Source organism: Cetorhinus maximus, unplaced genomic scaffold (assembly GCF_964194155.1).
Source record: "Cetorhinus maximus unplaced genomic scaffold, sCetMax3.hap1.1 HAP1_SCAFFOLD_215, whole genome shotgun sequence".
Taxonomy (NCBI): domain Eukaryota; kingdom Metazoa; phylum Chordata; class Chondrichthyes; order Lamniformes; family Cetorhinidae; genus Cetorhinus; species Cetorhinus maximus.
In genome coordinates, this window is record NW_027596187.1 from 149,463 (window position 1) to 221,551 (window position 72,089).

At 47.0% G+C, this 72,089-nt stretch overlaps 1 protein-coding gene and 1 pseudogene across 1 annotated transcript; both read left to right on the forward strand.

Annotated features, from left to right (window-relative positions):
• The first annotated feature begins 15,246 nt into the window (after positions 1-15,246).
• On the forward strand, positions 15,247-56,605 carry LOC144673050 (tubulin alpha-1C chain-like; annotated as a pseudogene).
• An 8,903-nt stretch (positions 56,606-65,508) lies between these two features.
• LOC144673046 (tubulin alpha-1C chain-like) lies at positions 65,509-67,732 on the forward strand. The gene is made up of 4 exons (XM_078535045.1): positions 65,509-65,682; positions 65,797-65,945; positions 66,399-67,079; positions 67,436-67,732. The coding sequence occupies exons 1-4, from the start codon at positions 65,562-65,564 to the stop codon at positions 67,730-67,732; spliced, it is 1,248 nt and encodes a 415-aa protein (XP_078391171.1). The 5' UTR covers positions 65,509-65,561.
• Positions 67,733-72,089: the final 4,357 nt, after the last annotated feature.

Sequence of the window (72,089 nt, forward strand, 5' to 3'; positions counted from 1 at the left end):
GGTGTGATTGATGTGATGCAGATTGATGGGATGTGATTGATGTGACGCTGAATGGTTAGGTATGATTGCTGTGATGCTGATTGATGGTGCGTGACTGATTGGGCTCTGATTGATGGGGTGTGATTGATGTGATGCTGATTGATGGGATGTGGTTCAAATGACTCTGATTGTTGGGGTGTGATTGATGTGAAGATGATTGGTGGGGTGTGATTGATGTGACACGATTGATGGTGTGTGGTTGATATGACTCTGATTGATGGGGTCTGATTGAGGTGACACTGATTGATATGGTCTGATTGATGTGACGCTGATTAATCTGTTGTGATTGATGTGACGCTGACTGATTGGGTATGTTTGATATGACTCCGATTTATGGGGTGCGATTGATTTGATGCTGATTGATGGAGTGATTGATGTGACTCTGTTTGACGGAGAGTGATTGATGTGACGCTGATTGATGAAGTGTGACTGATGTGATGCTGATTGATGGAGAGTGATTGATGTGACTCTGATTGATAGGGTAGTGATTGATGTGATGCTAAATGATAGGGTGTGATTGATATGACTCTGATTGATGGGGTGTGATTGATGTGACACTGATTGATAGGGTAGGGATTGATGTGACGCTAAATGATAGGGTGTGATTGATGTGACTCTGGTTGATGGGGTGTGATTGATGTGACTCTGGTTGATGTTGAGTGGTTGATGTGATTCTGATTGATATAGTCTGGTTGATGTGAAGCTGGTTGATGGGGTGTTATTGATGTGATGCTAATTGATGGAGTGTGATTGATGTGATGCAGATTGATGGAGTGTTTTTGATATGACTCTGATTGATGGTGTGTGATTGATTTGACACTGATTGATGGAGAGTGATTAATGTGACTCTGACTGATGGGGTGTGATTAATATGATTCTGACTGATGGGGAGTGATTTATGTCACACTGATTGTTGTGTGTAATTGATGTGATGCTGATTGACGGAGATTGATTGATGTTAAGCTGATTGATGGGGTGTGATTGATGTGATGCTAATTGATGGTGTCTGGTTGATGTGACTCTGATTGATGGAAAGCGGTGGATGTGACGCTGATTGATGGGGTGTGATTGAAGTGAGTCTTATTGATGGGGTGTGTTTGAGGTGACTCTGATTGATATGGTCTGATTGATGTGACTCTGATTGATATGGTCTGATTGATGTGACTCTGATTGATGGTGTGTGATTGATGTTGCGCTGATTGATGGGGTGTGATTGATGTGACGCTGATTGATGGGGTGTTGTTGATATGAGTCTGATTGATGGGGTCTGATTGACGTGACGCTGATTAATGGGGTGTGGTTGATGACAACCTGATTGATGGAGTGATTGATGTGACCCTGATTGATGGAGAGTGATTGATGTGATCCTGATTGATGGAATGATTGATGTGACCCTGATTGATGGGGTGTGATTGATGTGACACTGATTGATGGGGTGTGATTGATGTGACCCTGATTGATGGGGTGTGATTGATTTGACACTGATTGACGGAGAGTGATTAATATGACACTGACTGTTGGGTGTTATTGAGGTGACGCTGATTGATTGAGTGTGAGTGATGTGAATCTGATTGGTGGAGTATGATTGATGTGACTCTGATTGATAGGGTGTGATTGATGTGATGCAGATTGATGGGATGTGATTGATGTGACGCTGATTGATTAGGTATGATTGCTGTGACGCTGATTGTTGGGGCGTGACTGATTGGGCTCTGATTGATGGGGTGTGATTGATGTGACGCTGATTTGTGGGGTTTGGTTCAAATGATTCTGATTGTTGTGTTACGATTGATGTGACGATGATTGGTGGGGTGTGTTTGATGTGACACGATTGATGGGGTGTGGTTGATATGACTCTGATTTATGCGGTGCAATTGATGTGATGCTGATTGATGGAGTGATTGATGTGACTCTGTTTGACGGAGAGTGATTGATGTGACGCTGATTGATGAAGTGTGATTGATGTGATGCTGATTGATGGGGAGTGATTGATGTGACGCTGGTTGATGGGTTGTGATTGATGTGATGGTGATTGCTGGAGTGTGATTGTTGTGACTCTGATTGATGGGGTGTGATTGATGTGACGCTGATTGATGGGGTGTGATCGATGTGACACTGATTGATGGGGTGTGATTGATGTGATTCTGATTGACGGAGATTGATTGATGTTAAGCTGATTGATGGGGTGTGATTGATGTGATGCTAATTGATGGTGTCTGGTTGATGTGACTCTGATTGATGGAAAGCGGTGGATGTGACGCTGATTGATGGGGTGTGATTGAAGTGAGTCTTATTGATGGGGTGTGTTTGAGGTGACTCTGATTGATATGGTCTGATTGATGTGACTCTGATTGATATGGTCTGATTGATGTGACTCTGATTGATGGTGTGTGATTGATGTTGCGCTGATTGATGGGGTGTGATTGATGTGACGCTGATTGATGGGGTGTTGTTGATATGAGTCTGATTGATGGGGTCTGATTGACGTGACGCTGATTAATGGGGTGTGGTTGATGACAACCTGATTGATGGAGTGATTGATGTGACCCTGATTGATGGAGAGTGATTGATGTGATCCTGATTGATGGAATGATTGATGTGACCCTGATTGATGGGGTGTGATTGATGTGACACTGATTGATGGGGTGTGATTGATGTGACCCTGATTGATGGGGTGTGATTGATTTGACACTGATTGACGGAGAGTGATTAATATGACACTGACTGTTGGGTGTTATTGAGGTGACGCTGATTGATTGAGTGTGAGTGATGTGAATCTGATTGGTGGAGTATGATTGATGTGACTCTGATTGATAGGGTGTGATTGATGTGATGCAGATTGATGGGATGTGATTGATGTGACGCTGATTGATTAGGTATGATTGCTGTGACGCTGATTGTTGGGGCGTGACTGATTGGGCTCTGATTGATGGGGTGTGATTGATGTGACGCTGATTTGTGGGGTTTGGTTCAAATGATTCTGATTGTTGTGTTACGATTGATGTGACGATGATTGGTGGGGTGTGTTTGATGTGACACGATTGATGGGGTGTGGTTGATATGACTCTGATTTATGCGGTGCAATTGATGTGATGCTGATTGATGGAGTGATTGATGTGACTCTGTTTGACGGAGAGTGATTGATGTGACGCTGATTGATGAAGTGTGATTGATGTGATGCTGATTGATGGGGAGTGATTGATGTGACGCTGGTTGATGGGTTGTGATTGATGTGATGGTGATTGCTGGAGTGTGATTGTTGTGACTCTGATTGATGGGGTGTGATTGATGTGACGCTGATTGATGGGGTGTGATCGATGTGACACTGATTGATGGGGTGTGATTGATGTGATTCTGATTGATGGAGTGTGATTGAAGTGACGCTGATTGATGGGGTGTGATTGATGTGACGCTGAATGATGGGCTGTGGTCGATATGACACTGGTTGATGTTGTGTGGTTGATGTGATTCTGATTGATATGGTCTGATTTATGTGAAGCTGATTGATGGGGTGTGATTGATGCGATGCTGAATGATGGGGTGTGGTCGATGTGACACTGGTTGATGTTGTGTGGTTGATGTGATTCTGATTGATATGGTCTGATTTATGTGACACTGATTGATAGAGTGTGATTGATTTGACGCTGATTGATGGGGTGTGATTCATTTGATGCTGATTGATGGAGTGTGAAAAATGTGACACTGAATTCTCGGTGTGATTGATGTGAAGCTGATTGATGGGGTGTGATTGATGTGACGCTGATTGATGGGGTGTGATTGATTTGACGCTGATTGATGGTGTGTGGTTGATGTGATGCTGATTGATATGGTCTGAGTGATGTGAAGCTGATTTATGGTGTCCTATTTATGTGATGCTGATTGATGGAGTGATTGATGTGACACTGATTGATGGAGAGTGATTAATGTGACTCTGATTGATGGGGTGTGATTTTTGTGACGTTGATTGATGGAGAGTGATTGATGTGACGCTAATTGATGGAGTGTGATTGACGTGGTGCTGATTAATGGAGTGTAATTTATGTGATGCTGATTGATGTGGTGTGTTTGATGTGACAGTGGTTGATGATGTGTGGTTGATGTGACTCTGATTGATATGATCTGAGTGAAGTGAAGCTGATTTATGGTGTCCGATTTATGTGATGCTGATTGATGGAGTGATTGATGTGACACTGATTGATGGAGAGTGATTAATGTGACTCTGATTGATGGGTTGTGATTGATGTGACGCTAATTGAAGGTGTGTGATTTATGCGACGCTGATTGATGGAGTGATTGATGTGACCCTGATTGATGGAGAGTGATTAATGTTACTCTGATTGATCGGTTGTGATTGATGTGTTGCTGATTTATCAGTGTGATTGATGCGACGCTGAATGATGGAGTGTGATTGATGTGACACTGATTTTTGTGTGTCATTGTTGTGACATTGACTGATGGAGTGCGATTGATGTGACACTGATTTTTGGGTGTGATTGATGTGACGCTGATTGATGGAGTGTGATTGATGGGACTCTGATTGATGGAGAGTTATTGATGTGACAATGACTGTTGTGTGTGATTGATGTGAAGCTGATTGATGGAGTGTGATTGAAGTGAAGCTGATTGATGGGGTGTGATTTATGTGACGCTGATTGATGGAGTGATTGATGTGACCCTGATTGATGGAGAGTGATTAATGTTACTCTGATTGATGGGGTGTGATTGATGTGACGCTGATTGATGGGGTGTGATTGATGTGAAGCTGATTGATGGTGTGCGATTTGGGTGACGCTGATTGATGGAGTGATTGATGTGAAGCTGATTGATGGAGAGTGATTGACTTGTATCTGATTGAAGGTGTGTGATTGATGTGACGCTGGTTGATGGGATGAGATTGATGTGACTCTGATCGATTGAATTTGATCAATGTGAAGTTGATTGGTGGGTGGGATCGATATGATGCTGATTGATGGGGTGTGATTGAGGTGTTGCTGATTGATGGGGTGTAATTGACGTAAATCTGATTGATGGAGCGTGATTGATGTGACTCTGATTGATAGGGTGTGATTGATGTGATGCAGATTGATGGGATGTGATTGATGTGATGCTGATTGGTGGAGTGTTTTTGATATGACTCTGATTTATGGGGTGTGATTCATTTGATTCTGATTGATGGAGTGTGAAAAATGTGACACTGAATTCTCGGTGTGATTGATGTGAAGCTGATTGATGGGGTGTGATTGATGTGACACTGATTGATGGGGTGTGATTGATGTGACGCTTATTGATGGGGTGTGTTGATGTGAAGCTGATTGATGGAGAGTGATTGATGTGACGCTAATTGATGGAGTGTGATTGACGTCATGCTGCTTAATGGAGTGTGATTGATGTGATGCTGATTGATGTGGTGTGGTTGATGTGACAGTGGTTGATGATGTGTAGTTGATGTGACTGTGATTGATATGTTCTGAGTGATGTGAAGCTGATTTATGGTGTCCGATCTATGTGATGCTGATTGATGGAGTGATTGATGTGACACTGATTGATGGGTTGTGATTGATGTGACGCTGATTGAAGGTGTGTGATTTATGTGACGCTGATTGATGGAGTGATTGATGTGACACTGATTTTTGTGTGTCATTGATGTGACATTGATTGATGGAGTGCGATTAATGTGACACTGATTTTTGGGTGTGATTGATGTGACGCTGATTGATGGAGTGTGATTGATGTGACACTGATTGATGGGTGTGATTGATGGGATTCTGATTGATGGAAAGTTATTGCTGTGACAATGACAGTTGGGTGTGATTGATGTGAAGCTGATTGATGGGTGTGATTGATGTGACGCTGATTGATGGAGAGTCATTGATGTGACAATGACTGTTGGGTGTGATTGATGTGACGCTGATTGATGGAGTGTGATTGATGTGAAGCTGTTTGATGGGGTGTGATTTATGTGACGCTGATTGATGGAGTGATTGATGTGACCCTGACTGATGGAGAGTGATTAATGTTACTCTGATTGATGGGGTGTGATTGATGTGACGCTGATTGATGGGGTGTGATTGATGTGAAGCTGATTGATGGTGTGCGATTTGGGTGACGCTGATTGATGGAGTGATTGATGTGAAGCTGATTGATGGAGAGTGATTGACTTGTATCTGATTGATGGAGTGTGATTGACGTGACGCTGGTTGATGCAATGTGATGGATGTGACTCTGATCGATGGGGTTGGATCGATGTGAAGTTGATTAGTGGGTGGGATCGATATGATGCTGATTGATGGGGTGTGATTGAGGTGTCGCTGATTGATGGGGTGTAATTGACGTAAATCTGATTGATGGAGCGTGATTGATGTGACTCTGATTGATAGGGTGTGATTGATGTGATGCAGATTGATAGAATGTGATTGATGTGATGCTGATTGATGGGGCGTGACTGATTAGGCTCTGATTGATGGTGTGTGATTGATATGACGCTGATTGATGGGGTGTGGTTCAAATGACTCTGATTGTTCTGGTGTGATTGATGTGACGCTGATTGATATGGTCTGAATGATGTGACGCTGATTAATCTGTTGTGATTGATGTGACGCTGATTGATGGGGTATGTTTGATATAAATCGGATTGATGGGGTGTGATTGATGTGACTCTGGTTGATGGGGCGCTATTAATGTGACACTGATTGATGGAGTGATTGATGTGACCCTGTTTGATGGAGAGTGATTAATGTGACTCTGATCGATGGGGTGTGATTCATGTGATGCTGCTTGATGGACTGTGATTGACGTGAATCTCATCGATGGAGAGTGATTGATGTGACGATGATTCATGGGGTGTGATTGATGTGACGCTGATTGATGAAGTGTGATTGTTGTTATGCTGATTGTTGGGGTATGGTTGATGTGACTCTGATTGATGGGGAGTGATTGATGTCACGCTGGTTGATGGTTTGAGATTGATGTGACAGTGTTGGATGGAGTGTGATTGTTGTGACTCTGATTGATAGGGAAGTGATTGATGTGACGCTAAATGATAGGGTGTGATTGATGTGATGCTGATTGATGGAGAATGTTTGATGTGACACTGATTGATGGGGTGTGATTGATGTGACGCTCATTAATGGAGTGTGATTGATGTGATGCTGATTGATGGAGTGTGATTGATGTAACGCTGATTGATGGGGTGTAATTGTTGTGACCCTGATTGATGCAGAGTGATTGATGTGACGCTCATTAATGGAGTGTGATTGATGTGACGCTCATTAATGGGGTGTGATTGATGTGACTCTGATTGATGGGGTGTGATTGATGTGACGCTGATTGATGTAGAGTAATTGATGTGATGCTGACTGATCAGGTGTGATTGACGTGATGCTGATTGATGCAATGTGATTGACGTGACTCTGATCGATGGGTGTGATCGATGTGAAGCTGATTGGTGGGTGTGATTGATGTGACGCTGATTGATGGGGTGTGATTGATATGACTCTGATTTATGGGGAGTGATTGATGTGACACTGATCAGTGTGATTGATGTGACGCTGACTGATGGGGTGTGATTGATGTGACGCAGATTGATGGGTTGTGATTGATTTGACGCTGATTGATGGGGTGTGATTGATGTGACACTGATTGATGGAGAGTGAGTAATGTGACACTGACTGTTGGCTGTGATTGATATACTGCTGATTAACGGAGAGTGATTGATGTTAAGCTGATTGATGGGGTGTGATTGATGTGACGCTGATTGATGGCGTGTGATTGATTTGACGCTGATTGATGGGGTGTGATTGATGTGACACAGATTGATGGAGAGTGAGTAATGTGACACTGACTGTTGGGTGTGATTGATATAATGCTGATTGACGGAGAGTGATTGATGTTAAGTTGATTGATGGGGTGTGGTTGATGTGACACTGATTGATGGGGTGTGATTGATTTGATGCTGATTAATGGAGAGTGATTAATGTGACACTGACTGTTGGGTGTGATTGAGGTGGCGCTGATTGATTGAGTGTGATTGATGTGACTCTGATTGATAGGGTGTGATTGATGTAATGCAGATTGATGGGATGTGATTGATGTGACGCTGATTGATTAGGTATGATTGCTGTGACGCTGATTGATGGGGCGTGACTGATTGGGCTCTGATTGATGGGGTGTGATTAATGTGACGCTGATTGATGGGGTGTGGTTCAAATGACTCTTATTGTTGGGGTGTGATTGATGTGACGCTGATTGATGGAGTGTGATTAATGTGACACTGGTTGATGTTGTGTGGTTGATGTGAAGCTGATTGATGGGGTGTTATTGATGTGATGCTAATTGATGGAGAGTGATTGATGTGCCGTTGACTGATGGGGTGTGATTGATGTGATGCTGATTGATAGTGTGTGATCGATATAATGCTGACTGAGGGAGAGTGATTGATGTTAAGTTGATTGATGGGGTGTGGTTGATGTGACACTGATTGATGGGGTGTGATTGATTTGACGCTGATTAATGGAGAGTGATTAATGTGACACTGACTGTTGGGTGTGATTGAGGTGATGCTGATTGATTGAGTGTGATTGATGTGAATCTGATTGATGGGGTGTGATTGATTTGACTCTGATTGATGGCGTGTGATTGATTTGACGCTGATAGATGGCGTGTGATTGATGTGAGAGTGATTGATGGGGAGGGATTGATGTGACTCTGATTGATATGGTCTGATTGATGTTAAGCTGATTGATGGGGTGTGATTGATGAGCAGCTGATTGATGGGGTGCGATTGATGTGATGCTGATTGATGGGGTGTGATTGATGTGACGCTGATTGATGGGGTGTGATTGATGTGACGCTGATTGATGGAGTGTGATTGATGTGATGCTGATTGATAGGGTGTGATTGATGTGACTCTGATTGATGGGGTGTGACTGATATGACTCTGATTGATGGAGTGTGATTGATGTGACTCTGATTGATGTGGTGTGATTGATGTGACGCTGATTGATGGGGTGTGATTGATGTTACTCTGATTGATGGGGTGTGATTGATGTGACTCTGATTGATGGGGTGTGATTGATGTGACTCTGACTGATGGGGTGTGATTGATGTGACTCTGATTGATGTAGAGTGATTGATGTGACTCTGATTGATGGGGTGTGATTGATGTGACTCTGATTGATGGGTTGTGATTGATGTGACTCTGATTGATGGGGTGTGATCGATGTGACTCTGATTGATGGGGTGTGATTGATGTGACTCTGATTGATGGGGTGTGATTGATGTGACTCTGATTGATGGGGTGTGATTGAGGTGACTCTGATTGATGGGGTGTGGTTGATGTGACTGACTGATATGGTCTGATTGATGTGAAGCTGATTGATGGGGTGTGATTGATGTGCAGCTGAATGATGGGGTGTGATTGATGTGACGCTGATTGATGGGGTGTGATTGATGTGACGCTGATTGATGGAGTGTGATTGATATGATGCTGATTGATAGGGTGTGATGGATGTGACTCTGATTGATGGGGTGTGATCGATGTGACTCTGATTGATGGGGTGTGATTGATGTGACTCTGATTGATGGAGGGTGATTGATGTGAGGCTGATTGATGGGGTGTGATTGTGACGCTGATTGATGGGGTGTGTTTGGTATGACTCTGATTGATGGGGTGTGACTGATGTGACGCTGATTGATTGAGTCTGATTGATGTGATGCTGATTGATGGGGTGTGGCTGATGTGACGCTGATTGATGGGGTGTGATTGATGTGACGCTGATTGATGGAGAGTGATTGATGTGACGCTGATTGATGGGGTGTGATTGATGTGATGCTGATTGATGGAGAGTGATTGATGTGACGCTGATTGATTGGGTGTGCTTGATGTTACTCTGATTGATGGGGTGTGATTGATGTGACGCTGATTGATGGAGAGTGATTGATGTGACGCTGATTCATGGAGTGTTTTTGATGTGAGTCTGATTGATGGTGAGTCATTGATGTGACTCTGATCGATGGGTTGTGATTGATGTGATGCTGATTGATTGGATTAGTATGTTGTGGTCTGGTCGATCAAATGTGATAGATGGGCTCGGTGTCATCAGAGTCTGATGGATCGCCTCTGACTGATCGATAGTTCTGATAGATGGGCTCTTATTGACCAGGTTCTGATAGGTGCGAGTCTGCAGAATGGGGTTTTATAGATGTCGGTCTGATAGACCGGGTTGTCAGATCTGGAGTTTTGGTTGATCGCTCTCAATGAGGACTGGGATTGCTGGGCCAGGCAGGCTGGCCCTAGTGAGGGGTAGTTGTTGCTGAAGGCAGGCATTTCTGATGGTACTTTGGCATTTCCATGAGGTTTGGCAGTTGCCAGCGGGGTGGGGCACTTCCTTGGGCCAATGAGTGACCAGTAAGGAGGCACCCACACCCAGAGGCCACTGGTAAGCTGCAAGTGGAGGCGGGAAAGGCTCTCCTCTGATTTCAGTTTTGCAAGGCACCCTCATCCATTGGGTGCAGCCCCAGCATTGCCCTAAGTCGGCAGTTGCCCAGGACTGGCAGCTGTTGGGCAGGTTTCCATCGTTAATAGGAGTAGCAGCCCTGGCCCCAGAAACTTCATTGCTTCATTGCCTGGCACCAACAAGATGTGGCTCTGGGTCCTGCTGTCCACTGAGCATAGCTGATATCAGACATAGCACCCACCCAACAACCCTCACTGCCAAATTTCTGGGCTGGTGATGGGACCCCTGCTGCTTACATAAACTTCAGCCCAGAGCTAAGCAGTAAGTGGCACAATTGGGCTCTGGGTGGCCGTGGCTGGGCCATTTGGCCTTTTCCCACCACTGGCACAACACCTGTTGCCTTGCTGCACTATTTTGCAAACCCCAGCCTGACCCACAGGGCTGATAACATTCCACCTTATGTTTCTCTCTCCACAGAGAATGCATGAGCTGTTGAGTGCAAAGAACAAAGAAAAGTACAGCACAGGAACAGGCCCTTCAGCCCTCCAAGCCTGCGCCGATCATATTGCCCATCAACTAAAACATTTTGCACTTCCAGTGTCCGTATCCCTCTATTCCCAGAGGAATGTTCCCTCCGGGACACCCTGGTCCACTCCTCCATCACCCTCTACTCCTCAACCACCACCTATGGCACCTCCCCATGCCCACGCAGAAGATGCAACACCTGCCCCTTCACTTCCTCTCTCCTCACCGTCCAAGGGCCCAAACACTCCTTTCAAGTGAAGCAGCATTTCACTTGCATTTCCCCTAACTTAGTCTACTGCATTCGTTGCTCCCAATGCGGTCTCCTCTACATTGGAGAGACCAAACGCAAACTGGGCGACCGCTTTGCAGAACACCTGCGGTCTGTCCGCAAGAAAGACCCAGACCTCCCTGTCGCTTGCCATTTTAACACTCCACCCTGCTCTCTTGCCTACATGTCTGTCCTTGGCTTGCTGCATTGTTCCAGTGAAGCCCAACGCAAACTGGAGGAACAGCACCTCATCTTCCGACTAGGCACTTTACAGCCTTCCGGACTGAATATTGAATTCAACAACTTTAGATCTTAAACTCCCCCTCCCCTCATCCCCACCCCGTTTCTCCTCCCTCCCTTTTTTTTCAATAATTTATATAGATTCTTCTTTTCCCACCTATTTCCATTATTTTTAAATCTAAAACTAAAACCTTGTTAGTCTTTCCACCCCACACCCACTAGAGCTGTACTTTGAGTGTCCTGTCTTCCATTCTTAATTAGCACTTTTCTTAGATAAATATCACCACCTTCAACACCTCTTTGATCCTTTTGTCTGTGACATCTTTTGATTATCTGCTCCTATCACTGCTTGCTTATCTCCACAATCACCACACCCTCAACTTCTCTCTCTCCCCGCTCCCCACCCCCACCTTAAACCAGCTTATATTTCACCTTTCTCCTAACTATGCTTCAGTTCTGCCGAAGGGTCGTGAAGACTCGAAACGTTAACTGATTTCTTCTCCACCGATGCTGCCAGACTTGCTGAGTTTTTCCAGGTAATTCTGTTTTTGTTTTCCCTCTATTCCCATCCTATTCATGTATTTGTCAAGCTGCCTCTTAAACTCCACTATCGTACCTGCTTCCACCACCTCCTCTGGCAGCGAATTCCAGACACTCACTACCCTCTGTGTAAAAAAACTTGCCCCGCACATCTCCTCTATAGTTTTCTCCTCTCACCTTAAATCTATGTCCCCTAGTAATTGACTCTTCCACCCTGGGAAAAAGCTTCTGACTATCTATTCTGTCCATGCCACTCTTAATTTGGTAAACTTCTATCAAGTCGCCCCTCAATCTCCGTCACTCTAGTGAGAACAATCTGAGTTTCTCCAAACTCTCCTCATAGCTAATAGCTTCCAGACCAGGCAACATCCTGGTAAATCTCCTCTGCACCCTCTCCAATGCCTCCATATCCTTCTGGTAATGTGGTGACCAGAATTGCATGCAATATTCCAAGTGTGGCCTAACCAAGATTCTATACAGCTGCAGCATGACTTCCCAGCTTTTATACTCAATACTACTGCCAATGAAGGCAAGCATGCCATATGCCTTCCTGACTACCTTATCCACATGTGTTGCCACTTTCAGTGACCTGTGGACCTGTACACCCAGATCCCTCTGCCCATCGATGCACTTAAGGGTTCTGCCATTTACTGTATAATTCCTACCTGTATTAGACCTTCCAAAATGCATTCCAGGGGATGAAAGGAAAGGAATAAAGCAGGCTTGTCCAACCCATGGCCCACACACAGCCCCTCCATGCAGCCCCCAAAAGATTGTTGAAAATTCTGGTAAGATGGGTCAGTGAATTTGAAGATTTCTGCAGGGGACTACTCCTTCAATCACAGTCTGTTTCTCTCCTGCATTTGCTACTGATAGGCTCACTGTGATTGAAGGAGCAGTGAACACTTTTTTTATTCATCCACGGGATGTGGGATTCATGTATTGCCCATCCCCAATTGCCCTTGAGAAGGTGGTGGTGGTGAGCTGCCTTCTTAAACCGCTGCAGTCCATGTGGTGTTAGGGAGGGAGTTCCAGGATTTTGCCTCCGACAGGCCAATATATTTCCAAGTCAGGTTGGTGAGTAACTTGGTGGTGGTGTTCCCATCTATGTGCTGCCCTTGTCCTTCTAGATGGTAGTGGGCATGGGTTTGGATGATGCTGTCGAACGAGCCTTGGTGAATTGCTGCAATGCGTCTTATAGCTGGTACACACTGCTGCCACTGTGCGTAGGTGGTGGTGGGAGTGAAGTTTGTGGATGTGGTGCCAAACAAGCGGGCTGCTTTGTCCTGGACGGTGTTGAGCTTCTTGAGTGTTGTGGGAGCTGCACTCATCCAGGCAAGTGGGGAGTATTCCATCACACTCCTGACTTGGGCCTTGCAGATGATGGACAGGCTTTGGGGAGTCAGGAGGTGAGTTACTCGTCGCACGATTCCTAGGCTCTGACCTGCTCTTGTAACCACAGTATTTATATGGCTGGTCCCAGTTCAGTTTCTGGTCAATGGTAACCCCCCAGGATGTTGATAGTGGGGGATTCAGTGATGGTAATGCCATTGAACATCAAGGGGCGATGGTTGGATTCTCTCATTGGAGATGGTCACACCGGCGACTGCGAGTTTGTGAACATAAAGAGACTCTTGACCATGCTTTCCTGTGGCTCCCAGCCACTTTCCCCCAGCTCCCAGCCCTCTGGCCGGTTGTGGTCACATTCTCTAGGCTGATCTCTGCTCTCCCTATGTTCCCCCAGCTGATCCCCATATTCCCCCTGGCGGTTCCCTGCATTCCCTCAGCTATTCCCCATAATCCTCCGGTTGCTCCCGCATTCCCCTGGCTGTCCTTTGTTCTCCTCGCGTTTCCCCCGGCTTTCCATCACCCTCCCCCCGGCTATCCCCTGCATTGCCCAGTTCTCCTCGTGTACGCCCGGTTCTCATCCCTCCTCTCGGCGGGCACCTGCATTCACACACAGCTAAGATTCAGGCCTTGCTTTAGGTCTCATTTCCATTCTGATCGCGCCACACCACCCCCTGCGACCCCCCCCACCCACCCCCACCCCCACCAAAACTGAGGTAGGCTGGCTGAGTGAGTGCAGGAGGCTGGCTGGGTGTGGGATGAGTGTGAGAGAGAGGGAGGGAGGGAGGGAGGGAGGGTGTGTCTGTCCCATTCACAGGGTTCTCATTCACTTTCAGCCCCACACAACAATAGGCACTCTCACCCACTCTCAAAGGGCTGAGGGTAAGCGAATGAGCCACCCTGAGACTGGGAGTCAGCTGGACACAAACGCTCAACCTTTCACACCCTAATGGCCCCATTCATTTATTACTCATCTTTTAAAGTATCAATTTATTATTGTCACACATTTTTCACTCAGCAAGTTGTTAATTTTTTTTTTAAAAAGCTTACATACGAAAAGAAACGTTTAAAGTTCTGTCATAGCTTCCCCCCTCCTCTCGAAAACCCTATGCAAAATGCCTGGAATAAAGAGAGAGGAATCCGCAGGGAGACTGGGTTCGTTGGCAGGAGTGTTCCAAAAGAAGAGAGAGATCCACAGAGAGAATGGGGGTTCCACAGGGAGCATGAGGGGTGATCCACAAGGATTCAGAAGGATCTACAGAGGGAGATAGAGACGAACTCCACTTAGAGAGGAGAGTCCACTGTGTGAGGGATATTCAAATGAACTAAAATGGGAATCCATGAAAAATAGGATCATCAGTGATAGAGAGATGAAATCCCAAGCTATTCCACAAAGGAAGGAGACCTACGGAGAGAGAAGGATCCACTCAGATGAATGATTGTTAGGGTATGGATCTACAGAGAGGACAGGTATCCATAGGAAGAGAAGTATCCAGATCTTGAGAAAGAGGGAGAGAGGCTGGTGAATCACAGAGCGGAAAAGGGAATCATGAGGGAGAGAGGAAATCCACAGGGAGGGGAAGAACCAACAGGGAGGAAGAGGTGATTCCACTGGAGAGAGAAGGGAATTCATAAGCAGATGGGGAATTCCATCGAGAGGGGGGAACCACATGGAGAAGGGAACGATGAGAGGGGGCGCATGAACTGGGAGTGAGAAACCCATTAGCGGGCAGGGAAGCATTAATCCACAGGTAAATGATGTTCAGGGAGTGTGGGATCTTTTAATAATATATAGAGTTCTTTAGGAAATGGGCGGGTCAAACTGAGTAACAAATGTACAGTAAGTGGAGAAACCCACAAGGAGAGGGGGTCCCAGAGGGAGAGAGAATGCACATGGAGAGGGGACAACCACAGGGGACAAAAGCAGCAGGAAAACTACAATGGGCAGGGAGTGGGGAATGAAGTGGAACACAGGGATCCATAGCGAGTAGGCAGGATCCACAAGTAACTGGAATCGAATGCATTACCTTTTCCCTGCATCAATAGTCTTCTAAGGCGCCTTCTTTATCCTCATCTTTCAGTTCACGTTAGCCAGGCTGGTGTACAGATCGGGAATGCTTGCTAGAAGCTGTATTGCCTGGAGCATGGGATCCAGCCGGATGGGCAGATGCCCAGTGACAAGGCCATCGGAGGTGGTGACGACTCCTTCAACACCTTCTTCAGTGAGACGGGGGCGGGGAAACACGTTCCCCGAGCCGTGTTTATAGACCTGGAGCCCACTGTGATCGGTAAGAGGAGAGATTGTTGATGGGGTTGCTCAGTCATTGTTCTCACTAAACTCAGTGAAGTATGGCCTGAATTCTCTGTGTCCCTGTTGTTAAATCTCTGTTCCCTGTCTCCAGATGAGGTCCGCACGGGCACCTACCGACAGCTCTTTCACCCCGAGCTGCTCATCACCGGCAAGGAGGATGCGGCTAATAACTACGCCCGGGGCCACTGCTCCGTGGGCAAGGAGATCGTGGATCTGGTCTTGGATCGGGTCCGCAAGGTGATAATTGGAGGAGGTGGTGGCAAAGTGGTAAGGTCACTGGATGGGTAATCCAGGCTAATGCCTTGTGGGCATGGGTTCAAATCCCATCTGGCAGATGGTGGAATTTAAATTCAATTAATAGTTAAAAAGCAAGTTGCAGTAATGGTGCCCATGAGTTGTCATCATTTTTTGTGAAAACTCACCTGGTTTACTAATCCCTTTAGGGAAGGAAATCTGCCATCCTCATCTTCTATTTGCATTAGTAAGATGAATTAAGTATTAGTAGGTTTTATCAGTATTTGTAAGATTTATTAATAGTAGTAAAGTTTGTTATTATTGGTAAGGTTTACTGTCAGTAGTAAGTTTTATTAGTAGTAACATGAGTATTCGTTAATACAAAGAGAAATGGTAGGGCTGATCCACCCTCGAGAGTGCACACCCTGTGCGATGCCCTGGATAACCATTTGTGGCGTCAGTCCCAAACAGTTTGAGCTCTGGGTTTCGGAACTCGAGTAGCATCTGGCATCACTATGGCACATCTGTGAGGTTGGGAGCTTCATGGATAGCACACTTTTAGATGTGGTCCCACCCCACAGCTTCAGTGTGTGTAGGGAGAGAGAGGATGGGTGACCACCAGGCAGTCAAAAAGGTAGAATTCAAAACAGAAAATGCTGGAAAAACTCAGCAGCTCCGGCAGCATCTGTGGAGAGAGAAACGGTTAACGTTTTGAGTCCGTATTACTCGTCTTCAGAGCTCAAAAGGTGGTACAGGAGTCCCCTGAGTGCCTCTCGCTCTCCAACCAGTTCTGAAAGGAGAGGGTGAACAGCCAGCATGGCGGGGAGGCAGTGGCTTGGTGGTATTGTCACTGGACTGGTGACCCAGAGACCCAGGGTAGTGCTCTGCGGACCCTGGGTTGCCACCACAGCAGATGGTGGAATTTGAATTCAATAAAAATCTGGAATTAAAAGTCAGAAAAACCCACTAATGCCTTTTAGGGAAGGAAATCTGCTGTCCTCACTTGGTCTAGCCTGCATGTGATTCCAGATCCACAGTAATGTGGTTGACTCTTAAATGCCCTCTGAAATAGCCCAGAAGGGCACTCAGTTGTATCATACTACGAGAAAGTCAATAGGGAATGAAACCGGACGGACAATGCAGCATCGACCTAAGCATTGGAAATGACAACAACAAACTCAGCCCTGTTGACACTGCAAAGTCCTTCTTACTAACATCTGGGGGACTTGTGCCAAAATTAGGAGAGCTGTCCCTCAGGCTCGTCAAGCAACAGCTTAACATAGTCAAACTCACGGAATCATACCTAACAGATCATGTCCCAGGTACCACCGTCACCATCCCTGGGTATTTCCTGTCCCAGCAGCAAGACAGCCCCAACAAAGGTGGTGGCACAGTGGTATAAAGTCGACTCTGTTCCCCATGAATTCTCATGATATGAGGTCAAACATGGGCAAGGAAACCTCCTGCTGATTACCATGTACCGCCCTCGCCTCAGCTGATGAATCAGTGCTTCCTCCATGTTGAACATTACTTGGAGGAAGCACCAAAGGTGGCAAGGGCGTAGAATGAATGCTGTGTGGGGGCTTCAATGTCCATCACCAAGGGCGGCTCGGTAACACCACCACAACCCAAGCTGGCCGAGTCCTAAAGGATATAACTGCTAGACTAGGTCTGCGGCAGGTGGTGAGGGATTCGACAAGAAGGAAAAACATAATTAACCTTGTCCTCACCAACCTGCCTGCCGCAGATGCATCTGTCCATGACAGTATCGGTAGGAGTAATCACCGCACTGTCCTTGTGGAGACCAAGTCCTGTTTACACATTGATGTTGTGTGGCACTACCACTGTGCTAAATGAGATAAATTCGAAAGGATCTAACCATTCAAGTTTGGACATCCATGGTGCACTGTGGGCCATCAGCAGCAACAGAATTGTACTCAACTACAATCTGTAACCTCATGGCCCAGCATAACCTCCACTCAAGCCAGGGAATCAACCCTGGCTCAACGAAGAGTGCAGGAGAGCATGCCAAGAGCAGCACCAGGCATACCTAAAAATGAGGTTTCAATCTGGTGGCTACTTGCATGCCAAACAGCATAATCAGCAAGTGATAGGGTTCTACAACCAACAGATCAGATCTAAGCTCTGCAGTCCTGCCACATCCAGTCATGAATGGTGGTGGACAATTAAACAACTCACTGGAGGAGGAGGCTCCACAAATATCCCCATCCTCAATGATGGAGGAACCTAGCACATAAGTGCAAAAGATAAGTCTGAAGCATTCGCAAAAATCTTTAGCCAGAAGCACCGAGTGGATGGTCTGTCTGCCTCCTCTGGCAGTTTCCAGCATCACAGATGCCAGCCTTTAGCCAATTCGATTCACTCCCCGTGATGTCAAGAAACAGCTGAAGGCACTGGATACTGCAAAGACTATGGGCCCTGACAATATTCCGGCAATAGTACTGAAGACTTGTGTTCCAGAACTTGCTGTGCCCCTAGGCAAGCTGTTCCAGTACAGCTACAACACTGGCATCTACCCGGCTATGTGGAAAATTGTCCAGGTTTGTCCTGTACACAAAAAACAGGACAAATCCAACCCGGCCAATAACTGCCCCATCAGTCTACTCTCGATCATCGGTAAAGTGATGGAAAGGGTCATGAACAGTGCTATCAAGCAGCACTTGCTTAGCAATAACCTGCTCACTGATGCTCAGTTTGGGTTCCACCAGGATCACTCACCTTCTGACCTCATTACAGCCATCGATCAAACATGGACAAATGAGCTGAACATCAGAGGTGAGGTGAGAATTACTGCCCTTGACATCAAGGCAGCATTTGACCGAGTGTGGCATCAAGGAGCCCTAGCAAAACTGGAGTCAATGGGAATCAGGGGGAAAACTCTCCACTAGTTGGAGTCATACCTAGCACAAAGGAAGATGTTGTGGTTGTTGGAGGTCAGTCATCTCAGCTCCAGGACATCACTGCAGGAGTTCCTCAGGGTAGTGTCCTAGGCCCAACCATCTTCAGCTGCTTCATCCTTCCATCATAAGGTCAGAAATGGGGATAAAAGCAAAAAACTGCGGATGCTGGAAATCCAAAACAAAAATAAAAATAAAAGTACCTGGAAAAACTCAGCAGGTCTGGCAGCATCGGCGCAGAAGAACACAGTTAACGTTTCGAGTCCGTATTACTCTTCAACAGAACTAAGTAAAAATAGAAGAGAGGTGAAACCAGCTTATATTTCACCTCTCTTCTAGTTTTACTTAGATCTGTTGAAGAGTCATACGGACTCGAAACGTTAACCGTGTTCCTCTCCGCAGATGCTGCCAGACCTGCTGAGTTTTTTTCAGAAGTGGGGATGTTCACTGATTGCACAATGTTCAGCACTATTCGTGATTCCTCAGATATTGAAGCAGTCTGTGTCCAAATACAGAAAGACCTGTACAATATCCAGGCTTGGACTGACAAGTGGGAAGTAGCATTTGTGACACACAAGTGCCAGGCAATGACTGTCTCCAACAAGAGAGAATTTAACCATCGCTCCATGACATTTAATGACATTGTCATTGCTGAATCCCCCACTATCAGCATCTTGGGGTTACTATTGATCAGAAACTGAACTGGACTAGCCATATAAATAGTGTGGCTATAAGAGCAGCTCAGAGGCTAGGAATCCTGTGGTGAGTAACTCACATCCTGACTCCCCAAAGCCTGTCCACCATCTACAAGGCACAAGTCAGGAGCATGATGGAATACTCTCTTGGATGAGTGCAGCTCCGACAACACTCAAGAGGCTCGACACCATCCAGGACAAAGCTGTCTGCTTGATTGGCTGTCTGCTTGATTGGAGAGAATAACAGGAAACAGAGTTCAGAATCACACAGTGCAGAAGAGGCCCTTCGGCCCATCGAGTCTGCACCGACACGTGAGAAACACCTGACCTACCTACCTAATCCCATTTAACAGCACTTGGCCTTGAATGTTATGACGTGCCAAGTGCTCATCAGTTGGGGATAAATGGGTCATTCTCAGCTGGGAAAACTGTAACTGGTGGAGTGCCACAGGGATCAGAGCTGGAGTCTCAACTATTAATGATCTATATTAACTTGGGTGAAGGGACTGAGTGTATTGCAGTCAAATTTTCAGAGGATTCAAAGATAGGTAGGAAATCAAGTTTTGAGAAGAAAACAAAGATTCTGCCAAGGGAGAAGGATAGGTTAAGTGAGTGTGCAAAAACTTGGAAGATGGAATATAATATGGCAAAATGTGAGGTTGCCAACTTTGGCAGGAGAATAAAAAAGCAGACTATTACTTAAATTGAGAGAGACTGCAGAATGCTGCGGTACAAAGAGATCTGGGTGCCTTTGTGCATGAATCATAAAATGTGAGCATACAGGTACAGCAAGTAAGTAAGGAGGCAAGTGGGATGCTGACCTTTATTGCAAGTGGGGTGGAGTCTAAAAGTAGAAAAGTCTTCCTACAAATGTATAGGGCATTAGTGAGATTGTACCCAGAGGACTGTGTACAGTTTTGGCTACTTTATTTAAGGAGGAATATACTTGCATTGGATGCAGTTCAGTGGAGGGGATGAAGGGGTTGTTGTAGGAAGAAAGGCTGAACAGGTTGGGCCTATATTCATTGGAGTTTAGAAGAATGAGAGGTGATCCAATTGAGACACATAGGAGTGGATTATACGATAAACCCGCCAGCGTGTTTGAAGGTAGGGCAGGGCATATAAAATATAGCAGGGGGCCAGCCTGCGGCCTTCCCGTGCACCAGCCTGACCCGTCCCCATATTATGGTTGGAGTGGTGAGTAAAGCATCAGGCAACCTGCTCATTCTTAGGCATGTTGAGGCCACATAAGGGCCTCATTTCCCCTCCTCTGCAATTTTTCAGCCTGTAGGGGAAGGCAGCCAGCTAGAAGCTATGAGAGCGTGGGCTGCTGCTGTCAGGGAGGAAGGAGGGTTACCTACATTTTGGGCGGGGGGGGTTCCCGGTATCCATCACAGGGACCAGGGCAGCCCCCACCCCACAATCATACCTCACCTCAGGGCTCGAAAGCTCAATACCCCACCTCTCCCCTCACTGGGTTTTCCAATCTCTGCCTGCCAAGAATGCCTGGACTTATCTTCAAGTCTGGGAGACATCTCCTTTCGTGCGGATTGCTTGTAGTCCTGGCAGTCACCATTTTTGGCACTTTTGAGACTACTGAACTGCTGGCAAATCAGGATGGCCAGCAGGACCCGAGGGCATGACTACCTAGCCCTGATGGGGTGGAAGTTCCGCTCTCAAGTAATTAAAGCCGCCCGCAGTGTAGTATCCATGGGGCAGCTGGCTTTCAAGTCAGCGAGGTGTTGACCAACTTTTAGTCATAGAGTTATACAGCACAGAAACAGGCCCTTCGGCCCATCATGTCTGTGCTGGCCATCAAGCGCCTATCTATTCTAATCCCATTTTGCAGTACGTAGCCCGTAGTCCTGTATGCTAAGGCATTTCAAGTGTTCATCTAAATGCTTAAATGTTGTCAGGGTTCCTGCTTCTACCTCAGGTAATGTGTTCCAGATTCCAACCACCCTCTGGGTGAAAAAGTTTTTCCTCAAATCCCCTCTAAATTTCTTGCCCCTTAAATCTAAGCCCCTTGGTTATTGACATCTCCGCTAAGGGGAAAAGTTTCTTCCTATCTACTCTATGCCCTTCATAATTTTGTATGGTCCCCCCTCAGCCTTCTCTGCCCTAAGGAAAACAACCCTAACCTATCCAGTCTCTCTTCATAGCTGAAACGCTCCAGCCCAGGCAACATCCTGGTGAATCTTCTCTGCACCCTCTCCAGTGCAATCACATCCTTCCTATAATGTGGCAACCAGAACTGCACACAGTACTCCAGCTGTGGCCTAACTGGCATTTTCAACAGCTCCAACATAGCCTCCCTGCTTTGCTCTCCTAGGCCTCGGCTAATAATGGCAAGTATCCCATATGCCTCCTTAACCACCTTATCTAACTGTGCTGCTGCCTTCAGGAATCTATGGACATGTACACGAAGGTTCCTCTGATCCTCTGTGCTTCCTAGGTCCCACCATTCATTGTGTAGTCCCTTGCCGTGTTAGTCCTCCCAAAATGCAACATCTCACTTCTCAGGATTAAATTCCATTTACCACTGCTCTGACCATCTTCCTAGCCCACCTATATTGTCCTGTAATCTAAGTCTTTCCTCCTCACTATTTATGACACCATCAATTTTCGTGTCATCTGCAAACTTACTGATCATACCTCCTATATTCACGTCTAGATCATTAATGTACACTACAAACAGCAAGGGTCCCAGCACCGATCCCTGTGGTACACCACTCGTCATAGGCTTCCAATTGCAAAAACAACCTTCGACCATCACCCTCTGCCTCCTGCCACTAAGCCAATTTTGGATCCAATTCGCAAATTGCCCTGGATCCCATGAGCTCTTACCTTATTGACCATTCTCCCATGTGGGACGTTGTCAAAAGCCTTACTGAAGTCCATGTAGACTACATCATCAGCACTACCCTCAGCTACACAACCCGTCACCTCCTCAAAAAATTCAATCAAATTTGTTAGACATGATCTCCCCCTGACAAAGCCACACTGACCATCCCTGATTAATCCCTGCTTCTCCACGTGGAGATTAATCCTGTCCCTCAGAGTATTTTATCCAATAGTTTCCCGACCACTGATGTAAGACTCACTGGCCTGCAATTACCTGGTTTATTTCTACTACCCTTCTTGAATAATGGTACCACGCTCGCTGTCCTCCAGTCCTCTGGCATCTCTCCTGTGGCCAGAGAGGATTTGAAAATTAGTGTCAGAGCCCCTGCAATCTCCTCCCTTGCCTTACATAGCAGCCTGGGATATATATCATCTGGGCCTGGGGATTTAAGCTTGCTAAAACCGCTAATACCTCCTCCCTTTCAATGCTAATTTGTTCAAGTATATCACAGTCCCCCTCCCTGGTTTCTACACCAACATCGTCCTTCTCCATAGTCATCACAGATGAAACGTAATCATTTAAAACCTCACCTACATCCTCCGGCTCCATGCACACATTGCCACTTTGGTCCCTAATGGGCGCTACTCTTCCCCTGGTTACCCTCTTGCCCTTAATATATTTATAAAATGCTGTGGAAATTTCCTTTCTCTTGCCTGCCAGCGTTTTTTCATGCCCCCTCTTTGCTCTCCTAATTACTTTTTTAAGTACCCCCCTACACTTTCTATACTCCTCTCGGGCTTCCGCTGTTTTCAGCCCTCTGTATCTGCCATAAGCCTCCTTTTTTAACCTTATCCAAACCTCTATATCCCTTGATATCCAGGGTTCCCTGGACTTTTTGGTCCTACCCTTCACCTTTACGGGAACATGTTGGCCCTGAACTCTCACTATTTTCTTTTTGAATGACACCCACAGGCCTGATGTAGCCTTACGTACAAGTAGGTGCTGCTCGTCACTTTGGCTAGGTCCTGTCTTATATTGAAATCGGCCTTCCCCCAGTTCAGGACCTTTATTTCCGGTCCAACTTTGTCCTTTTCCATAACTACCTTAAATCTTACAGAGTTATGGTCACTATCCCCGAAATGCTCCCCCCCTGACACTTCTACCGCTTGCCTGGCTTCATTCGCTAAGATTAGGTCCAGTACCACCCCTTCTCTTGTAGGACTTTCTACGTGCTGACTCAAAAAGCTCTCCTGGATGCACTTTAAGAGTTCTGCCCCTCTGAGCCTTTCACACTAAGACTATCCCAGTTAATATTGGGGAAGTTGAAATCCCCTCCTATAATTACCCTATTACTTTTACACTGCTCTGAGATTTGCCTACATATCTGCTCCTCTATCTTCCCCTGACTGTTTGGAGGCCTATAGTACACCCCCAGCAAATTATTGCCCCCTTCCTGTTTTTAAGTTCTACCCAAATGGCATCATTTGAGGAACCTTCTAAGATACCATCCCTCCTTACGGCAATAATTGACTCCCTGATCGATAGCGCAATGCCACCTCCTCTTTTACAGCACCCACCCCCACCACCCCCCTGTCACGCCTAAAGATTCTATACCCTGAAACAATGAGCTGCCAATCCTGCTCTTCCATCAACCATGTCTCTGTGATAGCAACAATATCATATTCCCCTGTGTTAATCTACACCCTCAATTCATCTGCCTTACTTGTAAGACTCCAGACTTGCAATCCAGCCTTGCATTATTCCCTTGTGCCTTAACAGGTCTATATTTGCTCTGCCTTCCAAACTGACTTAGTTTCTCTTCTATATTTGGCTGTGCAACATCTCCTACTGTACCTCCACTCTGTACCCCATCCCCATGCCAAATTAGTTGAACCCCTGCCCCTCACCACCATCCGTCCTCCCCGCAACAGCACTAGCAAACCTCCCCGCAAAGATATCGGTCCCGTTCCGATTCAGGTGCAATCCGTCTGACTTGTACAGGCACCCCCTTCGCCAGAAACAGACCCAGTGACCGAGGAAATGAAAGCCCTCCCTCCTGCACTATCTCTTGAGCCATGCATTCATCCGCTCTATCCTCCTATTCCTATACTCACAAGCATGTGGGACAGGGAGTAATCCAGAGATTACAACCTTTGAGGTCCTGCTTTTTAATCCTCTACCTAGCTCCCTAAATTCTTGTTTTAAGGTGTCATCACTTGTTCTACCTATGTCGTTGGTGCCAATGTGAACCACAACCTCTGACTGTTCACCTTCCCCCTTCCCCTTCATCACTGGGCAGAAAGACAGAGGAAGAATAATATTTATTATGTTATTGTGTCATAAAAAGATTCTAACTTTATTTCACATTGATACGATAGTCTTTATTTCAGTGAATAAATTTCTTTTAAATGATTTTGTCTGCGTGTGTGTCAATTTAAAAGTCACAAATGCATGTGAAGGGATTAGTACACATAGAACCATAGAACCATAGAACACTACAGCACAGAAAACAGGCCATTCGGCCCTTCTCGTCTGTGCCAAAATATTATTCCGCTAGTCCCATTGACCTGCACCTGGTCCATAACCCTCCAGACCTCTCCCATCCATGTATCTATCCAATTTATTCTTAAAACTTAAGAGTGAGCCCGCATTTACCACGTCAGATGGTAGCTCGTTCCACACTCTCACCACTCTCTGACTGAAGAAGTTCCCCCTAAACCATTCCCCTTTCACCCTAAAGCCATGTCCTCTCGTGTTTATCTCTCCTAATCTAAGTGGAAAGAGCCTACTCACATTTACTCTGTCTATACCCTTCATAATTTTGTAAACTTCTATCAAATCTCCCCTCATTCTTCTATGCTCCAAGGAATAAAGTCCTAACCTGTTTAATCCTTCCCTGTAACTGAACTCCTTAAGACCCAGCAACATCCTAGTAAATCTTCTCTGCACTCTCTCAATCTTACTGACATCCTTCCTGTAGACCAGAACTGCACACAATACTCCAAAGTTGGCCTCACCAATGTCTTATACAACCTCACCATAACATCCCAACTCCTATACTCAATACTTTGATTTATGAAGGCCAGTATGCCAAAAGCTTTCTTGTCTACTTGTGACGCCACTTTCAGGGAATTATGTATCTGAACTCCCAGATCCCTTTGTTCCTCCGCACTCCTCAGTGCCCTATCATTTACTGTGTATGTCCTACCTTGGTCTGTCCTTCCAAAATGTAACACCTCACACTTTTCTGCATTAAATTCCATCTGCCATTTTCTGGCCCATTTTTCCAGTTGGTCCAGATCCCTCTGCAAGCTTTGAAAGCCTTCCTCGCTGTCCACAACGCCTCCAATCTTAGTGTCATCAGCAAACTTGCTGATCCAATTTACCACATTATCATCCACATCATTGATATAGACAACAAACAACAATGGTCCCAGCACAGATCCCTGAGGCACACCGCTAGTCACAGATCTCCAGTCTGAGAAGCAATCATCCACTACCACTCTCTGTCTTCTCCCACACAGCCAATTTCGAATCCAGTTTACAACCTCTCCATGGATACCAAGTCTCTGAACCTTCTGAACTAACCTCCCATGTGGGACCTTGTCAAAGGCTTTACTAAAGTCCATGTTGACAACATCCACGGCCTTTCCTTCATCTACTTTCTTGGTAAATGTAAAGGAAGAAGATTGAAGAAGATCAATGGACCCAGCAAATGGATGAATTGAACATGACAAGGCTGCAGTCCAGATGTCACAGAGCACTTCAATCAATTTAAAATCCTGTCCACTGATCATGGTGGCTCTGATTGCTAATGGGTTTGATAGGTAGGAGACTGATTAACAAGGGCCTCACAGGGAGGGATCTGATGGATGGGAGTCTGATAGATTGGAAACTAATTGTTGGAGAGCAGTCTCATGGGGATTCTGATTAATAGCATCTAATAATATGTATGTGATTGATGTGGCCCTGCATGATTGGCAACTGAGAGATGGTGTTCAGAATGTGGAAGTCTTTAGATGGGAACCTGATTACTGCAAATTGGAGTTAGGAGAATTTGAGTTATGCTGAATAAAGTGACAGAAGAACAGGGTTCGAAGAGGATTTAATATGATAGAAAACCAGCTTATACACATAACCTGCAAGAACTCTACTTGCCAAAAAAAAAAGTCTTGTACAAATTGATAAGTAAACAGCCAACATAATACTAAAAGGAAAAGCATACAAAAATTAAAAAAAAAATACAGATCCTGGTGAATGCAAAAGATACAGGACAGGCAAAGGGAACAAAACAGATAGTAAGAGCCACAAAAAGCAGATCTGAAAAGTAACTTGCAATTAACAGAAACATGTTTTACAAGAATATTCAGGAAAGCAGGGCAGCCAGGAGCAATAGAATCTTTGAATGCTTGAAGCACAGAAGGAGGGTATTCCACCTATCGTGTCTACACTGGCACTCCAAATGAGCACTGGACATAGTGCCATTCCCCTGCTTTCTCCCTGTAACCCTGCACTTTCTTCCTGTTCAGATAATATTTTCCAATTCCCTCTTGAATGTCTCGGCTGACCCTGCCTCTTGCACACTCTTAGGCAGCACATTCCAGATCATCAGGTTCCAAAATGAATCGCTTCACACTTCTCTGCATTGAATGTTATCTGCCATTTGCCCATCCGTTCCACCAACATGTCTATGTCCTTTTGAAATTCTACCCTATCCTCATCACAGTTCACAAATAGGTCCAAGATTTGTACCATCTGCAAATTTTGAAATTATGCCTTGTAGGCCAAGATTTAGCTCATTAATATATATCAGGAAAAGCAAGGGTCCCAACGTTGACCCTGGTGAACTTCAAGACAAACCTTCCTCCAGTTCAAAAAACATCCATTAAGCATGACTCTGTTTCCTGTCACTCAACCAACTTTGTATCTAGGTTGCTACTGTCCCTTTTCTTCCATGAACAATATAACTTTGCTTACAAGTCTGTTGAGTGGCACTGTATCAAATATCTTTTGGGTTACCCCAACAAAAACTTGAGCAAGTTAGTTAAATATGATTTGTCCTTAACAAATCCTAGCTGGCTTTCCTTAATTAACCCACAATTGTCCACGTGACTATTCGTTTTCCCCTGAATTATTGTTTCTAAAAGTTTCCCCAGCACTGAGGTTCATCTGACTGGCCTGTAGTTGCTGTGCTTATCTTTACACCGGATTTTGAACAAGGGTGTAACATTTGGAATTCTCCAGTCCCCTGACACCACCCCTTAGTCTAAGGGAGACTGAAAAATTATAGTCAGTGCCTCTGTAATATCCACTGTCACTTCCCTCACTATCCTTGGATGCATCTCATCCAGTCCTGGTGCTTTATTAACTTTTAAGGACAGTAAGCAAATCCAAAACCTCTTCCTTACAATTTTAAACCCTTTAATGTCTGAATTACTTCCTCTTACATACTAACCTGGGCAGCATCTTCTTCTTGGCAATGACAGATGCTAATTATCCATTTAAAATCTCAGCTATGCCCTTTCCCCCAAGCATGAATCCTCTTTTTGTTCCCTAATTGGCCCCACTCCTTCGTTTACCACCCTTCTACTATTTATATGTTGACAGAAGACTTTGGGATTCCATTATACGTTAGCTGCCAGTCCCTTTTCATACTCTCGCTTCGCTTCTCATATTTATTTTTTCACTTCCCCTCAGAACCTTCTATATTCAGTCTGATTCTTGGTTGTATTATCTATCCGACATCTGTCATAAGCACGCACTTTCTTCTTCATCTTAATTTCTATCTGTTCCATCATCCAGGAAGCACTGGATTTATTTGGCTGGCCTTTCCCCTTCAAGGGAATATATCTTGACTGTGCCTGAACTATCCCTCCTTCAAAGGCAGCCCTTTGAGCAGTTACCATTTTTCCTGCCAACAATTGACTCCAATTTACTCAGCAAAGGTCCATTGTTACTTTTTGAAGTTGGCTTTTCCCCAGTTAAATATTCTTACTCTGGATTGTTCTTTATCCTTTTTCATACCCAACCTAAACCGTATGATACAATGATCACTGTCCCCTAAATGTTCCCCCACTTACACGTGATCCACTTGGCCCACCTCATTCTCGGGAATCAGGTCTAGCAGTGCCTCCTTTCTCGTTGGACTGGAAACACAGTGCTGTAGAAAATTCACCTGAGCACACTCCAGGATCTCGTGCCCCTCTTTGCCCTTTACACTACTACTATCCCAGTCAATATTTGGAGAATAAAAGTCCCTCCTTATAACTACTGTATAATTTTTGCACCTGTCTATGCAATTTGCTTGCAGATTTGTTCCTCTACATCTTTTGCACAAGTTGGCAGTCCATAGACTACACCGAACAATGTAATTGCACCTTTTGTGTTCTCTAGCTTTAGTGAAAAGGTTCTGTCCTTGACCCCTCTGGGACATCCTCTCTCTCCAGCACTGCAATGTTCTCCTTAATCAATACTCCACCCCTCTCCCTTTTCTTCCTTTCCTATCATCCCTGAACACCATGTACCCAAGAATATTTAATACCAATTCCTGTCCTTCTTTTAGCCAGATCTCTGTTATAGCCACAAAATCATATTACCATGTGACAATCTGTGCCAGCAACTCACCAATCTTATTTACCACACTACATGCATTCACATGCATACACATTAACCCTGATTTAGTCTTTATTACTTTCTCTCCTAGTATTCTGCACATCTGATATTCCCATCTGATAATACGCCCTGCTTCCCAACAGCTCTAGTAAATCACCCACAAGGATTTCAAGCCGAGCTCTGTTTAGGTAAAACCCAACCAGCCTGGTCAGAGCCAGTCCCAATGTCCCAGGAATCTAAAGCCCTCCACCCTGAACCATCTTTGTAGCCATGCATTCATCTGCTTTTTCATATTATTTCTATAATCACTTACGTGCAGTACTGCGATTTACTAATTTGAGGTCCTACTTGCTATTTTCCAACCAGCTCCCTAAATTCTGATGGCAGGGCCACATTCCCCTCCTGTCTATATCGTTGGTACCAACGTGGATAATGACAGCTGCCTATTCACCCTCCCCCTTCAAGGTTCTCTGCAGCCACTCAGTGATACCCTTGACCCTGGCATCAAGAAGCCACACACAATCCTGGATTCACTTCTGCAGCCTCAGAAATGCCTATCTATTCTCCTAACTATCGAATCTCATATCACCGCTGTTCTTCTGGTCTTTCTTGTATGCCCCTGTACAGTTAATCTAACGTTGGTACCACGGGGGAGAATTTTCTCCCTGCCGGGCAGGCCGGTCGGGAGCGGGCGCACATGGGCGCAGAGCCGATCGCCGCCTGTGATCGGCTGCATGCCACCATTTTATGTGGGCAGGTCAATTAAGGCCCAGCTTGAGGCGCACCCGGAAGCACTCAGCGCTACCTGTGCGGGCGGGGGGGGGGTGGAGGGAGGGTTGGGGCCTGCGCTCTTTCGCGCATGTGCATGAAAGAGCGCAGAAATCTCCCTAAGGCACGGAGCTGCCTCAGGGAGATTAAGTTCAGTTCAAAAGATTTTTTAAATAAAAAAAAAGTTATTCAGACATGTCCCCTCATGTGACAGTGTCACATGAGCTGGGGCATGTATATGAATTTTAATTTAAAAAATGATTTAATTTACAAACCCGTCATGAAGCCTCATCCCGCCCGCAGATGAGGTTTCATGAGAAATACGAAGGCCGCCTGGGAGCTTCACCTTACTTAAGGTTGGACGGGTAGCCCTAGCAATCACTTCAATTAGCTAATTAATGGCCTTAACAGGCCTACGACAGTTTGGTGGATGCGCAGCCGACGCCGTTGGACACCCACCAAACTGAAGATCGGAATGACGGGCAGCGAAGTCGGGATGCACGCCCGACGTCACCGCGCGTCACTTTACGCATTGGCATGATGGCCGGGATCCTCACGCCGAACGGGAGATTCTGGCCATGGACTTGGCTCTGGCTGCACTCCCCAGATAACCATCACTCCCATCTGTTTGCAGAAGTGAATACTGGTTGGAGAGTGAGATGCATTCAGGGAACTCCTGCACTAACCGCCTGTTTGTTCTTGACAGTTTGATGGTCTTCTCTCTCCCTGCGTACTGTTAAGATCTAAAAACATTCTACCCATGAAGCTCAGCCTCACGGATGTATCGTTTTAACACCAGCTGCCGTTCATATCCGAAACCTGGAGCTAAAGCTCCTCCAACTGATGACACTTGCCGCACAGTTGGTTACCTAGAACATGGGAAGCATCCTGGAGTCTCCACATAGCACAGGATGTGCACTCTAGAGGTCGGAGCAGCCCTGCCAATACAATTACATAATAAACATTGCTAATAGTAATAAATCTGCTGATACACTTTACTGCTGTTAATAAATTAATACATTTACTTAGTACTATAGAAACCCGATTTAAATTCTTCATTTCCAGCTCCCAATTTGAAACAAATGCCTGAATTTCCATAGAAAAGAGAAAGATACATATGAACGTACAAATTAGGAGCAGGAATAGGCCACCCGGCTCCTTGAGCCTTCTTCACCATTCAATAAGATCATGGCTGATCTGAATCTAACCTTTCACCCCCCTTGTTAATCAAGAATCTATCTAAAATACCTATCCTGAAATCTATCTTAAAAATATTCAAAGTCTCTGCTTCCACCGCCCATTGAGGAAGAGAGTTCCAAAGGCTCACAACCCTCTGAGAGAAAAAAATTCTCCTCATCTCAGTCTTAAATGAGTGACCCTTTATTTTTAAACTTGACCCCTAGTTCTAGATTCTCAGCTAACATCCTCTCCACATCCACCCTGTCAAGACCTCTCAGGATCTTAAAGGTTTCAATTAAGGTGCCTCTTACTCTTCCAAATTCCAGTGGATACAAGCCTAACCTGCTCAGCCTTTCATCATGAGACAGTCTACCCATTCCTGGTATTAGTCTCTGAACTGCATTTACATCTTTCTTTAAATAAGGAGACAAGTACTGTACACAATAATCCAGATGTGGTCTCAGCAATGCCCTGTATAAATGAAGCATAACCTCTCTAGTGTGTAATCAATAAACAATAACATTCTATTAGCTTTCCTAATTACCTGCTCTACCTGCATACTCACCTTTTGTGATTCATGCACCAGGACACCCAGATCCCTCTGAATCTCAGAGCTCTGCAATCTCTCAGCATTTAGATAATAAGCTGCATTTTTATTCTTCCTGCCAAAATGAACACATTTGCCCACATTATACTCCCTTTTCCAGATCTTTGCCCACTCACTTAACCTATCTATGTCACTTTGTAGCCTCTTTAGGTCCTCTTCACAATTTACTTTCCTACCTATCTTTGTGTTATCAGCAAAGTTAGCAACCATTCCTTCAGTCTCTTCATCCAAGTCATTTATATTCATTGTAAAAAGTTGAAGCACCAGCACTGATCCCTGTGGCACACTACTCATCACATCCTGTCAACCAGAAAAAGACCCATCTACGCCAACTCTCTCCTCCCTGTTGGCGAGACAATCATCTGTCCGTGACAATATGCTACCTCCGAAACAATGAACTTTTATTTTCCGTAATAACTTCGATGTGGCACTTAATCAAATGTCTTCTGAAAATCTAAGTACAATACATTCACCGGTTCCCCTTTATCCACAGCACATGTGAATAAGAACATAAGAAATAGGAACAGGAGTAGGCCATTCGGCCCCTTGGGCCTGCTTCGCAATTCAATAAGATCATGGCTGATCTTCTTGTGTTTCAATTTCCACATTCTCATCTACCCCCTTTGATTCCCTGCCTAACAAGTATCCATCCACCTCTGCCTTAAAAATATTCAATGACCCCTCCTCCACCAGCTTCTGAGGCAGAGAGTTCCAAATTCGCACAACCCTCAGAGAAAAAAATTCTCCCCATCTCTTTCCTAAAAGGGCAACCCCTAATTTTAAAACAGTGCCCCCTAGTTCTGGACTCACCCACAAGAGGAAACATCCTTTCAACGTCCACCTTGTCAAGGCCTTTCAGGATCTTGTAAACTTCAATCAAATCACCCCTCACTCTTCTAAACTCCAGTGGAAACAAGCCCAGTCTGTCCAACCTTTCCTCATGAGACAACCCACTCATTCCAGGTATCAATCTAGTAAACCTCCTCTGAACTGCCTCCAATGCAATTACATCCTTCCTTAAATAAGGAGACCAAAACTGCAAACAGTATTCGAGGTGCAGTCTCACCAATGCCCTGTATAACTGAAGCATCACATCCTCACCTTTATATTCAATCCTTCTCGTAATAAAGGATAGCATTCCATTAGCCTTCTTAATTACTTGCTGTACCTGCATACTAACTTGTGACTCATGTACTAGAACACCTAGATCCCTCTGCATCTCAGAATTATGCAGCTGTTCTCCATTTAAGTAATACTCTTTTTTTTGTTCTTCCTGCCAAAGTGAACAATTTCACATTTTCCCACATTAAACTTCATTTGCCAGTTCTTTGCCCACTCATTCCACCTATCTATATCGATCTGCAACCTCCTCATGTCCTCTTCACAACATACTTTTTTACCTAGCTTTGTGTCATCTGTAAATTTCGCTATCATGTATTCGCTCCCCTCATCAAAGTCATTGATGTAAATTGTAAAAGGTTGAGACCCCAGCACAGAGCCCTGTGGGACTCCACTCATCATATCCTGCCGATCCGAAAAATACCTATTTATGCATACTCTCTGCTTTCTGCCAGCCAGCTGATCTTCTATCCATGCTAGTATGTTACCCTTAAACCATGCACTTTTATTTTCCGTAATAACCTCCGATATGGCACCTTATTAAATGCCGTCTGGAAATCCAAGTACAGCATGTCTACAGGCTCCCTTTTAACCACTGCTGCGCATGTTAGTCCTTCACAAAACTCAAATAAATTGTTTAAACATGAAACTGCCCAGCTATTACCTTAGTGATTGACTCGAATAACTTCCCCACCACAGACGTCAAGCTAAATGGTCTATAATTTCCTGATTTCTGCCTCCCTCCCATCTTGAATAGAGGGGTTATATTTGTCACTTTCCAATCTGATGGAACCTTTCCAGAATCTAGTGAATTTTGGAAAATTGACAGCAGCGCACTGACTATCTCATTAGCCACCTCTTTTAAGATCCTAGGATGTAAACCATCGTGACCCGGAGACTTGCCAACCTGCAGCTCCATCAATTTGCTCAGTACCATGTCCTTATAATTTCAATTTCACCAAGTTCCACTTTCCCGTTCACCTCCTGATTTGTAGCTATTACTGAAATGTTTTTTGTATCCTCTATAGTGAAAACAGAAGCAAAATATTTGTTTATTTCTTCTGCCATTTCCTTATTATCTACTATTAAGTCCCCACTGTCACTGTCTAGAGGACCAACAATCACTTTACTCACTCTTTTCCTTTTTAAATACCTGTAGAAACTCTTGCTATTCATTTTTACATTTCTAGCTAGCTTCCTCTCATACTCTAATTTGTTTCTCCTGATTAACCTTTTATTCATTCTCTGCCGTTCTTTATATTCTGACCAAACATCTGTCCTGCTACTCGTCCTTGCTTTTTCCTTAAGTTTGATGCTTTCCTTAACATCTTTAGTTAACCACGAATGGTGGGTCCTCCCCTTAGAATTTTTCTTTATGGTAGGAATGTACTTATTCTGAACACTCTGAAATATCCACCTTAAATGTCTGCCACTGCTTGTCTATTGATCTATCCTCTAGCCTAGTTTCCCAGTCCACTTCAGCTAGCTCAGCTTTCATCCCCACATAACTACCCTTATTTAAGTTTAAGATTCTAGTCTTAGACCCACTCTTCTCCCTTTCAAACTGGATGCAAAATTCAATCATATTGTGGTCGCTGCTACCTATGGGTGCCTTTACTCTGAGGTCATTATTTAATCCTGTCACATTACACAATACCAAGTCGAATATGACCAGCTCTCTGGTTGGTTCTGGAATATGCTGTTCAAAGAAACTATCTTGAAAGCATTCTAAGAACTCCTCATCCAGGCTACTACTGCCAATCTGCTTTTTTCTTGTTGGTATGTAGATCAAAGTCACCCATGATTATTACCATCCCTTTATCACAAGTACACAATATTTTCTCTTGAATGCTTTGCCCTACACTGTGTCTACTGTTAGGGGGCCTGTAGACCACTCCCACTAATGACTTTTTTCCCCTACTATTCCTCATCTCCCCCCAAACCGATTCTACATCCTGATCTCCTGAACCATGGTCATCTCTAACTGTTGCATCAATGCCCTCTTTAATTAACAGTGTTACCCCTTCAACTTTACCTAGCTTCCTATTCTTCTTGAAAGTCATGTACCCTTCAATATTAAGCACCCAATCTTTGTCGTCCTGCAGCTACGTCTCCATAATTGCTATCAGATCATATTTATTTACTTCAATGTGGGCCATTAATTCATTTACTTTGTTATGAATGCTACATGCATTCAGATAGAGAGCCTTCACTTTTGTCTTTTTGTTACCTTTGTAACATCGAGTCTTGACTGATGATGTATCTTAGGAATTTTCTCTCTGTCCTGTCCTGCCATTCTCTGACCCTCATTTCTCACGTTACCAATTTGCTCTCCTGTTTTGATTCTACACCTTGAATTGCTACCTCTACCCAAGCTTCATCCCTCACCCGTCTTGTTTCATTTAAACCGCTCTCTACTTCCCTAGCTATGTGATTTGCGAGGATACTCGTCCCAGCACGGTTCAGGTGTAAACCGTCGCAACGGTACAGCCCCCACTTTCCCCAGCACTGATGTGAGTGCCCCACAAACCAGAACCCACTTCTCCCACACCAGTTTTTGAGGCACGCATTTGTCTCTTTAATCTTATTTGCCCTTTGCCAATTTTCACGTGGCTCAGGTAATAATCCAGAGATTATGATCTTTGAGGTTCTGCTTCTTAATTTGGTACCTCGCCCCGCATACTGACTTTGCAGAACCTCTTTCCTAGTTCTAGCTATGTCATTGGTACCTACATGGACCACGACAACTGGATCCTCTCCCCCCTGCACTGCAAGTTCCTCTCCAGCCCTGAGCAGATGTCCTAAACCCTGGCATCGGGCAGGCAGAATAATTGTCTAGACTCTCGCTCTTTGCTGCAGAGAACAGTGTCAATCCTCCTCACTATACTTTCCCCTACTTCCACTTTTTGCTCCCTGCTTGAACGGATTGCTGTATCACAGTGCCATGGCCATTTGCAGACCTCGCTTTCATCCACACAGGTTGTGAGCACCTCAAACCTGTTTGACAATTGCAAAGTCTGAGGCTCCTCCACTACTGTCTGCTCGGTCCTATTACCTGCCTCACTGACAGTCACATCCCCCTGTCCCTCATTGCTGACTAAAACAGATGACCCTCTCCTAAGAGGTGTGACTGCCTTCTGGAACAAAGTATCCAGGTATTTCACTCCCGCCTTGTGTTGCGCAGTGTCTGCATTTAGACTTCCAGATCAATAATCCTGATCCAGAATTCCTCAAGCTGCTTACACTTCTTGCAGATGTATTTGTCATGGATCGCCTTAACGTCCAAAAGATCCCACATTCCACAGCTGCAACATAACATCTGTCCCACCATTCTAACCTAGGTTATTTAGTTAATTTACTTGAATTACTTTCTTCCTATGTATCCTAAAATTTACTGTGTTTATTGAATGCTAGTACCACCGACAACTAAAGGTTATATGCTTCTTAACTACAAAGGTATGTGTTTTGGATATTTGTTTAAATTATTTTATTTTTATTGCTTTTTTAAATCTTTATTGTTTTATTTTAATTTCAAAGTTTTCAAATTTTGGTTTGTTATTTTAAAGTTTTAGGTCTTTTTATTTATAGATCTACCTGAACGCGTCTGTCCTAAACTGGTTTCTCACACACTGTCCCTTAGACTGAGCGCTTACCAGCCAATCAACTTACTAGCTTCCTTCAAAGAACTCCAATAAAGTGGTTAAATATGATTTCCCTTTTACAAAACGACGCTGATTCTGCCTGATTGCCTTGAACTTTTCTAAGTGCCCTGCCATAACATCTTTAATAATAGCTTCTAACATTTTCCCTATGACAGATGTTAGGCTAACTGGCCTGTAGTTTCCTGCTTCCTGTCTCCCTCCCTTTTTGAACAAAGGAGTTATATTTGCTATTTTCCAATCTAATGGAACCTTCCCTGAATCTAAGGAAAATTATAACCAATGCACCAACTATCTCACTAGCCACTTCTTTCAAGACTTTACGGTGAAGTCCATCTGGATCTGGGGATTTGCCAGCCCATGGCCCCAACAATTTGCTCAATACCACTTTCCTGGTGATTGTAATTTTCCCAAGTTCCTTCCTCCCTCCCATTTCCTGATTTACAGTTATTTCCAGGATGTTACTTGTGTCCTCTATAGTGAAGACCGAAGCTAAATACCTGTTTAATTCATCCGGCTTCTCCCTACTTTCCATAATCAATTCCTCAGACGCACTTTCAATAGGGCCAATGGTCACTTTGTTAACTCTTTTCCTATTTAAATGTCTACAGAAACTCTATTTTACGAGCTAGCTTTCCCTCATTAATATTTTTGTCATTCTTTGCTGTTCTTTATATTCTTTCCAATCTTCTGACCTGCCACCTGTCTTTGTGCAATTATATGTTTTGTCTTTAACTTTGACACTGTTTAACTTTTTTAGTTAACCACGGATGGTGGGCCCTCTCTTTGGAATCGTTCTTTCTCATTGGAATGTGTTTATTCTGCGCATTGTGAAATATCCCTTTTAATGTGTGCTACTGAGCTTCTATTCACCTATCCCCTCACCTAATTTGCCAGTTCACTTTACCTAGCTCTGCTTTCATGCCCTCATAATTGTCCTTATTTAAGTTCAAAATACTTGGTACTTTTGGACGCACTTGTTTCTCCCTCAAAATGAATGTAAAATTCAATCAGATTATGATCGCTGCTATCTGGGGGTTCCTTCACTATGAGGTTACCAATTAATCCTATCTTTTTGCTCAGTACCAGGTCTAGTATTGCCAGCTCTCTGGTTGGCTCCAGGATGTGCTGTTCTAAGAAACTATCCCGAAAACATTCTATGAATCCTCATCTATGCTACCTTTGCCCATTTGATTTTTCCAGTCTATGGCCTAGATTTTTCAGTCAGCGCGCTGGGGTGGGCCCGACACACTGGCGCGTAAAATGATGCGCGATGACGTTGGACATACGTCCTGACGTCATCGCGTTCTCTCACGATGTTTCATTCGGCGGGCACGTGCCAGAGTCGGCTGCGCGCCCGCCAATATTTAAATGGCCTACTAAGACCAATAAGGAAGTAATTCATGTAACTGTTAACGCTGCCCATCCAACCTTAAGGTTGGCGGGCAGGCGAAAAGCCCAAGTGGCCTTAATGTTTTTTTAGGAAACCTCATCCCTGAGTGTGATGAGGTTAAGCTTTTATTAATTAAATAAATAATTTTTCCAAAACATCAAAACATGTCCCATCTTAAGTGAGACAGTCACATGAGGGGACATTTTTAATTAAATTTTTAATCCATTTATTTAATAATTTCAAAAGTGCTTCAGTCTCCCTGAGACACGGAGCTGCCTAAGGGAGATTGAAGTGCTCTTTTGCGCGCTGGCCCCAACTCTCCCTCCTCCCACTGCGTGCACAGGTAGCGCCTTAATTGGCCCGTCCACGTAAAATGGCGGCGCGGAGCTGATCGCGGGTGGGGGTTGGCTCCAAGACCACCGCCGGCTGCTCCCGCCAAGCCCGCCCGCCGATCGACTGAAAAATTCAGGCCATAATTAAAATCGCCCATGATTATCGCAGCACCTTTCCGGCAAGCTCCCAGTGTTTTTACTTTTATACTCTGTCCTACTGTGTAGTTACAACTGGGGGCCTGTACATCACTCCTACAAATGGTTTCTCACCTTTGTCATTCCTCATCTCAACCCAAACCCCTTCTACATCCCGGCAACAAAGCTTTCTGGACTCTCGCTCTTTGCTACAGAGAACAGTGTCAATCCCCCTCACTATACTGTCCCCTACTACCACTACGTTCTTTATTGCTCCCCCCACTTGAAGGGCTTCCTGTACCACGGTGCCATGGTCAGTTTGCTCATCCATCCTGCAGCCCCCACTCTCATCCAAACAAGCCGAGAGAACCTCAGACCTATTGGATCCCTCCACCTTTCCCTAACTTACTGTCTTTCCTAAATGTCACGTATCCTTCAACATTCAGGTCCCAATCTATGTCATCCTGTAGCCATGCCTCTGTAATGGCTGTCAGATCGTACTTATTTATTTCTATTTGCACTATCAATTCATCTGTTTTGTTCTGAATGTTACATGCATTTAGATACAGAGCCTTTAGTTTTGTCCTTTTACTATTTTTGTAGCGTCTAGCGTTATCTGCTGATTCACTCTTAGAATTGTACTTTTTGTACCATCCTGTCACAGTCTGTTTGCCATTTCCCATAATAAAACTTTTCTCTCTTGTCTTGTCTCTGTTCTTTGGTTTACCACATCTTCCCAAATTTGATCCCCTGCCCCCATTATTCAGTTTAACACCCTCTCTATTTCCCTAATTATGCAAGAACACTGGCCCCAGCATGGTTCAGGTGTAGACAGTACCAATGGTACAGATCCCACTTTCCCCAATACTGGTGCCATTGCCCCACAAACTGGAACCCACTTCTCCCACTGTCCTCTGCCAATTTGCACGTGACTCAGGTAATAATCCAGAAATTATTGCCTTTGAGGTTCTGCTTCTTAATGTGGTGCCTAGTTCGTCATACTGACTATGCAGAGCCTCCTTCCTCATCCTGCCTATGTTGTTGGTACCTATATGGACCACAACCACTGGATCCTTGCTCTCTCACTAAATTTCCTCTCCAGCTCTAAGGAGGTGTCCCGAACCCTGGCACTGGGCAGGCAACAAAGTCGTCTGGACTCGCGCTCTTTGCTACAAAGAACAGTGTCACTCCCCCTCATTATACTGTCCCCCACCACCTCTACATCCCTTTTTTCTCCCCCACTTGAAGGGCTTCCTATACCACAGTGCCATGGTCAGTTTGCTCATCCATCCTGCAGCCCCCACTCTCATCCAAACAAGCCGAGAGAACCTCAGACCTATTGGACAATTGCAGAGGCTCGCACTTCTGCATTCCAGCCCTCTGGGTCCCCTTATCTGCCTCACTCGCAGTCACACCCTCCTGTCCCTGGTCACTGACCAAATCAGAAGACCCTATCCTAAGTGGTGTGACTGCTTGCTGGTAACTTTCACCCTCCCTGATGTGTCGCTGAGCCTGCAGCTCAGCCTCCAGCTCAATGACTTTGAGCTGAAGTTCCTCAAGCCACAACCACTTACCGCAGAGGTGTTTGCCCTGGAACCCGCTGGCACCCAGGAGCTCCCACATGCTGCAGCCTTGACACATCACCTGTCCTGCCATCCTTAATGTGTTTTAAATAATTACATAATTATATTAATCACTTATTTATGTTGCTTATATATATTTGATTAACTTTACCACCAATTTGTGTAATATTTTAAACCTTAGGGATAGAATTAAACTTGACCACTTACCAGATACTCAGTAAACAGCTAGCTCCTTTCCCTGCAGTACAGCAAGAACAAATTTCTATGGGGTAAGAAAGACAGCAAAAGGAAACAAGCACATCCTTGCCCGCTCCCCCCATCCCCCCGCCACCTCCCCCGCCATCACCAAATGAACTCCCCTCTCATCACACTCCAAGTCTTCCCACAGTTAGTTGGCTGCACTCTGTCAAGGCTGCACTAAAGAACCCGGCATTTACAGTAAACTGAACTGGGGCTCCAGAACCCAAATTCAACCAGTTAGCTAATTAACGACTCAGCTCCTACAACTGAGAGTGAGTTTCCCCTGTCCAAACTGCAAGAAAGAACTTAGCCTGCTTCCACAGTACTTCTCAGTGACTGTCAATTACAGACTAGATTAGATTTTAAGAATGAAATTTAATAACAAAATTAACACTTAAAGCTCTCCTCTCACCAAACTATAAGTCTTCACCTAGCTCAGCTGCCACATCACACTCTGGTTTTCTTTTGACACCTCCCGCTAGTCTCTCAGTGTCTCTATCACTCCGCTCCTTTTATCCCCACTGTGCCCTCACCTCTCCTACTGGTCTCTCTCTATCTCTCTCACTCTCCCTCATCTCTCCTTTAATATCCCCTGTGCTCTCACCTCTCCCCACTGGTCTCTCAGAGTCTCTCTCGCTTTGCTCCTTTTATTCCTACTGTGCCCTTGCCTCTCCTAATGGTCTCTTAGTTTCTCTCTCACACCCCCTCCTCTCTGCTTTAATGCCCACTGTGTCATCCCCTGATCCGCAGGTGTTTCTGTGTCTCTCTCACTCTCCCTCATCGCTCCTTTTATCCACACTGTGCCCCTGCCTCTCCCACTGCTGTATCTACGTCTCACTCACTCTCCATCATCTCTCCTTTAATATCCCCTGTGCTCTCACATCTCCCTCTGGTCTCAAAGTGTCTGTCTCACTCTCCCTCATCGCTCCTGTTATCTGCACTGCGACATCTCCTGGCCCACTGGTGTCTCAGAGACTCCCTGACCCTCCCTCAACTTGCCCTTTAGCGACACTGTGTCCTCCCATGACCCGCTGGCTTCTCAGCGTCTGTCTCACTCTCGCTCACCGCGCTTTAAATCCCCACTGTGGCATTGCCTCTCTTGTTCGTCTCACAGTGACACTCTCTCTCTCACACTGCTCCATTAATACCTGCTGCGGGCTTTCTCTCCCGCTAGTCTCACAGTGACACTGTCTCTCACACTGCTCCATTAATACCTGCTGCGGGCTTTCTCTCCCGCTAGTCTCACAGTGACTCTCTCTCTCACACACACTGCTCCATTAATACCTGCTGCGGGCTTTCTCTCCCGCTAGTCTCACAGTGACTCTCTCTCTCTCTCACAGTGCTCCATTAATACATGCTGCGAGCTTTCTCTCCCGCTAGTCTCACAGTGACTCTCTCTCTCACACACTGCTCCATTAATACCTGCTGCGGACTTTCTCTCCCGCTAGTCTCACAGTAATTCTCTCTCACACACACTGCTCCATTAATACCTGCTGCGGGCTTTCTCTCCCGCTAGTCACACAGTGACTCTCTCTCTCTCTCACACTGCTCCATTAATACCTGCTGCGGGTTTTCTCTCCCGCTAGTCTCACAGTGACTCTCTCTCACACACTGATCCATTAATACCTGCTGCGGGCTTTCTCTCCCGCTAGTCTCACAGTGACTCTCTCTCTCTCTCTCTCACTGCTCCATTAATACCTGCTGTGGGCTTTCTCTCCCGCTAGTCTCACAGTGACTCTCTCTCTCACACTGCTCCATTAATACCTGCTGCGGGCTTTCTCTCCCGCTAGTCTCACAGTGACTCTCTATCTCTCACACTGCTCCATTAATACCTGCTGCGGGCTTTCTCTCCCGCTAGTCTCACAGTGACTCTCTCTCTCACACTGCTCCATTAATACCTGCTGCGGGCTTTCTCTCCCGCTAGTCTCACAGTGACTCTCTCTCTCTCACACTGCTCCATTAATACCTGCTGCGGGATTTCTCTCCCGCTAATCTCACAGTGACTCTCTCTCCCTCTCACACATTGCTCCATTAATACCTGCTGCGGGCATTCTCTCCCGCTAGTCTCACAGTGACTCTCTCTCTCTCTCACGGCTCCATTAATACCTGCTGCGGGCTTTCTCTCCCGCTAGTCTCACAGTGACTCTCTCTCTCACACTGCTCCATTAATACCTGCTGCGGGCTTTCTCTCCCGCTAGTCTCACAGTGACACTCTCTCACACGGCTCCATTAATACCTGCTGCGGGCTTTCTCTCCCGCAAGTCTCGCAGTGACTCTCTCTCTCTCACACTGCTCCATTAATACCTGCTGCGGGCTTTCTCTCCCGCTAGTCTCACAGTGACACTCTCTCACACGGCTCCATTAATACCTGCTGCGGGCTTTCTCTCCCGCTAGTCTCACAGTGACACTCTCTCCCACACACAGCTCCATTAATACCTGCTGCGGCAATTCTCTCCCGCTAGTCTCACAGTGACTCTCTCTCTCTCACACTGCTGCATTAATACCTGCTGTGGGCTTTCCCACCCGCTAGTCTCACAGTGACGCCCTCTCTCTCACACACTGCTCCATTAATACCTGCTGCGGGCTTTCTCTCCCGCTAGTCTCACAGTGACTCTCTCTCACACACACTGCTCCATTAAAACCTGCTGCGGGCTTTCTCTCCCGCTTGTCTCACGGTGACTCTCTCTCTCTCACACTGCTCCATTAATACCTGCTGCGGGCTTTCTCTCCCGCTAGTCTCACAGTGACTCTCTCTCTCTCTCACACTGCTCCTTTAATACCTGCAGCGGGCTTTCTCTCCCGCTAGTCTCACAGTGACTCTCTCTCAGACACTGCTCCATTAATAACTGCTGCGGGCTTTCTCTCCCGCTAGTCTCACAGTGACACTCTCTCTCTCACACTGCACCATTAATACCTGCTGCGGGCTTTCTCTCCCGCTAGTCTCACAGTGACTCTCTCTCACACACGCTGCTCCATTAATACCTGCTGCGGGCTTTCTCTCCCGCTAGTCTCACAGTGACACTCTCTCTCTCACACTGCTCCATTATTACCTGCTGCGGGCTTTCTCTCCCGCTAGTCTCACAGTGACTCTCTCTCTCATACACTGCTCCATTAATACCTGCTGCGGGCTTTCTCTCCCGCTAGTCTCACAGTGACTCTCTCTCTCACACACTGCTCCATTAATACCTGCTGCGGGCTTTCTCTCCCGCTAGTCTCACAGTGACTCTCTCTCTCACACACTGCTCCATTAATACCTGCTGCGGGCTTTCTCTCCCGCTAGTCTCACAGTGACTCTCTCTCTCTCACACTGCTCCATTAATACCTGCTGCGGGTTTTTCTCTCCCGCTAGTCTCACAGTGACTCTCTCTCTCTCACACTGCTCCATTAATACCTGCTGCGGGCTTTCTCTCCCGCTAGTCTCACAGTGACTCTCTCTCACACACTGCTCCATTAATAACTGCTGCGGGCTTTCTCTCCCGCTAGTCTCACAGTGACTCTCTCTCTCACACTGCTCCATTAATACCTGCTGCGGGCTTTCTCTCCCGCTAGTCACAGTGACTCTCTCTCTGACACCGCTCCATTAATACCTGCTGCGGGCTCTCTCTCCTGCTAGTCTCACAGTGACTCTCTCTCTCACAATGCTCCATTAATACCTGCTGCGGGCTTTCTCTCCCGCTAGTCTCAAAGTGACTCTCTCTCTCACACTGCTCCATTAATACCTGCTGCGGGCTTTCTCTCCCGCTAGTCTCACAGTGACTCTCTCTCACACACTGCTCCATTAATACCTGCTGCGGGCTTTCTCTCCCGCTAGTCTCACAGTGACTCTTTCTCTCTCACACTGCTCCTTTAATACCTGCTGCGGGCTTTCTCTCCCGCTAGTCTCACAGTGACTCTCTCTCTCTCTCTCACACTGCTCCATTAATACCTGCTGCTGGCTTTCTCTCCCGCTAGTCTCACAGTGACACTCTCTCTCTCACACTGCTCCATTAATACCTGCTGCGGGCTTTCTCTCCCCCTAGTCTCACAGTGACTCTCTCTCTCTCACAGTGCTCCATTATTACCTGCTGCGGGCTTTCTCTCCCGCTATTCTCACAGTGACTCTCTCTCTCTCTCTCACTGCTCCATTAATACCTGCTGCGGGCTTTCTCTCCCGCTAGTCTCACAGTGACTCTCTCTCACACTGCTCCATTAATACCTGCTGCGGGCTTTCTCTCCCGCTAGTCTCACAGTGACTCTCTCTCTCTCACACTGCTCCATTAATACCTGCTGCGGGCTTTCTCTCCCGCTAGTCTCACAGTGACTCTCTCTCTCACACACTGCTCCATTAATACCTGCTGCGGGCTTTCTATGCGGCTAGTCTCACAGTGACACTCTCTCTCTCACACTGCTCCATTAATACCTGCTGCGGGCTTTCTCTCCCGCTAGTCTCACAGTGACACTCTCTCACACGGCTCCATTAATACCTGCTGCGGGCTTTCTCTCCCGCAAGTCTCGCAGTGACTCTCTCTCTCTCACACTGCTCCATTAATACCTGCTGCGGGCTTTCTCTCCCGCTAGTCTCACAGTGACACTCTCTCACACGGCTCCATTAATACCTGCTGCGGGCTTTCTCTCCCGCTAGTCTCACAGTGACACTCTCTCCCACACACAGCTCCATTAATACCTGCTGCGGCAATTCTCTCCCGCTAGTCTCACAGTGACTCTCTCTCTCTCACACTGCTGCATTAATACCTGCTGTGGGCTTTCCCACCCGCTAGTCTCACAGTGACGCCCTCTCTCTCACACACTGCTCCATTAATACCTGCTGCGGGCTTTCTCTCCCGCTAGTCTCACAGTGACTCTCTCTCACACACACTGCTCCATTAAAACCTGCTGCGGGCTTTCTCTCCCGCTTGTCTCACGGTGACTCTCTCTCTCTCACACTGCTCCATTAATACCTGCTGCGGGCTTTCTCTCCCGCTAGTCTCACAGTGACTCTCTCTCTCTCTCACACTGCTCCTTTAATACCTGCAGCGGGCTTTCTCTCCCGCTAGTCTCACAGTGACTCTCTCTCAGACACTGCTCCATTAATAACTGCTGCGGGCTTTCTCTCCCGCTAGTCTCACAGTGACACTCTCTCTCTCACACTGCACCATTAATACCTGCTGCGGGCTTTCTCTCCCGCTAGTCTCACAGTGACTCTCTCTCACACACGCTGCTCCATTAATACCTGCTGCGGGCTTTCTCTCCCGCTAGTCTCACAGTGACACTCTCTCTCTCACACTGCTCCATTATTACCTGCTGCGGGCTTTCTCTCCCGCTAGTCTCACAGTGACTCTCTCTCTCATACACTGCTCCATTAATACCTGCTGCGGGCTTTCTCTCCCGCTAGTCTCACAGTGACTCTCTCTCTCACACACTGCTCCAATAATACCTGCTGCGGGCTTTCTCTCCCGCTAGTCTCACAGTGACTCTCTCTCTCACACACTGCTCCATTAATACCTGCTGCGGGCTTTCTCTCCCGCTAGTCTCACAGTGACTCTCTCTCTCTCACACTGCTCCATTAATACCTGCTGCGGGTTTTTCTCTCCCGCTAGTCTCACAGTGACTCTCTCTCTCTCACACTGCTCCATTAATACCTGCTGCGGGCTTTCTCTCCCGCTAGTCTCACAGTGACTCTCTCTCACACACTGCTCCATTAATAACTGCTGCGGGCTTTCTCTCCCGCTAGTCTCACAGTGACTCTCTCTCTCACACTGCTCCATTAATACCTGCTGCGGGCTTTCTCTCCCGCTAGTCACAGTGACTCTCTCTCTGACACCGCTCCATTAATACCTGCTGCGGGCTCTCTCTCCTGCTAGTCTCACAGTGACTCTCTCTCTCACACTGCTCCATTAATACCTGCTGCGGGCTTTCTCTCCCGCTAGTCTCAAAGTGACTCTCTCTCTCACACTGCTCCATTAATACCTGCTGCGGGCTTTCTCTCCCGCTAGTCTCACAGTGACTCTCTCTCACACACTGCTCCATTAATACCTGCTGCGGGCTTTCTCTCCCGCTAGTCTCACAGTGACTCTTTCTCTCTCACACTGCTCCTTTAATACCTGCTGCGGGCTTTCTCTCCCGCTAGTCTCACAGTGACTCTCTCTCTCTCTCTCACACTGCTCCATTAATACCTGCTGCTGGCTTTCTCTCCCGCTAGTCTCACAGTGACACTCTCTCTCTCACACTGCTCCATTAATACCTGCTGCGGGCTTTCTCTCCCCCTAGTCTCACAGTGACTCTCTCTCTCTCACAGTGCTCCATTATTACCTGCTGCGGGCTTTCTCTCCCGCTATTCTCACAGTGACTCTCTCTCTCTCTCTCACTGCTCCATTAATACCTGCTGCGGGCTTTCTCTCCCGCTAGTCTCACAGTGACTCTCTCTCACACTGCTCCATTAATACCTGCTGCGGGCTTTCTCTCCCGCTAGTCTCACAGTGACTCTCTCTCTCTCACACTGCTCCATTAATACCTGCTGCGGGCTTTCTCTCCCGCTAGTCTCACAGTGACTCTCTCTCTCACACACTGCTCCATTAATACCTGCTGCGGGCTTTCTATGCGGCTAGTCTCACAGTGACACTCTCTCTCTCACACTGCTCCATTAATACCTGCTGCGGGCTTTCTCTCCCGCTAGTCTCACAGTGACTCTCTCTCTCTCACACTGCTCCATTAATACCTGCTGCGGGCTTTCTCTCCCGCTAGTCTCACAGTGACTCTCTCTCTCACACTGCTCCATTAATACCTGCTGCGGGCTTTCTCTCCCGCTAGTCTCACAGTGACTCTCTCTCTCACACACTGCTCCATTAATACCTGCTGCGGGCTTTCTATGCGGCTAGTCTCACAGTGACACTCTCTCTCTCACACTGCTCCATTAATACCTGCTGCGGGCTTTCTCTCCCGCTAGTCTCACAGTGACTCTCTCTCTCTCACACTGCTCCATTAATACCTGCTGCGGGCTTTCTCTCCCGCTAGTCTCACAGTGACTCTCTCTCACACACTGCTCCATTAATACCTGCTGCGGGCTTTCTCTCCCGCTAGTCTCACAGTGACTCTCTCTCTCACACACTGCTCCATTAATACCTGCTGCGGGCTTTCTATGCGGCTAGTCTCACAGTGACACTCTCTCTCTCACACTGCTCCATTAATACCTGCTGCGGGCTTTCTCTCCCGCTAGTCTCACAGTGACTCTCTCTCTCTCACACTGCTCCATTAATACCTGCTGCGGGCTTTCTCTCCCGCTAGTCTCACAGTGACTCTCTCTCACACACTGCTCCATTAATACCTGCTGCGGGCTTTCTCTCCCGCTAGTCTCACAGTGACTCTCTCTCTCTCACACTGCTCCATTAATACCTGCTGCGGGCTTTCTCTCCCGCTCGTCTCACAGTGACTCTCTCTCACACACTGCTCCATTAATACCTGCTGCGGGCTTTCTCTCCCGCTATTCTCACAGTGACTCTCTCTCTCTCACACTGCTCCATTAATACCTGCTGCGGGCTTTCTCTCCCGCTAGTCTCACAGTGACTCTCTCTCTCACACTGCTCCATTAATACCTGCTGCGGGCTTTCTCTCCCGCTAGTCTCACATTGACTCTCTCTCTCTCTCACACTGCTCCATTAATACCTGCTGCGGGCTTTCTCTCCCGCTATCTCACTGACACTCTCTCTCACACACTGCTCCATTAATACCTGCTGCGGGCTTTCTTTCCCGCTAGTCTCACAGTGACTCTCTCTCTCACACTGCTCCATTAATACCTGCTGTGGGCTTTCTCTCCCGCTAGTCTCACAGTGACACTCTCTCACACTGCTCCATTAATACCTGCTGCGGACTTTCTCTCCCTCTGGTCTCACAGTGACTCTCTCTCTCTCTTACACTGCTCCATTAATACCTGCTGCGGACGTTCTCTCCCGCTAGTCTCACAGTGACTCTCTCTCTCTCACACTGCTCCATTAAAACCTGCTGCGGGCTTTCTCTCCCGCTAGTCTCACAGTGACTCTCTCTCTCACACACTGCTCCATTAATACCTGCTGCGGGCTTTCTCTCCCGCTAGTCTCACAGTGACTCTCTCTCTCTCACACTGCTCCATTAATACATGCTGCGGGCTTTCTCTCCCGCTAGTCTCACAGTGACTCTCTCTCTCACACACTGCTCCATTAATACCTGCTGCAGGCTTTCTCTCCCGCTAGTCTCACAGTGACTCTCTCTCTCTCACACTGCTCCATTAATACCTGCTGCGGGCTTTCTCTCCCGCTAGTCTCACAGTGACTCTCTCTCTCACACTGCTCCATTAATACCTACTGCGGGCTTTCTCTCCCGCTAGTCTCACAGTGACTCTCTCTCTCTCACACTGCTCCATTAATACCTGCTGCGGGCTTTCTCTCCCGCTAGTCTCACAGTGACTCTCTCTCTCACACTGCTCCATTAATACCTGCTGCGGGCTTTCTCTCCCGCTAGTCTCACAGTGACTCTCTCTCTCACACTGCTCCATTAATAACTGCTGCGGGCTTTCTCTCCCGCTAGTCTCACAGTGACTCTCTCTCTCACACTGCTCCATTAATACCTGCTGCGGGCTTTCTCTCCCGCTAGTCTCACAGTGACTCTCTCTCTCACACTGCTCCATTAATACCTGCTGCGGGCTTTCTCTCCCGCTAGTCTCACAGTGACTCTCTCTCTCACACACTTCTCCATTAATACCTGCTGCGGGCTTTCTCTCCCGCTAGTCTCACAGTGACTCTCTCTCACACACTGCTCCATTAATACCTGCTGCGGGCTTTCTCTCCCGCTAGTCTCACAGTGACTCACTCTCTCACACACTGCTCCATTAATACCTGCTGCGGGCTTTCTCTCCCGCTAGTCTCACAGTGACACTCTCTATCACACTGCTCCATTAATACCTGCTGCGGGCTTTCTCTCCCGCTAGTCTCACAGTGACTCTCTCTCTCTCACACTGCTCCATTAATACCTGCTGCGGGCTTTCTCTCCCGCTAGTCTCACAGTGACTCTCTCTCTCACACTGCTCCATTAATACCTGCTGTGGGCTTTCTCTCCCGCTAGTCTCACAGTGACACTCTCTCACACTGCTCCATTAATACCTGCTGCGGGCTTTCTCTCCCTCTGGTCTCACAGTGACTCTCTCTCTCTCTTACACTGCTCCATTAATACCTGCTGCGGGCTTTCTCTCCCGCTAGTCTCACAGTGACTCTCTCTCTCACACACTGCTCCATTAATACCTGCTGCGGGTTTTCTCTCCCGCTAGTCTCACAGTGACACTCTCTCTCTCACACTGCTCCATTAATACCTGCTGCGGGCTTTCTCTCCCGCTAGTCTCACAGTGACTCTCTCTCTCTCACACTGCTCCATTAATACCTGCTGCGGGCTTTCTCTCCCTCTAGTCTCACAGTGACTCTCTCTCACACTGCTCCATTAATACCTGCTGCGGGCTTTCTCTCCCGCTAGTCTCACAGTGACTCTCTCTCTCACACTGCTCCATTAATACCTGCTGCGGGCTTTCTCTCCCGCTAGTCTCACAGTGACTCTCTCTGTCACACTGCTCCATTAATACCTGCTGCGGGCTTTCTCTCCCGCTAGTCTCACAGTGACTCTCTCTCTCTCACACTGCTCCATTAATACCTGCTGCGGGCTTTCTCTCCCGCTAGTCTCACAGTGACTCTCTCTCACACTGCTCCATTAATACCTGTTGCGGGCTTTCTCTCCCGCTAGTCTCACAGTGACTCTCTCTCTCACACTGCTCCATTAATACCTGCTGTGGGCTTTCTCTCCCGCTAGTCTCACAGTGACACTCTCTCACACTGCTCCATTAATACCTGCTGCGGGCTTTCTCTCCCTCTGGTCTCACAGTGACTCTCTCTCTCTCTTACACTGCTCCATTAATACCTGCTGCGGGCTTTCTCTCCCGCTAGTCTCACAGTGACTCTCTCTCTCACACACTGCTCCATTAATACCTGCTGCGGGTTTTCTCTCCCGCTAGTCTCACAGTGACACTTTCTCTCTCACACTGCTCCATTAATACCTGCTGCGGGCTTTCTCTCCCGCTAGTCTCACAGTGACTCTCTCTCTCTCACACTGCTCCATTAATACCTGCTGCGGGCTTTCTCTCCCTCTAGTCTCACAGTGACTCTCTCTCACACTGCTCCATTAATACCTGCTGCGGGCTTTCTCTCCCGCTAGTCTCACAGTGACTCTCTCTCTCACACAGCTCCATTAATACCTGCTGCGGGCTTTCTCTCCCGCTAGTCTCACAGTGACTCTCTCTGTCACACTGCTCCATTAATACCTGCTGCGGGCTTTCTCTCCCGCTAGTCTCACAGTGACTCTCTCTCTCACACTGCTCCATTAATACCTGCTGCGGGCTTTCTCTCCCGCTAGTCTCACAGTGACTCTCTCTCACACTGCTCCATTAATACCTGCTGCGGGCTTTCTCTCCCGCTAGTCTCACAGTGACACTCTCTCTCACACTGCTCCATTAATACCTGTTGCGGGCTTTCTCTCCCGCTAATCTCACAGTGACTCTCTCTCTCTCACACTGCTCCATTGAAACCTGCTGCGGGCTTTCTCTCCCGCTAGTCTCACAGTGACACTCTCTCTCTCACACTGCTCCATTAATACCTGCTGCGGGCTTTCTCTCCCGCTAGTCTCACAGTGACTCTCTCTCACGCTGCTCCTTTAATACCTGCTGCGGGCTTTCTCTCCTGCTAGTCTCACAGTGACTCTCTCTCTCACACTGCTCCATTAATACCTGTTGCGGGCTTTCTCTCCCGCTAGTCTCACAGTGACTCTCTCTCTCTCACACTGCTCCATTAATACCTGCTGCGGGCTTTCTCTCCTGCTAGTCTCACAGTGACTATCTCTCTCACACTGCTCCATTATTTCCTGCTGCGGGCTTTCTCTCCCGCTAGTCTCACAGTGACTCTCTCTCTCTCACACTGCTCCATTAATACCTGCTGCGGGCTTTCTCTCCCGCTAGTCTCACAGTGACTCTCTCTCTCTCTCACACTGCTCCATTAATACCGGCTGCGGGCTTTCTCTCCCGCTAGCCTCACAGTGACTCTCTCTCTCACACTGCTCCATTAATACCTGCTGCGGGCTTTCTCTCCCGCTAGTCTCACAGTGACTCTCTCTCTCACACTGCTCCATTAATACCTGCTGCGGCCTTTCTCTCCCGCTAGTCTCACAGTGACTCTCTCTCTCACACTGCCCCATTAATACCTGCTGCGGCCTTTCTCTCCCGCTAGTCTCACAGTGACTCTCTCTCTCTCACACTGCTCCATTAATACCTGCTGCGGGCTTTCTCTCCCGCTAGTCTCACAGTGACTCTCTCTCTCTCACACTGCTCCATTAATACCTGCTGCGGGCTTTCTCTCCCGCTAGTCTCACAGTGACACTCTCTCTCTCTCACACTGCTCCATTAATACCTGCTGCGGACTTGCTCTCTCGTTGGTCTCACTGCGACTTTCTAGCTGTTTCTTTCTGCTGCTCCATTTATTCCCCGCTCTGCTGTCACCTCTCCTGCTGGTCTTGCTGTTTAAGGTCCCTTAAACTGATAATGGTCGCACTGTCAATGAACATAAAGAAATAAGGTTGGTGTTTAGAGCTGGGGAGGAGGTCAGCCTGATAAGACACCACAAGCAAAGTACCACTGACACATAGTCAGGCACTCATCACAATTAATGTGAGCAAAATAACATTAATGCAGTAAATAATGATACTATAGCTTGGAAAATCCCCAGGATCAGATGGTTTCTGTCCAGGGAGTAAGGGTATCAAGTGAAAACATTGAAAACTAACCTTCACCCTGAGTTCTCCCTACAGGACCGCAGCGTTGACACCACCGTCCGCTTCCTCTAAGACACTCATGCTCCCAATCCCAAGACATTCCCCGTACACTGCCCCTATCCTTCCGCCATAAGCCTGCCTCCCCTCTCCAACTTTTTCTCCACCCTATCTTCTCCGCTTCCAGCCTTCACCTACCTCCCTTGTGAAGTGCAGCATTTTCTAACGACACCCAAGTGAAGATATGTCAGATCCCCAAGAAGGAGAAAGCAACTTCCACTGACCTTAAAGAGGTGGAGGAGGTGAAGGTCACCAGCTGCAGAGCCGCTTATCAACATTGGTAACAATGAACGTTGTAAACTCTGACTGGTGGGGAACTTAATATCGAGGGTGAACTTAATTCCAGTGAGGTCGCCTTTTAATGAGCATGCATGAGATGCTAATGCATGAGATGGGATTCCCAACATTGTTCATCGGGAAGCTCAACCTGCCCTTAATCCACTTTGAAAGTCAGCAGAGCAGAATTCCAAGAGGTTACTCTTTACCCCTGAGTTTGGCATCATTATCAATCCCAATGGCTGGAGAAAGCAATGGAGGAAAAAAAAAATAGATGGAAAAGCTCAGCAATTTCTGTTTTTGTTTCAGATTTCCAGCATCCGCAGTGTTTTGCTTTTATCAAAGCATTGGAGGACATGGCCACACTCATGAAGGATTTTTCATCTCTGGGCAGAAAGGTTGAGAAGGAAGAATAAGATTTATGAATCATGATGGGAAAACCTTACACAGCCAAATTGAACAGCTCCTAAAACCGTTGCTGTGATCACAATGCTGCACACTTCAGCAAGAGGCCCAGCTTTGTGCAAGGCTAGCACACTTAAAGAGTTACAATGATAGATCAACTGAGGAAAGATGAGAGGATGCCTGAGAGGAGCATCAGCACTGACATGCACTGTTGGGCCGAATGGCCACATTCTATGTGCTACATCCTATGCAAAGCTAGCCTGTAATGTATAAGACAGCCTGAACCTCGGATAGATGGGCTCTAGTTCCATGGGAATCTCTCAGTGTATGATTGACAGCGTCTGAAATGATGGCGTTTGTTTGGTGCAGGTCTCTCAGATGGGAATCTGATTGTTGTGGGCCTGACAAATGGAAGCTTGTTGATGGCTTCCATTTTGAGGGGAGAGTGACTGAGCAGCGCCTGAGTGAAGAGATGCATTTGCTGGGAATGTGATTGAGATGGCTAAGACTGATGGCGTGTGATTGATCCAAAGGGCTGGTTGGGGTTTGGTGGGCGTGCGTTTGATGGATGTGGGTCTGAATGATGGATGTTTTATTTATCGCGGTTTGATTGAAGGGCATTTGATCAACAAAGATGGCCTCGTTGCCTAGAGCTCCGCCAATAACAGAATGTCGCTGACCATTTGTTCTGCGGTTTGCGCAATGAACCAATCAGCGCTGAGCGTCATTGAACCTTCGTTGTTATTGTTTCTCTAAGCAACCACAGTCTTTTGTTCTCAGAAGCCAATCAGAGCGCCATTCCGTTGATCGGAATGCTCCAAGGGCGCAGTATAAATAGCGCGAACGTCAACACAAGGCACATCCTCAGGAGCTGTGAGAACAGAAGGAGATCATGGTGAGTGGGTGCAGGGGAGGGCACTGGGCAATGGTTTTGGGTCAAGCCAAAGGAATCCACAGGGATGGCAAGATCCACAGAAAGAGAGTGAGAATCTACCAGGACAGTGACACATCACCAGAATGGGAATTCACTGGGAGGGGGAAATCCACTGGGCGAAAGGGGAAATCCACAGGAAGAACAGCAAGTCAAGGTGAAATAGAAAGCATAAATGTGTGGGATAGAGGTTATTCCCAAGGAAAGGGAACAACATCATGAGGGACATACAAAGGAGGGAGAGGAAGATGCAAAAGTAGGGAGAAGTCGATAGGCAGTGAGAATATGCAGAGAGGGCATGCATCGGAAAAACAAGGCTCCACAGGGAATGGATATCAATGAGGAAAAGGGATCCAAGGAGGAGGGATCTCTCCACAGAGGGAACACTGGGACAATCTGTGGAAGGGATGGAGTTATCAACAATAAATGAAGACTTCTATTGAGGGTATATTGAAGCCCTGCAGAAAGTGGGCTGATCCATCAGGGAACAGGTAGGGTTCACAGACAATAGGCAGAATCCATAGTGGATGAATTTGTTGCCTCCAGCACATCTTTCTCCTTCCAGAAAGACTGATAAAGTTTTGTCCTTCTAACACTGTAAATAATCATATGCTCCTTGTCCCCTTCAGCGTGAGTGTATTTCACTTCACATTGGCCAGGCTGGTGTTCAGCTTGGCAACGCTTGCTGGGAGCTGTATTGCCTGGAGCATGGGATCCAGCCGGATGGGCAGATGCCCAGTGACAAGACCATCGGAGGTGGTGACGACTCCTTCAACACCTTCTTCAGTGAGACGGGGGCGGGGAAACACATCCCACGAGCCGTGTTTATAGACCTGGAGCCCACTGTGATTGGTAAGAGGAGAGATTGTTGATGGGGTTGCTCAGTCAGTGTTCTCACTAAACTCAGTGAAATATGGACCAAAGGCATCAAATTTTCTGGAATGTTCTATGTTCCTGTTGTTAAATCTCTGTTCCCTGTCTCCAGATGAGGTCCGCACGGGCACCTACCGACAGCTCTTTCACCCCGAGCAGCTCATCACCGGCAAGGAGGATGCAGCTAATAACTACGCCCGGGGTCACTGCTCCATCGGTAAGGAGATTGTGGATCTGGTCTTGGATCGCATTCGGAAGTTGGTAAGTTGTGTAATGGGAACAATGTCAAACCCCAGCTGCACAAAATCGCCATCTTACCATTGACCACTGCCCCATCTCACCACCACACACTGTCCCGCTCTCTTAGTGCAAATGAAATCTTATTTATGGCCATGTGATCCACCTGCACAAATCCTACTCATTCTCTCCTTTATCACTTATTGATTTCACGCCAATATTATCCTGACCAGTAATATGCACAAAAGGGAGCTGGGACTCCACTCCCTAGGCTGAACAACAGTCTCAGCACCCCCACTGCTTTCCACCCTCATATCCACACTCCCTCCACCTGACAGTCATTACTCTCTCCACCCTCACACCCACCGTCCAGCTCACCACGTCCCAGTACCCTGTGTCAACAGCCGTTGATGGTTCTTTAGTGATGGTTGCAACTTCTTGCTCCATTTTAATCTTTTGCCCTTCCTTTTCCCACAGGCTGACCAATGCACAGGACTGCAGGGGTTTCTCATCTTCCACAGTTTTGGGGGTGGGACCGGCTCCGGCTTTACTTCCCTCCTGATGGAGAGACTCTCCGTCGACTACGGCAAGAAATCCAAACTAGAGTTTTCCATTTACCCTGCTCCCCAGATCTCCACTGCTGTGGTCGAGCCATACAATGCTGTGCTGGTCACCCACTGCACCCTCGAGCACTCTGACTGCGCCTTCATGGTGGACAATGAGGCCATTTACGACATCTGTCGGCGTAACCTGGACATTGAGAGACCAACCTACACCAACCTCAACCGTCTCATTGCACAGGTAGTGTCGTCCATCACGGCCTCACTCCGGTTCGACGGTGCCCTCAATGTGGACCTGACTGAGTTCCAAACCAACCTGGTCCCCTATCCCCGCATACACTTCCCTCTGGTGACCTACGCACCCCTTATTTCAGCCGAGAAGGCTTACCACGAGCAACTCTCGGTGCCGGAGATCACCAACGCCTGCTTTGAACCAGCCAACCAGATGGTGAAGTGTGACCCTCGCCAGGGCAAGTACATGGCGTGCTGTATGCTGTACCGAGGAGATGTGGTGCCCAAGGATGTCAACGCCGCCATTGCCACCATCAAGACCAAACGCTCAATTGCATTTGTTGACTGGTGCCCAACTGGGTTCAAGGTAAGTGTGGGTCTTGTAACTGATCCCTGGTGCTTTGGGCCAACATGGAACCTGCCAATCTTAACTCCACATGTGCACAGCACATCTTTTCGGTCTGGGCCTAAAGCTTTCTCTCTGTTCTGGGGCATAAAGTAACAAACACTCCCTATTTCTGGTCCAAATAGGAGCTCCCTCTGAGGCTTTGACTAGAATTCTCTCAGCTTCAATCCTCGACTGCAGCTCGGAATGTACCACAGATTCCTGCCTTAACATCAGAAAATGGCTTCTTGAAAATCAAAGTCACATTGGAAAATAGGTCAGAAAGTATTTAATTAGCTCCTGAAAGCAGCCTCACTGCATCTTCCATCAGAAAGTGAAGCTTGAAGCCTGGGAGAAAAGCCCAATAAACAACCAGAGCTTGTAGAGTGACAGACACAACACAGCTCATAAATAGAGATTATGGAAATTACAGGGCAACTAACATCTGATTTTTAAGCATCTGCTTGTGGAGCTGAATATAACATCTTCTTTCCTTCTACAGGTTGGCATCAACTATCAGCCCCCGACGGTGGTACCAGGGGGTGATCTGGCAAAGGTGCAGCGGGCCCTCTGTATGCTGAGCAACACCACCGCAGTTTCCTTGGCTTGGACCCGCCTGAACCTCAAATTCGATAAGATGTACGCCAAGCGGGCCTTTGTCCACTGGTACGTGGGGGAGGGGCTGGAGGAAGGGGAGTTCCAGGATGCCCGGGAGGACATGGCCTCGCTCGAGAAGGATTACGAAGAGGTGGGGATCGATTCTTCATCACTGGACAGAAAGGCAGAGGAAGAAGAATAATATTTATTATGTTATATCATAAAAAGATTTTAACTTTATTTAACATTGACATGATAGTCATTATTTATGAGAATAAATTTATTTTAAATGATTTTGTGTGTATGTGTGTCAATTTAAAAGCCACAAATGCATGACATGTGATTGACGGGAGTTCTTTGAAGGAGTCACATTTGCTTTAGATAAAAGTGGATGTACCATACCTAGATTTCCAGAAAGCATTGGGTAAGGTTTCGCATCAAAGGTTATTGTGCAAAATAAAAGCTCATGGTGTTGGAGATAACCTATTGGCATGGATAGAAGATTGGCTAGTGACAGGAAGAGGAGAGTTGGCATAAATGGGCCTTCTTCTGGTTGGCAGGATGAACGTCACAGGGATCAGTGCTGGTGCCTCAGATTTTTCCAGCTAATATAAATGACTTGGATGAAGAGTCCAAAGGTATGGTTGCTAATTTTGCTGGTGACACAAAGATAGATAGGAATGTAAGTTGTGAAGGGGGTCTAAGAACAAGACATCAATAGCTTAAGTGAGTGGGCAAATGGAGTATAATGTGGGCAAATGTGAAATTGCCCATTTTGGCAAGAAGAATAAAAAAGAAGAATATTATCCAAATGGTGAGAGATTGCAGAACTCTGAAATTCAGAGGGATCTGGGTGTCCTAGTGCATGAATCACACAAGGTTGGTATGCAGGTACAACATGTAATTAGGAAAGCTAATAGAATGTTATCGTTTATTGTGAGGGGAATTAAATCAAAAGTAGGAAGGTCATGCTTCAGTTGTGCAGGGCATTGGTGAGACCACATCTGGAGTACTGTGTACAGTATTGGTCTTATTTAAGGAAAGATGTAAATATATTAGAAGCAGTTCAGAGAAGGTTTACTAGGCTGATATCAGGAATGGGCGGGCTGTCTAATGAGGAAAATTTGGACAGGTTAGTCTTGTATCCACTGGAGCTTAGAAGAGTGAGGGATGACTTGATCAAAACCTTAAAGATCCTGAGGTGTCTTGAAAGAGTGGAGAGGAGTGTTTCCTCTTGTAGAAGATTCTAAAACTAGGGGTCGTGATTTAAAAATAAGGGGTCGCTCATTTGAGGCAGGTGAGAATGTTTTGCTCTCAGGGGATAGTGAGTCTTTGGAACTCTCTTCCTTAAAAGGCAGTGGAAGCGGGGTCTTTGAATATTTTTATGGCAGAGCTAGAGAAATTATCCATTAACATGGGGATGAAAGGTTATCGGAAGTAGGCAGGAACGTGGAGTGGAGGTTACAATCAGATCAACCGTGATCTTATTGAATGGCAGAGTAAACTCAGGGGGAACAAGTGGTCTACTCCTGCTCCTAGTTTGTCTGTTTGTATGATTGAGACACATGAAAAGGAAGAAGATTGAAGAAGATCAATGGACCCAGAAAATGGGTGAATCAAACTCCAGGAACTCTCGTCCCTCTTGACCCTTTGTACTATTCCTATCCCAGTCTATATTTGGATAACTGAAGTCCCCCATTATGATTACTCTATAATTCTTGCATCTCTTCCTTATTTCTTTGCAAATTTGTTTCTCTACATCCATTCCACTAGTTGGTGGTCTATATGTTATTGTACCTTTTTCATTCCTTATCTCTAACCAGAGAGATTTCGTCCTAGATCCCTCTGGAACATCCTCTCTCTCCAGTACTAAAATGCCATTTTTAATCAATATTGCCACTCCCTCCACTTTTCTTCCTTTCTTGTCTCTCCTAAACACCTTGAACCAAGGAATAATTAACACCCAGTCCTGCCCTTCTTTGGGCCAGGTCTCTGTTATAGCAATAATATCAAAATTCCATTTGTCAACCTGTGTCTGCAGGTCACCAATCTTATTAACCACACTCCGTGCATTCACACACATGCACATTGGCCCTGATTTTGGCTTTTTTCACTTTCCCCCTTATTCTGGTCCCATCTAATGAATTACAATTGCCTACTCTAATTCTAATAAAACTCTCCCAAGTATTCTGTCTACCTTGAGGCAACTCTCTGATATATCCTCATTATCAGTGGATACTTCACTGCTTCCCATTGCTGGTATTGCTCCTCTGCACTCTGAATTTCCCCTCAGGTTCCCATCACCCTTCCAATCTAGTTTAAACCCTCCCCAACAGCACTTGAAACGCCTCCTGCTAGAACATTCATCCCAGCCCAGTTAAGGTGTAACCTGTCCTTCTTGTACAGGTCCCACCTGCCCCATAGCTGATCCCAATGCCTCAGAAATCGAAAGCGCTTGTTTCTACTCCACTTCTCCAACCACGTGTTGAACTGTTCCTATTCTTATGCTCACTAGCACGTGGCACTGGGAGTACATCAGAACATAAGAAATAGGAGCAGGAGGAGACCATTTGGCCCCTTGAGCCTGCTCTGCCATTCAATAAGATCATGGCTGATCTTGTGTTTTGATTCCCACATTACCATCTAACCCCAGTAACCTTTGATTCTCTTGCCTAACAAGAAATTATCTACCTCTGCTTTAAAAATATTCAATGGCCCCGCCTCCACCAACTTTTGAGGCAGAGAGTTCCAAAGTCGCACAGCCCTCTGAGGGAAAAAATTTCTCCTCGTCTCTGTCATAAAAGGGCGACCCCTAATTTTAAAACAGTGCCCCCTAGTTCTGGACTCACACACAAGAGGAAACATCCTTTTGACGTCCACCTTGTCAAGACCGTTCAGGATCTTGTATACTTCAATCAAATCACCCCTAACTATAGGCCAGTTAGTTTAACATCCATTATTGGGAAAATGTTAGAGTCTATTATAAAAGATGTAATAGCACAGCATTTAGAAATGCATAATATAATCAAGCAGAGTCAGCATGCCTGGAAAATTTATTAGAATTCTTTGAGGAGGTAGCAAGCAGGGTAGATAAAGGGGAACCAGTAGATGTAATATATTTGGATTTCCAAAAGGCCTTTGATAAGGTACCACACATAAGGCTACTTAATAAGATAAGAGCCCCTGGTGTTGGGGGTAGTATTTTAGCATGGATAGAGGATTGGCTTACTAATAGGAAACAGATAGTTGAGATCAGTGGAGCATTTTCAGGATGGTAACCTGTGACTAGTGGAGTACCACAGGGATCAGTGCTGGGACCACAATTATATACAATATATATTAATGACTTGGATGAGGGAAGTGAATGTACTATCGCCAAGTTTGTAGATGACACAAAAATAGGTGGGAAGGCAAATGGTGAGGATGACACAAGGAGTCTACAGAGGGAGATAGGCAGATTTAGTGAGTGGGCAAAAACTTGGCAGATGGAATATAAGGTGTAGAAATGTGAGGTTTTGCACTTTGGCAAGAAGAAAAGAAGAGCTGAATATTATTAAAATGGAAAAAGATTACAGAAAGATGCAGCACAGAGGGATTTGGGGGTCATCTTGCATGAATCCCAAAAAGCTAGAAGTCAAGTTCAGCAGGTAATAGGGATGGCAATTGGAATCTTGGCCTTTATTTCAAAGGGAATGAAGTATAAAAATAGGAAAGTCTTGCTAGAACTATACAAGACACTACTTAGACCACACTAAAATACTGTGAACAGTTTTGGTCTCCTTATCTAAGGAAAGATATACTGGCATTGGAGGCAAAGCAGAGAAGGTTCACTAGGTTGATCCCAGAGATGGAGGGATTTTCTTATGAGGAAAGGTTGAGTAGGTTGGGCCAGTACTCACTGGAGTTTAAAAGAATGAGAGGAGACCTTACTGAAACATATATTACTCTTAAGGGGCTTGAAAGGGTAGATGCTGAGAGGTTGTTTCCCCTTGTGGGAGAATCTAGGACCAGAGGGCATAATCTCAGAGTAAGGGGTCGCCCATTTAAGACAGAGATGAGGAGGAAACTTCTTCTCTCAGAGGGTAGTGTATTTGTGGGATTCTTTATTACAGAGGGCTGTAGAGGTTGGGTCGTTAAGTATATTCAAGTCTGAAGTAGACAGATTTTTAATCAGTAAGGGAATCAAGGGCTATGGATAAGGCAGGAAAGTGGAGGATTATCAGATCAGCCATGATCTCATTGAATGGTGGAGCAGACTTGATGGGCAAATGGCCTATTTCTGCTCCTATGTCTTATGGTCTAATCCTGTGATTATTGCTCTTGAGGTCCTGCTTTTTAATTCCCTTCCTGACTCCCTAAAATCTGCTTTCAGGACCTTTTCCTACCTACGTCATTGGTCTTAATTTGGACCATGACCTCTGGCTGCTCATCCTCCCCAAAAGAATGTCCTTCAGCCACTCTGCGACATCCTTGACCCTGGCACAGGGAGCAACAGACCATCCAGGATTCAATTCTATGGCCAAAGAAGCACCTGGCTGCTCCCCTAACTATGTAATCCCCTACTGCTATAGCATTTCCACTCTTCTTCCCCCCCTCCTGTGCAGCTGAGCCACCCGTTGTATCATGAACTTGGCTCTTGCTACAGTCCTCTGCGGACCATCTCGCTCACCAGTAGCTAAAATAGAAAAGGGGTTAGAGAGCGAGATAGCCTCAGGGGATTCCTGCACTACCGGCCTGTTTCCCTTAGATACTCTGGCAGCCACACATTCCCTCTCTGCCTGTGCACTTCTTAGCTGTGGTGTGACCACCTGTCTAAACCTATCCATGTAATCATCAGCCTTGCGGAATGCATCACAGTGACTCCAGCCGCTGCTCAAGCTCCACAACTCGGGGCTCAGGTTTCTGCAGCTGGTGACACTTTCTGCAGATGTAGTCATCGAGGGCACTTTGTGCCTGCATGACTTCCCACATTGCACATGATGTACATTCCACATGGCCAAGCTACAATGACATACCTTAAACTTTATATAAAACATTTACTACAGTATTTATTTACTAATTTATTCTAATTTACTTATTTACTTTAACTTTTTTCTTAATTAATTTGGGATAATTCCTATGTGCGCTACAATTTACTGTAATTATTAAATGCTAGTTCCACCCACAATTACAACTAATGTTTCTTAATTACACGGGTATATGTTTTAGGCATTTATTTTAATTATTTTATCTGAACTATTTTATTTTATTTATTTATTTATTTTTTGCTTTAAAGTTTTACTTCTTGTTATTTACAGGTCTACTTTAACTCCTGGGTCCTAATCTGGCTTTTAACACACTGCCCCTTACACCAAGCACTTACCGGCAAACAATGTACTGGTTTCCTGTGATGTTCTAGTTGTATTTTTCCACTCAGTTTCCTCAGAAGCTGAAATGCTCCCAGCTCCCGGCCCTGCCTCTGCTCAGTTCCCAGGTAGGAAAGGCCGCGCTCTGACCCCTGGGCTCTATTTATGCTCCTCCCAGCTCCCGGCCCTGCCTCTGATTTTCTCCCAGGTAGAAAAGGCCGCGCTCTGATCCCCGGGCTCTATTTATGCTGCTCCCAGCTCCCGGCCCTGCCTCTGCTCCACTCCCAGGTAGAAAAGGCCGCGCTCTGATCCCCGGGCTCTATTTATGCTGCTCCCAGCTCCCGGCCCTGCCTCTGATTTTCTCCCAGGTAGGAAAGGCCATGCTCCGATCCCCGGGCTCTATTTATGCTGCTCCCAGCTCCCGGCCCTGCCTCTGCTCAGCTCCCAGGTAGGAAAGGCCGCGCTCTGATCTCCGGGCTCTATTTATGCTGCTCCCGGCCCTGCCTCTGCTCAGTTCCCAGGCAGGAAAGGCCGCGCTCTGATCCCCGGGCTCTATTTATGCTGCTCCCAGCTCCCGGCCCTGCCTCTGCTCAGCTCCCAGGTAGGAAAGGCCGCGCTCTGATCCCCGGGCTCTATTTATGCTGCTCCCAGCTCCCGGCCCTGCCTCTGATTTTCTCCCAGGCAGGAAAGGCCGTCCTCTGATCCACGGGCTCTATTTATGCTGCTCCCAGCTCCCGGCCCTGCCTCTGCTCCGCTCCCAGGCAGGAAAGGCCGCGCTCTGATCCCCGGGCTCTATTTATGCTGCTCCCAGCTCCCGGCCCTGCCTCTGCTCCGCTCCCAGGCAGGAAAGGCCGCGCTCTGATCCCCGGGCTCTATTTATGCTGCTCCCAGCTCCCGGCCCTGCCTCTGATTTTCTCCCAGGTAGAAAAGGCCGCGCTCTGATCCCCAGGCTCTATTTATGCTGCTCCCAGCTCCCGGCCCTGCCTCTGCTCCACTCCCAGGCAGGAAAGGCCGCGCTCTGATCCCCGGGCTCTATTTATGCTGCTCCCAGCTCCCGGCCCTGCCTCTGCTCCACTCCCAGGCAGGAAAGGCCGCGCTCTGATCCCCGGGCTCTATTTATGCTGCTCCCGGCCCTGCCTCTGCTCTGCTCCCAGGCAGGACAGGCCGCGCTCTGATCCCCGGGCTCTATTTATGCTGCTCCCAGCTCCCGGCCCTGCCTCTGATTTTCTCCCAGGTAGAAAAGGCTACGATAAAAACAAAAAGCTAAAAGCTACTGCGGATGCTGGAAATCCAAAACAAAAACAGAATTACCTGGAAAAACTCAGCAGGTCTGGCAGCATCGGTGGAGAAGAAAACAGTTGACGGTTCGAGTCCTCATGACCCTTCGGCAGAACTGAAATATAGTTAGGAGAGGGGTGAAATATAAGCTGGTCTAAGGTGGGGGAGCGGGGGGAGAGAAGTTGAGGGTGGGGTGGTTGTAGGGACAAGCAAGCAGTGATAGGACCAGTAATCAAAAGATGTCACAGACAAAAGGATCAAAGAGGTGTTGAAGGTGGTGATATTATCTAAGAAAACTGCTAATTAAGAGTGGATGGCAGGACACTCAAGGTACAGCTCTAGTGGGGGTGGGGTGGAAAGACTGACGACAGGGTATTACAGTTATAGATTTAAAAATAATGGAAATAGGTGGGAAAAGAAGAATCTATATAAATTATTGAAAAAAAAGGGAGGGGGAAGAAACGGGGTGGGGATGGGGGGAGGGGGAGTTTAAGATCTAAAGTTGTTGAATTCAATATTCAGCCCGGAAGGCTGTAAAGTGCCTAGTCGGAAGCTGAGGTGCTGTTCCTCCAGTTTGCGTTGGGCTTCACTGGAACAATGCAGCAAGCCAAGGACAGACATGTGGGCAAGAGAACAGGGTGGAGTGTTAAAATGGCAAGCGACAGGGAGGTTTGGCATCAGTTACCAATCCGAATAGTGATATCTGTTAAAGGTGCAGTGTGCCCTCTGTGTGCTGAGAAGGTCCACAGCAAATTCCTCAGCTTGGACCCCCATCAGCCTCACATTCGAAAACAGAAACAGGTGGATCATTGTCCACTGGTCTGAGGGGAGTGGCTGGAGAAAGCATGGGAGGACATGGCCACACTCACGGCAGATCACATAGAGATGGCTGTTGATTATTCATCGCTGGACAGAAAGGTTGAGAAGGAAGAGTAAGATTTATGAATCACGATGGGAAACTTTACACGGCCAAATTGAACAGCTCCTAAAACCGTTGCTGTGATCACAATGCTGCACACTTCAGCAAGGGGCCCAGCTTTGTGCAAGGCTAGCACACTTAAAGAGTTACAATGATAGATCTACTGAGGAAAGATGAGAGGATGCCTGAGAGGAGCATCAGCACTGACATGCACTGTTGGGCCGAATGGCCACATTATATGTGCTATATCCTATGCAAAGCTAGCCTGTAATGTATAAGATAGCCTGAACCTCAGATAGATGGGCTCTGGTTCCATGGGAATCTGTCAGTGTATGAGTGACAGCATCTGAAATGATGGCGTTTGTTTGTTGCAGGTCTCTTAGATGGGAATCTGATTGTTGGGGGCCTGAAATATGGAGGCTTGTTGATGGCTTTCATGTTGAGGGGAGAGTGACTGAGCAGCGTCTGAATGAAGCGATGCATTTGCTGGGAATGTGATTGAGATGGCTAAGACTGATGGCGTGTGATTGATCCAAAGGGCTGGTTGGGGTTTGGTGGGCGTGCATTTGATGGATGTGGGTCTGAATGATGGATGTTTTATTTATCGCGGTTTGATTGAAGGGCAGTTGATCAACAAAGATGGCCTCGTTGCCTAGAGCTCCGCCAATAACAGAATGTCGCTGACCATTTGTTCTGCGGTTTGCGCAATGAACCAATCAGCGCTGAGCGTCATTGAACCTTCGTTGTTATTGTTTCTCTAAGCAACCACAGTCTTTTGTTCTCAGAAGCCAATCAGAGCGCCATTCCGTTGATCGGAATGCTCCAAGGGCGCAGTATAAATAGCGCGAACGTCAACACAAGGCACATCCTCAGGAGCTGTGAGAACAGAAGGAGATCATGGTGAGTGGGTGCAGGGGAGGGCACTGGGCAATGGTTTTGGGTCAAGCCAAAGGGATCCACAGGGATGGCAAGATCCACAGAAAGAGAGTGAGAATCTATCGGGACAGTGACACATCACGAGAATAGGAATTCACTGGGAGGGGGAAATCCACAGGAAGAATAGGTGAAGGTGAAATAGAAAGCAGAAATGTGTGGGATAGAGGCTATCCCCAAGGAAAGGGAACTCAACAGAAAAGGGGAATCTAGAAGAGGAAGGTGCAGAAGTAGGAGAAGTCCACAGGCAGTGGGAATACAGAGGAAGAGAGGACATCCATAGGGAAAACAAGTCTTCGAAGAGAATGGGTGTAAATGAGGAAAAGGGATCCAAAGAGATGGGATCTCTGCACAGAAAAAAGGCTGGGACAATCTGTGGAAGGATGGAGTGATGGGCAATAAATCAACACTTCCATTGAGGGTATAATGAAGAAAGTGGGGGATCCATGAGGGAACAGGTAGAATTCATAGTGGATGAATTTGTTGCCTCCAGCCCATCTTTCTCCTTCCAGCTAGAATGACAGCATAAAGCATTGTCCTCCTAACACTGTCAATAATCATATGCTCCTTGTCCCCTTCAGCGTGAGTGTATTTCCCTTCACATTGGCCAGGCTGGTGTTCAGCTTGGCAACGCTTGCTGGGAGCTGTATTGCCTGGAGCATGGGATCCAGCCGGATGGGCAGATGCCCAGTGACAAGACCATCGGAGGTGGTGACGACTCCTTCAACACCTTCTTCAGTGAGACGGGGGCGGGAAAACACATCCCACGAGCCGTGTTTATAGACCTGGAGCCCACTGTGATTGGTAAGAGGAGAGATTGTTGATGAGGTTGCTCAGTCAGTGTTCTCACTAAACTCAGTGAAGTATGGCCTGAATTCTCTGTGTTCCTGTTGTTAAATCTCTGTTCCCTGTCTCCAGATGAGGTCCGCACGGGCACCTACCGACAGCTCTTTCACCCCGAGCAGCTCATCACCGGCAAGGAGGATGCGGCTAATAACTATGCCCGGGGCCACTGCTCCATCGGTAAGGAGATTGTGGATCTGGTCTTGGATCGCATTCGGAAGTTGGTAAGTTGTGTAATGGGAACAATGTCAAACCCCAGCTGCACAAAATCGCCATCTTACCATTGACCACTGCCCCATCTCACCACCACACACTGTCCCGCTCTCTTAGTGCAAATGAAATCTTATTTATGGCCATGTGATCCACCTGCACAAATCCTACTCATTCTCTCCTTTATCACTTATTGATTTCACGCCAATATTATCCTGACCAGTAATATGCACAAAAGGGAGCTGGGACTCCACTCCCTAGGCTGAACAACAGTCTCAGCACCCCCACTGCTTTCCACCCTCATATCCACACTCCCTCCACCTGACAGTCATTACTCTCTCCACCCTCACACCCACCGTCCACCTCACCACGTCCCAGTACTCTGTGTCAACAGCCGTTGATGGTTCTTTAATGATGGTTGCAACTTTTTACTCCATTTTAATCTTTTGTCCTTCCTTTTCCCACAGGCTGATCAATGCACAGGACTGCAGGGGTTCCTCATCTTCCACAGTTTTGGGGGTGGGACCGGCTCCGGTTTTACTTCCCTCCTGATGGAGAGACTGTCCGTCGACTATGGCAAGAAATCCAAGCTAGAGTTTTCCGTTTACCCTGCTCCCCAGATCTCCACCGCGGTGGTCGAGCCATACAATGCTGTGCTGGTCACCCACTGCACCCTCGAGCACTCTGACTGCGCCTTCATGGTGGACAATGAGGCCATTTACGACGTCTGTCGGCGTAACCTGGACATTGAGAGACCAACCTACACCAACCTCAACCGTCTCATTGCACAGGTAGTGTCGTCCATCACGGCCTCACTCCGGTTCGATGGTGCCCTCAATGTGGACCTGACTGAGTTCCAAACCAACCTGGTCCCCTATCCCCGCATCCACTTTCCATTGTTAACCTACGCGCCCCTTATTTCAGCCGAGAAGGCTTACCACGAGCAACTCTCAGTGCCGGAGATCACCAACGCCTGCTTTGAACCAGCCAACCAGATGGTGAAGTGTGACCCTCGCCAAGGCAAGTACATGGCGTGCTGCATGCTGTACCGAGGAGATGTGGTGCCCAAGGATGTCAATGCCGCTATCGCTACCATCAAGACCAAGCGCTCGATCGCGTTTGTTGACTGGTGCCCGACTGGGTTCAAGGTAAGTGTGGGTTTTGTAACTGATCCCTGGGAGTTTTGGGATCCGGAGAATCAAAGTCACATTGGAAAAGAGGTCAGAAAGAATTTAATTAGCTCCTGAAAGCAGCCTCACTGCATCTTCCATCAGAAAGTGAAGCTTGAAGCCTGGGAGAAAAGTCCAATGAACAACCAGAGCTGGGTTCTTGTAACTCTTTTCGAGTCAAAACAATTAACTAAATTAACAATAACAAGGGAGAAATTAAGCTGGGTTCTTGTAGAGTGACAGACACAACACAACTCATAAATAGAGATTATGGAAATTACAGGGGAACCAACAGATCTGATTTTGAATGTCTAACCTCGCTTTTCCCTTTACAGGTTGGCATCAACTACCAGCCCCCGACGGTGGTGCCAGGGGGTGACCTGGCCAAGGTGCAGCGGGCCCTCTGTATGCTGAGCAACACCACCGCCATTTCCTTGGCTTGGACCCGCCTCAACATCAAATTCGATAAGATGTACGCCAAGCGGGCCTTTGTCCACTGGTACGTGGGGGAGGGGCTGGAGGAAGGGGAGTTCCAGGATGCCCGGGAGGACATGGCCTCACTCGAGAAGGATTACGAAGAAGTGGGGATCGATTCTTCCTCACTGGACAGAAAGGCAGAGGAAGAAGAATAATATTTATTAATTTAGATTTTTAAAAAGATTGTAACTTAATTTCAAATTGATATGAGAGTATTTATTTAAGGAAATAAATCTATTTTGAATTATTTTGTTTGTGTGTGTGACAAGTTAAAAGCCACAAATGCATGACAAGGGATTAAGACACATGTGAAGAAACAAGGTTGAAGAGCATCAATGTACCCAGAAAGTGGGTTAACCAAACTCGACAACACTGCGCACCAGGTATCACAGAGCTTTTCAATCATTAAACCCTTATATAATGATCATGATGGCTCTGATTAATAATGGGTTTGATTCATAGGAGACTGGGTGTACAGGTCCACAGGTCACTGAAAGTGGCAACGCAGGTGGATAAGGTAGTCAGGAAGGCATATGGCATGCTTGCCTTCATCGGCAGGGGTATTGAGTATAAAAAGCTGGGAAGTCATGCTGCAGCTGTATAGAACCTTGGTTAGGCCACACTTGGAATATTGCATGCAATTCTGGTCACCACATTACCAGAAGGATATGGAGGCATTGGAGAGGGTGCAGAGGAGGTTTACCAGGATGCAGCCTGGTCTGGAGGCTATGAGGAGAGGTTGGAGAAACGACAGAGATTGAGGGGCGACTTGATAGAAGTTTACAAAATTAAGAGTGGCATGGACAGAATAGATAGTCAGAAGCTTTTTCCCAGGGTGGAAGAGTCAATTACTAGGGGACATAGATTTAAGGTGAGAGGAGAAAACTATAGAGGAGATGTGCGGGGCAAGTTTTTTACGCAGAGGGTAGTGAGTGTCTGGAATTTGCTGCCAGAGGAGGTGGTTGAAGCAGGTACGATAGTGGTGTTTAAGAGGCAGCTTGACAAATACATGAATAGAATGGGACCCCGGAAGTGCAAAATGTTTTAGTTTGACAGGCAGTATGATCAGCGTAGGCTTGGAGGGCCGAAGGGCCTGTTCCTGTGCTGTACTTTGCTTTGTTCTTTGTTCTTTGATTAAGATGGGTCTCACAGAAAGGGATCTGATAGATGGGGTCTGACAGATTGGAGACGAGAGATAGAGGAAATCGGAGAACTATAGACCAGTTGGATAAAGTCCCCCACAAAAGGTTGCCAGCTAAAGATCAAATTGATGCAATTGGAGGACATGGGCTCAATCAAGAAGCATTACAAAGAAGTGGTGGACAATTCCTCCTCCCTGGGCAGAAAGGCAGAAGAGGAGCAATATGGTGCAGGGATTGCAATGGTGGGCATTGCAGAAAGGAGCTAAGGGTTCTGCGAGGCAAGGACCATGTGAAGCTATACTGTGGAATTTAAAGCTATCCAATTGTAGTTAGAGCTGGCGTGCAGTATATAAAGAACCTTGAACAATATAGCCCCAGCCAGCACTATTTAAACCCAGCCCGCACTGTTTAACCCCAGCCCGCACTGTTTAAACTCAACCCGCGCTGTTTAACCCCAGCCCGCACTATTTAACCCCAGCCCACGCTGTTTAACCCCAGCCCGCGCTGTTTAACCCCAGCCCGCGCTGTTTAACCCCAGCCCGCGCTGTTTAATCCCAGCCCGCACTATTTAAACCCAGCCCGCACTGTTTAACCCCAGCCCGCGCTGTTTAAACCCAACCCGCGCTGTTTAACCCCAGCCCGCAATGTTTAACCCCAGCCCGCGCTGTTTAACCCCAGCCCACGCTGTTTAATCCCAGCCGGCACTATTTAAACCCAACCCGCACTGTTTAACCCCAGCCCGCAATGTTTAACCCCAGCCCACGCTGTTTAACACCAGCCCGCACTATTTAAACCCAACCCGCACTGTTTAACCCCAGCCCGCGCTGTTTAACCCCAGTCCGCGCTGTTAAACACCAGCCCGCGCTGTTTAACCCCAGCCCGTGCTGTTTAACCCCAGCCCGCGCTGTTTAACCCCAGCCCGCACTGTATAACCCCAGGCCGCACTGTATAACCCCAGCCCGCACTGTATAACCCCAACCCGCACTATTTAACCCCAACCCGCACTGTTTAACCCCCAGCCCGCACTGTTTAACCCCAGCCTGCGCTATTTAAACCCAACCCGCGCTATTTAAACCCAACACGCACTGTTTAACCCTAGCCGGCAACTGTTTAACCCCAGCCCGCACTATTTAACCCCAGCTCGCACTGTTTAAACCCAGCCCACGCTATTTAAACCCAACCCGCACTGTTTAACCCCAGCCCACAATGTTTAAACCCAGCCCGCGCTATTTAAACCCAACCCACACTGTTTAAACCCAACCCGCGCTATTTAAACCCAACTCGCACTGTTTAAACCCAACCCGCGCTATTTAAACCCAACCCGCGCTATTTAAACCCAACCCGCACTGTTTAAACCAGACCCGCGCTATTTAAACCCAACCCGCGCTATTTAAACCCAACCCGCTCTGTTTAACACCAACCCGCACTGTTTAACCCCAGCCAGCACTATTTAACCCCAGCTCGCACTGTTTAAACCCAGCCCACGCTATTTAAACCCAACCCGCACTGTTTAACCCCAGCCCACGCTGTTTAATCCCAGCCGGCACTATTTAAACCCAACCCGCACTGTTTAACCCCAGCCCGCAATGTTTAACCCCAGCCCACGCTGTTTAACACCAGCCCGCACTATTTAAACCCAATCCGCACTGTTTAACCCCAGCCCGTGCTGTTTAACCCCAGTCCGCGCTGTTAAACACCAGCCCGCGCTGTTTAACCCCAGCCCGTGCTGTTTAACCTCAGCCCGCGCTGTTTAACCCCAGCCCGCACTATTTAACCCCAGCCCGCGCTGTTTAACCCCAGCCCGCGCTGTTTAACCCCAGCCCGCGCTGTTTAAACCCAGCCCGCGCTGTTAAACACCAGCCCGCGCTGTTTAACCCCAGCCCGTGCTGTTTAACCCCAGCCCGCGCTGTTTAACCCCAGCCCGCACTGTATAACGCCAGGCCGCACTGTATAACCCCAGCCCGCACTGTATAACCCCAACCCGCACTATTTAACCCCAACCCGCACTGTTTAACCCACAGCCCGCACTGTTTAACCCCAGCCTGCGCTATTTAAACCCAACCCGCGCTATTTAAACCCAACACGCACTGTTTAACCCTAGCCCGCAACTGTTTAACCCCAGCCCGCACTATTTAACCCCAGCTCACACTGTTTAAACCCAGCCCACGCTATTTAAACCCAACCCGCACTGTTTAACCCCAGCCCACAATGTTTAAACCCAGCCCGCGCTATTTAAACCCAACCCACACTGTTTAAACCCAACCCGCGCTATTTAAACCCAACTCGCACTGTTTAAACCCAACCCGCGCTATTTAAACCCAACCCGCGCTATTTAAACCCAACCCGCACTGTTTAAACCAGACCCGCGCTATTTAAACCCAACCCGCGCTATTTAAACCCAACCCGCTCTGTTTAACACCAACCCGCACTGTTTAACCCCAGCCAGCACTATTTAACCCCAGCTCGCACTGTTTAAACCCAGCCCACGCTATTTAAACCCAACCCGCACTGTTTAACCCCAGCCCACAATGTTTAAACCCAGCACGCGCTATTTAAACCCAACCTACACTGTTTAAACCCAACCCACGCTATTTAAACCCAACCTACACTGTATAACCCCAGCCTGCGCTATTTAAACCCAACCCGCACTGTTTAAACCCAACCCGCGCTACTTAAACCCAACCCGCGCTATTTAAACCCAGCCCGCGCTATTTAAACACAACCCGCTCTGTTTAACACCAGCCCGCACTGTTTAAACCCAGCCCGCGATATTTAAACCCAGCCCGCACTGATTAACCCCAGCCCGCGCTGTTTAACCCCAGCCCGCACTGTTTAAACCCAGCCCGCACTGTTTAACCCCAGCCCGCGCTATTTAAACCCAACCCGCAATGTTTAACCCCAACCCGCGCTGTATAACCCCAGCCCGCACTGTTTAACCCCAGCCCGCACTGTTTAACCCCAGCCCACGCTATTTAAACCCAACCCGCAATGTTTAACCCCAACCCGCGCTGTTTAACCCCAGCCCGCGCTGTTTAACCCCAGCCCTCGCTGTTTAAACCCAACCCGCGGTGTTTAACCCCAGCCCGCGCTGTTTAACCCCAGCCCACGCTGTTTAACCCCAGCCCGCGCTGTTTAAACCCAACCCGCGCTGTTTAACACCAGCCCGCGCTGTTTAACCCCAGCCCGCGCTGTTTAACCCCAGCCCGCGCTGTTTAACCCCAGCCCGTGCTGTTTAACACCAGCCCGCGCTGTTTAACCCCAGCCTTTGCTGTTTAAACCCAGCCCGCGCTGTTTAATCCCAGCCCGCACTGTTTAACCCCAGCCCACTCTGTTTAACCCCAGCCCGCGCTGTTTAAACCCAGCACGCACT

What these genes read in the sequence shown, in the direction of transcription:
- LOC144673046 (XM_078535045.1), top strand. Translation starts at nt 65,562, where the DNA reads ATGCCCAGTGACAAGACCATCGGAGGTGGTGACGACTCCTTCAACACC. An exon ending in CCTGGAGCCCACTGTGATTG is followed by an intron (nt 65,683 to 65,796) that starts GTAAGAGGAGAG and finishes CCCTGTCTCCAG; the next exon opens with ATGAGGTCCGCACGGGCACC. An exon ending in GGTGCCCGACTGGGTTCAAG is followed by an intron (nt 67,080 to 67,435) that starts GTAAGTGTGGGT and finishes TTCCCTTTACAG; the next exon opens with GTTGGCATCAACTACCAGCC.